This window comes from Lepidochelys olivacea (genome assembly GCF_965140295.1).
Source record: "Lepidochelys olivacea isolate rLepOli2 genome assembly, chromosome: 3".
In the NCBI taxonomy this organism is placed as follows: Eukaryota; Metazoa; Chordata; order Testudines; family Cheloniidae; genus Lepidochelys; species Lepidochelys olivacea.
Window position 1 is genome coordinate 130,877,143 of NC_140413.1, and position 72,089 is coordinate 130,949,231.

At 45.0% G+C, this 72,089-nt stretch overlaps 1 protein-coding gene across 1 annotated transcript; it reads left to right on the forward strand.

Annotated features, from left to right (window-relative positions):
• Positions 1–270: 270 nt before the first annotated feature.
• LOC311518647 (uncharacterized protein C1orf198) lies at positions 271–32,103 on the forward strand. The gene is made up of 4 exons (XM_084624635.1): positions 271–731; positions 8,478–8,528; positions 25,717–26,259; positions 29,450–32,103. The coding sequence occupies exons 1-4, from the start codon at positions 387–389 to the stop codon at positions 29,504–29,506; spliced, it is 996 nt and encodes a 331-aa protein (XP_084480761.1). The 5' UTR covers positions 271–386; the 3' UTR covers positions 29,507–32,103.
• The last annotated feature ends 39,986 nt before the right edge of the window (positions 32,104–72,089 follow it).

Sequence of the window (72,089 nt, forward strand, 5' to 3'; positions counted from 1 at the left end):
GGAAGCCCTGGGGTAGGGCTCGATGCAACCATGCTCTGCCAGAGAGATGAGACCAGAGATTTCTGCGTTTTATTTTTGCAGGGCTTGTCATGCCGACACAAACCACTTTGCCTTGGCGACGGCAGCACCAGCAGCTAGGAGGTGAGTGAAGGGAGGAGAAAGGAGGGGTGAGAGAAAGGGGGAGTGTCCGGAGAGGGGGGGTGTATCGCGAGGGAGAGGGGAGGGTGCGGGGGAAAGGGGGAGTGTTGAGGGAGGAGTGCGGGACGAAGCAGGGGGGAAAGGGCAGCCGAGGGTGTTGAGCAGGAGGAGGGCGCTGCTGGGGCCGGAGGAGGCGGTTCTTCCCGGCGTCGCTCCGGTCTCAGCGTCGTGTGCGGGGCAGGGGCACGATGGCCTCCATGGCTGCGGCGATCGCCGCCTCCCGCACCGCGGTGCTGAACGGGAACCGGCCGCTGGACGAGCGGGAGCGCAAGCGCTTCAGCTACTTCTCCTCGCTGAGCCCGATGGCGCGCAAGATCATGGCGGAGAAGGAGCGGATCCGCGAGCGCTACGGGCCCGACTGGGAGCGGCTGCCGCCCCGCCAGCAGGACGAGATCATCGACAAGTGCCTGGTGGAGCCGCACATCCAGGCCCGCTACGCGGCGCATCGCGGGGCCGCCCGCGCCGCGCCCCCCGCCTGCTACCCCGGCCTGCGCCTCAACACCGGCCAGAAGGTGGTGCGCTTCGGGGACGAGGTAACGGCGTCGGCCCGGGGAGAGCCTGCGGGCGGGATGGCAGCCTGCGGGGGAGGAGTGGCTGGGGGGAGATGGGCAGGGTGGGGGGCCTGGGGGTGAAGGGTGGGGGGCGGTGGCTGGGGGGAGAGGGGCAGGGAAGGGGGCATGGGGGTGAAAGGTGAGGGGCAGGGTGGGGGGCCTGGGGGTGAAGGGTGAGGGGCAGGGCATGGGGGTGAAGGGTGAGGGGCGGTGGCTGGGGGAAGGGGGCATGGCGGTGAAGGGTGAGGGGCAGGGCATGGGGGTGAAGGGTGAGGGGCAGGGTCTGGGGGGAGAAGGGCAGGGCCTGCGGGGCTTGGGGGTGAAGAGTGAGGGGGCTTGGGGGGAGAAGGGCAGGGTGGGGGCATTGAGAGAATGGGGCAAAGAATGAGGAGCAGGGGCATTACGGGGAGAATGGTGGTATGGAGGGCAAAGAGTGTGGTGAGGTGGGGTAGGGTAGAACAGTGGTGTCGGGGGAATGGGGGCAAAGAGTGAGGGCATTGTGGGGGGGAAGGATGGTGTGCAGGTATTGGGAGGTACAGTGGGAGACAAGGTTGGGGACATTGGAAGCTATGGGGGTTGTGGAAAGGGGGCTCTAGGGGGAGGGAGCCTAGTGGAGATTATTAATAAAGCAATGTCAGCACGTAGTGGCCAAAGCTGTGGTGTTGTCAATTTTCAGCATAGTTGTGAGATGGTCTTTTAACACTTCATGCTGTTGCCAAAGCTGAAGACTATGCTAAATGCAGTTATGAGTGCTCTCCCTATACTTCGGGGACCTTTGGCCTTGTCTGCTCTAAGAGAATGGAGACCTGTGACTCTCCGCTGGTGGCAGCAATGGTAGAAGTTGTGGAACTAGCCAGGGCACAGGTGTTCTTACCAATGTGTTCTGCAACACTGCACTGAATAGGGTTAGCCAACATAGTCGTGACAAATTCCTGATCCTTGTCAACACAATGGCTACCATCAGCGGAGCTGCGCTGGTGGTGAGTTATGGATCCCAGTTTCCTAGTGTAGATGCAGTATGGAGGAATGTCAGTTTGTGAATGAATGACAAAATATGTGACCGCAATTAGTAATAACTGGAAAAGTGGAAAAGTTCATCTTTGCAAGTAGCGTGGATTACAAAGAGGATTTTGTGGACACAAATTTTTAAAATAATTGAATGGTAGTGGAGAAATAATCACTAAAAGTAGAATTGAGGCAGTATTTACATTGCATCAAATCTTTTCCTTTTTCTGCTCATAAGAACAATATTGAAAATATTCCCCAGTTCTGGTCCTTTTTTTAGATACATTTTTAAAAATTCTTGTTCAGTCTTTTCCACACCTAATACGGTGCCAGGAAAAAACAAGGATGTGGAAAGTTAGACAGTTGAAAATATAGGTATTGAAGCTTTTGATGTTCTTGCCTTTAACACTAAAATGTGTTTGGAGAGAATCATAGGTACTTGGATAGTAGAGTATGGAGTATGTGCCTTTCAAATTAAAGTCCCGTAAACAAATATGTGTAAACCTCTGAAGCTCTCCTTTATTTGACTACATTCTTTATCTCTCCTTGCATATGAGGGTCTACTCTATTTAGTATTTTAGTTTTAGAATGCAAAAAACCACAGCCATACAATTTTTTAAAAAAGTCTCAGGCTATGAAAGCACACACAATGCACAACATCAATATAATTTGTTATCATGATTTAAATTCTTAAGGCAAACTACTGTCAAATTATTTTTTTGGTTCTTAGACACATGACAAATTAATCTGCTTCTGAACTTGTAACCACCAATTTAATTTGAAGTGGCTAGGGCTTGTGTTAACCCCTACTAATATCCATACATAGGATTTGTAAGCACTGCTTGCAGACTTAGATAATCACCATAGTGTTTCAGAGCTGGCTGTATTATAGAAGACCCTCATTCTGCATCTGCTGTGTAAGGGAAATGTCTGGTTAAGCAGCATACATGTTTCATACCTGGAGTTTGATGCAGAAACATAGGGTCAACTTGACTCTTAGACAGTGCTGATGGAAATCCTGAACGTTTAGTCTTCATCAGTAAACAGACCATCAGTTTTTGGGGGGCAGTGGAGATGATTGAAATTGAAAACTGTTTATCTTGGGCATTTTAGTCTTCCCCATTCTTAGACTACATGTTTTACTTTCACTGTTTTGAGATTGTGAGGGCTTGCTGTTTTGAATTGTTTTGGGGCCAGAAGAAAAGTGCCAGGGGTTGTTCTGTTGCAGCATATGGACAAAATCTTTTCCCACTTCACAAAGTGACAGGCAAAATGCCTCTGAGGTTTGGCAAATTCGTTCCCTCATTTGGCAAAAAAAGCAACAAATAGGAATGGTACTGTTTTTATCCCTTGTGTATTCTTTAACTGAGGATAAACGCAGTTAATCAAATGACTTGGTGTAGAGAGTTAAATTTAGGTTATAAAGCATATGCATCAACTGACTTCCTTTTTCACTTTCCAGCCAAGGTTTATATAAACTATCTTCCTGAAAAAGAGGTCGTGCTCTCTTCTGGCATTCTCCTGTTCCATTTTAGTCTTCCAACTGCACTACCAAGCCTTAGGGGCCTTTCCTGGCTCATCGTTCCTTGGCGCTCTCTCTCTCTCTCTCTCTCAGCCTCCCTTTCTGGTGCCAAAGCTGAGTCCTGGACATCTTCCATGGCTCCCTAATTTCTCTTTCTTCTCCTGTTACCACAGAGCCACTTTGTTCTGCTTGGGACAGTCTGTTGCTGTTGCAGTTCAACTTTCTAGGTCTGTGAAAGCCTCACCTACTGGGCTTTCGTGTTATCTCTTGACCTGACACTTGCTCAGCTGTACTACTGCAACTCCGCATTGACAGCACAACAGATCCCTAAGATGCTCCACACCTGGCACCTCTCTTTCCCTTCGTCTCTCTCACTCCCAACAGGCACAAAATGAAGGGATTTTTCCCCTCCATTTGCCAGCTAGCATGCATCTGCGAACGCTTGAAATCTGTCATGGAGTGCAGAGAGAATGAACAGTGTGAATTTGCATAGCAGAATTTTTCTAATAAGCCTCTTTTAAAGAAAAGAAAAATGAAACAGGGCTATTGTTTTAATGAGTGCAGCATTCAGTTCTGTTTCTTCCACAGTAGATAGGAAGATTTAATGCAATAATTTCGTCTTGGTGCGGAAGATTTTAATAGTGTACTTATGTGAAAATTATGCTGTCTAGGTAACTGGAAAAAAACAAACCCCATCCTTCTTACCACGTCTAAATTCGCTGTCTCCCTTTTAGCTCTAGTACCAGGGTTCCATCTCTATCTATCTACCCAAGCTATCCCTTGTCTGTAGGAAAATAATAGGATAGTGAAATTTTCCTCTCTAGCATTTCATTTGAAGTTTTAATTTTAAATGAAACACAAAACAATTACTTTAGCTGTTTTCATAGTAGTCCTGCAAAAAGACATTGTGCAATTCTACGGGTGAGGAATTCTTTAGAGATTTATAGTGGCCTCAAAGATTTTCAGTGTTTACATTCATTCTGAAACTTGCCCAAGAGTTAAATCATTAGCATGAAATCTCAATTGAACTGCAGAAGTGTTTCTCCAATTATGGAAACTTTCTATTTAAACAGGGCTAATATATTGCAGTAGGTTTTTGTTTAAAAAAGCAAATTGTCCCTAAAAGGAGGCATTGTGTATGAAGAATCTAGTCTTCATCATTCCAGTTCCTTTTGCCTACCATTCACTCCTGCCTCATATAAAACAAATCAAACATATTTTTCCTTTACAAATGCACAGTGGCTCGATATGACCCTTTGTTTTATGCAAATAAAATGAGCTTTTGAATCTGGAACTGGAAATTCTGTAGCATTTTGGGATGCAATTGACATTACAAGGATAAAACATTTCAAAGGGTTACTCCAGGATTTTAGGGAAGGTTGGGGATAAACCAAAAAGTGAAGGAAACAAAGACTGTTTTTGTTGCACAAATTGGGAGTTAGAATCTCTGATTTCTATTCCCTGCATTACCATAAAGTTGCTGTATGATGTAGAACAGCGGTCATCAATAGGTGGACTGTGGGCTAAATCCATACGGTCAGACACCTTTGAACAGACCCTGAAATCTTGTTGTTTACTTATTGTTGTTGTTTTTTATTATTTTGCTCTGGAGTCTGGACCTTGAGTATACCTTGACCAAGAAATTTGGACCTTAACGAAGAATAATTGACTTCCCCTGAGAATGTCACTTGTATTCTTTGTGGTTCAGTATCTCCATCTGTAAAATGGGAATAAATAATACCTCTAAGACTGAATTAAGTGAAGCTTAATTCATTAGTCTGGGATTTTCAAAAGAGCCTATCAGTGGAGTTAGATTTCCAAATCACTTAGAATTTTCACAGAAGCTTTAACGTGGATAACACCTTTGTGCTCTTCAAATGGAAATCACTATAGAAGGATATGTTAAACTAGCTCACATTGTACAATATATCACCAAAGAGAAAGTAATTTGGAATTGAAAGTAATGCATCTTGCATTGGTTATTTTGGAATGAATTTAGATCAAATTAAAGGAGAGCTGGTTTTCAGGAACGGCAGTGTGTGGTGGTACTAGCATCCTTTAGGGAAGTCTTGATTTCTGCTAGGGTCATCTTGCACTCTGCCAAATGTTTAGGGCCTGCTCCGACTCCTGTGACATTAGTGGAGTCTTTCCATTTACTTCAATGGGAGTTGGTTCAGGCCTTTTATTATTATGTTTTAGGTGAAAACTTAACTTTTTTTTTTTTTTAAAAGCTAACAAAAACGTGACTCACATAAGACATGATTTTAAAAGGGGTTGGGCAGCTCCTGGGAGCTGAGCACGTTGCTGGATTGGACTCATAATAACCAAACGTATGTTTCAGATATATCATCATCATGTAACTTGGAAAATGTTAAATTTGGGTTAAGGGGAACAGCTGAGATGTCCAGTTGGCTTGGTGATATGATGAGCATTTAACATGCAAGTCTAATTTTTCCAAAGATGCCTGCAATATTTTCTGTTTTGTATCCGCTTCAGCTTGGTGATGTGAAGCAATTGAACACCTGATCCTTTTCTTTTTCACTTACAAGTAACTATTGTAATAAACATTTTCTGCTTTAAAAGCTTTTTAAGTTGAACTGCTATAGATTTCTGTTATCAGGAGCACTGAAAATGCACTGCAGATTTTCACCAGAGTTAACCCCCTCCCCCTGACTCCAACCCTTTCCCCTCAATAATACTTATAAAAGATGTAATGTTGCTGTTCATTTTTGCTGCAGTAAGATATTCAGTTACCAGCACAGGAGCCCTTTTGTTGTGGGTTTGTGACTGAACAGTTGCTATCAGATGCTCTGAACAATGTTTATATCATGTACAGAGAACAAGGAGCACAGAAGAAAGATACTAGTATGTCTTCCATTTTGAACAGCAGATGCCATTTTGCAACAAGCTGCCTGAATGTAGCAACTTTGTTGCATGCTTCTCTTTTGTCTTTGATATTTTGCAGCTGGCTGCTGAAGACAACTATGTGACTGAGTTCTTGTTTATTTTTAATATTTTTTGTCTTGGGCTGAGAATTTCCACAAGCCAGAGTATTCATCTCTTACATCAGTTATCTAGTAGGAGGAACAAAAGGCTATTTACCTCTTTTTGGGAGAGAGCTCCATTTGTTACCTGTTGAAAACACAAGTTGATCAAATGTGGATCGATGCTAATTGATGTTGATGATGAATAACCTTGAAGCTTTTGTTCTCCTTTAATATTCTTTAAAGCAGTATTATGAGCATAATTTTATTCCCCTTTCCTTTTCCCTTACCGGTGACAGGCATACAAGAATGTAGTGATCATATAGGAAAGACAAGGTTACTTAACTGGTGTATTTCCAGTATAGTAAGTAGCTTGGGGGCTGAGGACATATTTCAGAAAAATAGTTTCAGTTCTGAGATTGTCACAGAGCTTTGAGTTTACCAGTTAGCTTCTAAGCTTTCTTCATTTTAAACCTCTGTTGTGGCTCTTGGCCAAAAATTATGTTGGCCTAGGGTGGGGTGAAAAGGGGATTATGAGAAGAACATAGTGCGGTGAGTTTATAGCATAAAAGTATCTGCCAAACAGGAGAGTTTCCCAGACTTAAAAAGTACAAAATGTGAGGAGTATTATTTGTCTAGTACAAAAGCCATTCACTTTAATGTATTTAATATAAAATGGGACTGATCAGTTGCTAGCACCACATATGCCCAACATAAGCCTTATTTGTCATTAATTCATTATTTGTAAATATTGTTTATTTTCCAAAACATCAAAATAAATGAACAAATTTGGAAAATATTTTGTTTATGGTATAGGAAAAACATACTTTCTCATTTTGCACCTCCTGTCTTGGTGTGTGGTACATGTTTGTGCCAGGTATGCTAGCAATTGCATGTACAAACGTAGATTACGCAGGTAGCAACCCTATTAAAGTGGAGTTATACTCAAAACAGTAATTGTTTAAAAATGGCACGTTACTCTGGAGAGTGTTTCATGTAGCTCACGAAAGCTTATGCTCAAATAAATTGGTTAGTCTCTAAGGTGCCACAAGTACTCCTTTTCTTTTTGCGAATACAGACTAACATGGCTGTTACTCTGAAACCTGTGTTTTGAGTGATCTCAGCTTTCTTTAAATAAATATAAATCTGTCAATATATATAGTGGCAAAGAGTATTCACCCACGAAAGCTTATGCTCCAGTACGTCTGTTAGTCTATAAGGAGCCACAGGACTCTTTGCCGCTTTTATAGATCCAGACTAACACGGCTACCCCTCTGATACTTGACTACATATATATAAATATTCCTGTTAGCACTGAAGAGCCACCACAAGTATAGGAAAGGAAGACAGATTCTGCTGCATCAACATCAGAATATGGGTGACCAGATGTTCCGATTTTATAGGGACAGTTCCTATTTTTGGGTCTTTTTCTTATATAGGCTACTATTACTCCCCTCCCCTCCCCTCCCCCCCCCAACCCCTGTCCCGATTTTTCACATTTGCTGTTTGGTCACCCTAATCAGAATTGATAACTAACTTCCAAATGGAAAATATTTGTTCTTGTTCATGGAATGTGAGCCGGAAAGAGCCTAGTTTGACTGTCAGACCCCAGGTTGAGTCTGCAGGACTTACAGTTGAAAAAACATTTTTATATCTAAACTGAGCAAATTAAAAATGGAGTTCCTAAGTAGCAATAACTGTGGAACTCCCCTTGCAGTTTTTGGTGTAATTTTTCAGAATATAATCGCCATTTAACTTTTGACATAATGTGGTTCCTTACACTGCATAGGATATTGATCTCGGTTTGATCATCATTAAAGTAGATATAAATATTTGGTTATTGTGTCTCAAATAACGTAATTGGTGAAGATCAGACATACAGTACATTTTTAATATTCTTCTTTGTATAGCAATGGCATGTAGAGGTCTAGACCAGGTTAATACCCCCATGTTGCTGGGCAGTGTACAAAAATAGAATAAATGACAGTCCTTGTCCCTAGGAATTTACACTCTAAAAGAGAGCTTTCATTCACTCAGTGAGTGCTACTGTTTGTCTCTCTCTCTCTCTCATTCTTTGACTGGTTCTAATTTAATTTTGTTACTATTTTACTATTTTGTTACACTTCAAGTGATGCAATATAAGTGTACCTCTTTGATATTTTTATTAAATAAGAATGCTTTTTTGATTTTTAGAGAGATTCTTGAATTTCATTTCAGGACATAACTTGGCAAGATGAACACTCGGCCCCTTTCTCTTGGGAAACCAAGGTAAGTTTGCTACTTTTTTATTTAATGTCAGTTTCCCTTGGAGTTGATCCTGCTCCATTTGAGAATTGATATATTAAGGTAAGCAGTGTAAAGTGACCCATAGAATAAATAAAAATTAGACTAAGTATGTTTTCGTTGACTTAAATAGAAGCAGGATCAGGTGCTTTGTTAGCTAATACTTAGTTTCCAAATGTAAGTGTAAAACTGTTGTTATGCAATCAGATTTTCATAGTTTAGAAAATTACTAATCAAATCTGGACAGCAAATCAAATTTCCCTGTTTAGTGAAGAAAAGAAACGAAAGGATTAAATAATTATGAATTACCTACCTCACAGGTAAAGAGGTGGGTCCTATTTAAAATATGTTTCTATGACAAATGTAAGTGGTTTGGGGTGAGGAGAGAAGCATGCAAGTAGTTGGTAACCCAAGTTAATTTTATAAAGCCTGTTTTAGACTTCATCTGGTGTCCTGTGCACCAGGCTGTGGTGAAACCTGTTGAACTTGCTGCTTCTGTGTGAAGCCCAGGTTGTTTCCCTTCTTCCCAAAAAGGAGGAGTGCATAGATAAGTATCTTACACTCTGTTGGATTTGTTCTGCTTATTGAAGATGTCAAAATTGTGGCAAAAGTACTAGCTACAGTGCGTTTCCCACAATACTAAAATAAATCTTGTGATCAACTTCTCTGTGTAACTGCAGAGTGAGGACACAATTCAGAAATATAATGTTTGTCAGGGTTTTTTGGTTGTAGTTTCTGATGGTGAACTCTTAACAGCAAGCTATTTTAATTTCTCATAATGGAAAATGCACGTACAAACACATCGACTGTGTATCTCTTTTGTGTTTAAAAAAAAAAAAAGTAAAGTTAGTCACAGATTCAGACTTCTGTCCTCTGGCTGCTGGTAGATTGCAGGGGGGGGTCCACATTTCACAAATGCTGGGGGCCCTGGAGCTGCCCAGAGGGAAGACATCATGATAAGCTTAAAATGCAATATTGATCAAGTACTGCAGGAGTTATATGGGGATGGCAGGGAACAGTTGCCTCAGATTAACTTACTCTAGTTGGCCCACTCTAGGAAGAAACCACTAACTTTAGTTTGGATGGGCCTAGATCAGGGGTAGCCAACCTGAGCTTGAAAAGGAGCCAGAATTTACTAATTTACATTGCTAAAGAGCCACAGTAATACATCATCAGCACCCCCCGCTGCCACCTTCAGCGCCTCCTGCCCGCCTGCAGTCCTGCTGATCAGCACCTCCCGCTCCCTCCCCATGCCTCCTGCCCACTGCGACCAGCTGTTTTGCAGTATACAGGAAGCTCTGGGATGGAGGGGGGAGGAGCAAGGGTGCAGCAGGCTCAGGGGAGGGGGCAGGAAGGGGCGGGGGCCTAGGGGTAAGGGATGGAGTGGGGGCAGGGCTTGGGGTTGAGCCGTGGAAAGTTGGCAGCTGTAGCTCCAGCCCCGGAGTCAGCACCTATGCAAGGAGCCGCATAGTAACTTCTGAAGAGCCGCATGCGGCTCCGGAGCCACAGGTTGGCCGCCCCTGGCCTAGATGGTGGGCATTATGCATAAATTGGGGTGTGGTTGTCAAGAAAAGAGTAGCAGTGATACAGAGAATGCTGAACTCTTCTCCTTACTGATAATCAGTAATAAATTGTACTGCCATTGGCCTTTACCTTTGGTGGTACAATCACAAACAGCAGAAATAAGGAGTGAATGTGGTCTTCATGGAGTTATGTTACATTTACAGTTTCATAAGATAATGTTTGTAGGATCTATCTTGATACCTCTTAGTATATCCTTTATATCTATGACCAACCTCCTGGAAAATATTACATCTCGTAGTAGCTGGTCTGCTTTTAAAGTCAAGATAATTAATAAACCATGATGGTTGCACAGTACATCTAGGGAAGAGAATCTCAGTTTAAAAGTTTTTGGTTTGTTCTGACTGTTCCTGTATAGCTAGTGATTAAAGTTTACTCCAGCCCAATCGATTATCCACTGATGAAACTACTAAAATGTCGGGAGGTTGGCAACAATAAACTAGTGAGGCTGCGTGAATGTGTCAACTTAACTAAAATAAAGTGTTTATCTAAGTTACTGTATCTATTTACAGTGTTGCCTGTTGGCATCCTTCATCTTTTTCTTTAAGAAACTTCTGTCTCTGGCAAAAGGAAGATCCAAGAATGAAGTGAAAATCCCTATTTCTGCGGGATAGGAGTAAGAGAGGAGAGGTTGTCATCTACCAAACTTTAAGGAATACTAGTTTGCTTCAGCTAACCAGAGTGATGGCACATTGGGTGGCCTTTCTTGCACATTTATATGCAGCAGGTTAAAATGTTAGAATACAGTGTAGATTGTAAGCTCCTTGGGGAAGAGACCATCTTTTTGGTTTGTGTTTATATAGCACCTAGCACAATAGGGCCTGGTCCATGACTAGGGGTCCTAAGCACTATGATAATACAAGTAAAGCAATTACTGGGCTACAAGTTGCTTTGAAAAAATTAATCTGAACTGAATCAAAACTTTCCCCCCACTTTGTAACAGCAGCTCCTAAACTGTTTTTGCTAGTCTGTTTTTTGAGTTTTGTCAAGATTTAGTTAAATTGTTATCAAACAGAGCTGGTTTAGGGGGAAAAAAGAGCAGGGGAAATTCTTTTCATGAAAATTTTCAAGAAAAACTTGTTCTCTCTCTGCCCCACCCCCATCAACATTTTTCTAAATTTAAGATTTTTCGACCTGCTCTGTAGCTGATCAAAAATGGATGAATTTTACACAGAAATTTCAAAATCATCGCACTTCAAAAAAATCTTTTTATCCACTATATTATCAAATACTACATTTTTATTTTTTAGTTTATGAGGAAAGCAGATTGCTCTTAAGTGAAAAATTGAATGAAGCATCAAATCGGAGTCCCTTTCTTCCAACTCTGGGATTTTTTGTTTTCCCCTCTTATGCTACATTTTCCCCACACGTTGCATTTTGTCAGGTTCCTTCCTTCGGCTGACTCATTAGACTTTTTTGAGTTTGGGCCATTCTGACGAATATACCATATTTAGTGTTTAGTCTTTCATCTGCAAATAGTTTATATTTAAAAACAGACATAAAAGGGTATTTTTAATTCTGTCAGAAGGATTTACATATAAAATTAAATGAGGACATAGGGATACAGCGATATTCCTATGTACATCTAGAATCAGACACTATATAAAAACAGTATCCTTGTTCCACTAGGAGTAATATATGCAGGAAAATCCAATTAAAATCCACACAAGACTATCTAGCTCCTTCTTAGCCTGTAATATAATATGAAAGATACATATTTCCTTGCCTTTGAATTTTAGGAGGCATGTTGGGGAACCAGCACTCCTAGCATGTGTGGTGTGGGAAATTCTCCATTATTACCAAATCCTAGTTAAATTCTCCCCCCACCCCCTAGAGTTTCAATTGTATGGAGTCATTTTATTGCCTCGCTAACCAATTCCGTCATTAGTTATTACTGAGGTGCAGTTTTCCATTTTACTGTAACTGAAGACGCTGTAAGTGTGTTGCTTATCTGTGCAATAGTGGAAGGTTTATACCTGGAGAGCAGAGTAACAGTGTGAGTTCCACTTCATATATATTTGAATCTAGCTTCTTGTGACTCAGTCCTGCTTTCTTAGCTGGTTTAAACTGTGACTTATTTATGTGATTAGTTCTCTCTCAGTCTGAGTTGCTTGTGTTTAAAAAAAAAAAATCCATATTTCATCTTGCATTCCTCATTTCTATTCAGTCTTCCCCCTGTCTGCTCATTCCTGTAGCAGTTATTTTTATAGCTTTGTGGTGAATGGTATTCTTAAATCTTTTCTCCTTTATGTGAGTGGGCCTTGGTTTATGTGAGGAGAATAATGTGATAAACTTAAAGATTGACATTTAAATGTAAGGGGGGAAAGTCCTGATCTTTCTTTTAAGCATATACTATAAAAATCATACAAACCGTGAGAGAAATTATAAAGTAGCCTTATCAACAGTCATCCATAACCTTTATTAATAAACTTGGAAGGATTAGTTTTTTATCTGTAAATGTTGATAAACTTTGAGTTTGTACACACACAAACTGATGGGAAAAGTACTTCCATCGATGATGATAGAAATTTACAGATTGGTAAAGTAAGAAAAATGCTGCCTGAGAATTTATTAGAGTTAAGGATATTTATTTTGTATATTTTGATATGTGATGTAGACAGTTTGTGTTGTAACAGTTATAAAGCTTTAGCTCTTTGAATCTCAACATCTCCTGTCATCAAATAATTAACTGACCCTCACATAATTTCCTGCAACAGTAAAAATTTAAGACCATAAAAAAATTATTAATTGAAATAATATTTTAAAAATGATTTTTTTCAAGCTTGTTTATTATGAAAGATACTAAGAGAGTAGGGAGAAAGTTGGAAAGAATTGCTTTATCTCACAGGGAGTTGGAGTAAACGGTGATTTCCCTTAGGTTACAGCATGATGTTTCCAACTGTGAAACATGGTTGAAGGCAAGCAAATACCATAATAGTTCATTTAACTTTGAGGCCAGTGTATATAACGATTTGGAAACTTTTAAAGACCCTTTCTATTTCTAGATCTCTCTATCTAACTGTACCTAGTAATTTAGCAATCATTTTATAGGCTTAGTCCAGGAGGCTATGAGGATACTGTAGGTAGCGTATGGTGGAACAAAAGCTTACCCAGTATCCACGGAAATTTCATTGCTAGCTACGCCCTTGTTTGTGAGAACAGAAAGCTTTTTTCCCTGTCAGTTCTGTGGTCTGAACACAGGCTTGGGAAGTAGAAATTCAACAGATTAAATCCAGGCTCTGACATACGCTTCCTTTTGTGGTTTTGGGAAAGTCACTAAGCCAGTATTTTCAAGCGTGGGTGCTAAACCAGGTATTTGAATCCATATTTAGGCACTTAAATATGTAGCTTGGTTATTTTTTTTCCACGGGCATGTGGCACAGCCAGCTGAAGTGCACAAATATGGAGTTGGGTGCCTGTCTTTAGGAATTAACATTTGAAAATCTTGTCCTTCTGTTTTCTCAAAGGTTTTTGTGAGGCTTGACTAACATTTGTAAAGCACTTTGAAAACAAACAAACCCTTCTTAGAGCATGATGATTATTATCAAGGCATTGGAAATGGTGAGGAAGTTTTTAATCATATAATCATCCTTTCCTGTCACTTATATTTTGCCTTTACATGATTTTTCTGGTTTTATTTAATTGTCTTTCAAAACTTCAGTAGAGGGTACCAAAATCGATTAAAAGTTCTCAGCATTTCAGATATGGAAACTTGTGCTCCAAATCAAAGATTTAAACCAGTGAGGACTGGAACACAAGTTTAGTAGGGACTAGGTGGACACTATCTCTGAAGTTATGTAATGTGCATCTCATGTATTTTATTTTGGACATGGACTCAAAGTATTTTTAGTCTTGAATGGCTGGTTGCTTGGTTGTTTTGTTTTTTTCTGTGGAGTCTTTTTAAAACCTGTTGATGGTTCTTTGTTGGTTTAGAGGTTTTAATTCTTATCCTTGTTATATCACTGTTCTTGTGCATGGCTGTGCTATTTTGGAATGTATGTTTGTTCTGTTTCTTTGTTCAGCAAGTTGAGGTCCTTATTTTAATTAATTTTAATATTTTTGTCCTTTGAGTAAACTGGGCTTTATTTTGTTGCTTAATATACTAGGCACTGCTTAAAATGAGCTTTCTTTGACAGTGTTTCTGAAGCCTTTGTCTCAACAACTTAGATATCTTGAGACTGCCAAGCCAAGCAGTTTATTTTGGCTGTGTGCACTCATCTGTTCAGTAAAATCCTACACATTCCTGGTAAGTGAATAAGATGTAAAAAATAGCTCGTAGGTGTCTTTTAGTCTTTCTGTTTTTAGTATAGACTTTATGAACCAAGACCTAGTTTTATACAGTAAGATTATCTCAGGCTCTGAGGGTATGGTGCACTCTTAACATGCACACTATGTGCCTGATAATCTCACCACCAAATCTGGTGTTTATCACCTTGTGCTTATGGCTGCGTTGTGCTTATGTGGATTCTCGCCTGCCTGCCTTCTTTCCAAAACTCTAACTTAAAATCCATGCATTTTGTACTAATACTGAGCACTTTTATTGCCTTTCATGCAAGGATTAAAAAATGTTTTACAAGTATTAATCTTTGCCATACTCTTGGGAAATAAAAGATGGAATTCAGTTATACCAAGAAAATGAGGCCTGGATAGGTTGACTGGTATTAAGTCACATAGTGATTTGGCAGTGGAAATAGGAATAAAGTGAAGGAATCTTGACTTCCAGTCTCCTGCCCTAGCTGCTGTAAAGCCACTGCTTCCCATATGTGGCCATATTTTATACTTTCCTTTTAATACGAATTAATTGTAACATCTTTGCTTCAGTCCTTTTTCTTTTATTCTTACACTTGTTGACATTAAGCTTTCCATTGTCACATCTATGCATGCATAAGATTATTTATTATTATTATTTGAATGATGATAGCATCCAGAGTCCCCAGCTTGAGATTGGGATGCCATTGTGTTAGGCATTGTACAAACATGTAGCAAGAGATGGTCCCCAGGCAGAGGAGCTTACAAAAAAAAGCAAAACGGACAAAGGATGGGAGAAAGGAAGGATTTTTTCCATTTTACTGATGAGGAACTGAGACTGACTTGCTCAAGGTCACACAGAATCTGTGGCAGAGCTGGGGAATGAATCCAGGCTTCCTGAGATCTAGTCCTGTGCCTTAAGCATAACACTTTCTTCTCTGGAGCCAGATCTCCTAATATCCTGCATTGTTTACTAGAAGAAAGAAAGATGGCCATTAGCATAATGACTTTACTTATGCCAGTCCTTCATTGTAAAAACATCTTGTTGAGAATAGCTTGGCCTCCAAAGTGTTTAACACAAACCTAAATGCACAGTAGGTCTGTCTTGCAAAACTAAGAAAGGCAAACATACAGTGTCCCCTTTTACAGATTACCTCAATCAAGTTTCCTGTAGTAGATAGGTAAGAGCTATCTGTCATGATTAAGGCTGTGATTCTTTCATGGAGGTTGTGGAAGTCACGGATTCTGTGACTTCCACAACCTCCGTGACTTCTGTAGCAGCTGGTGCGGCTGACTTCAGGGCCCCCGGAGCAAATGGCCCTCGGGCCAGCTGTTCGGGTGCCCCACAGCCAGCCACACCGGCTGCTGCTGGAGCAACCCAGGGCCAGCCGCACCAGCTGCTGCTCAGGAGGCCACAGGCAGCTGGCTCTGGGGACTGCCCTAGCAGTGGCTGGTCCTGCGGACTGCCCGAGCAGTGGTCCTGGGGGCGGCCTCGGGGAGCATCTGAGCAGCGGCCCCGGGGCCAGCCACAACGGCCACTGCTGGGTGGCCCCAAGCAGCTGGCTCTGGGGCGCCCAGCTCCGGGGACTGCCCAAGCAGCAGTGTTCCCTGGGGACCACCTGGAGGCTGTCCGGAGAGCGGTCCCTGGGAGCACCAGCCAGGGGGCAGTCAACCCCCAGCACTGGAGAAGGGGCCCCCCAGTAGGGGTCCCCCTGAGCAGCGGGACCCCAGAGGTAGAGTTTTAGTCACTGGTGTTTTTGGTAAAAGTCATGGGCTGTGGATTTTTATTTATTGTCCGTGACCTGTCCTTGACTTTTACCAAAAAAAAACAATCACTAAATATTAGCCTTAGTCATGATTAGAGCCCTACCAGATTCACAGCTGTGAAGAATGCGTCATGGACCATAATAATCTGATCTCCCCCAAGACCAGATTTTACAGAGTTGGGCAGCTGGAGAGCAGTGGCTGCTGGTGAGAAGTCCAGCACTGAAGGCAGCATTGCTGTCAGGAGCAGCACAGAAGTTAGGGTGGCATGGGATGGGGGGAGGGCAGGGATGGCCTGGCAAGTGGGCGACCGCCAGTGCCCCATGGTCAGTGTGATGCTGTGGTCAATCTCTCTCTCTCTCTCTCTCTCTCTCTCACACACACCCACACACACACCAAGTCCCCTTTAATTACCAAGCGCTGGGTCTGGAGCCGAGGAGGGGCAGGGCTAAGGGCGCCCCAGCTGGTGGCTCCTACTGCGTGCTGGGCTCCAGCTGCTAGTCCCAGATGGGATGGGGAGGGACAGGACTTCCTCTTCCTCTGCACGGGCTGCTCCCGAGGCTGGTTCAGACCCATTTCTGGGAACCTCCCTCGACTGCTAGCTGGGAGCCCAGCTCTGAAGGCAGCTCTGCCACCAGCAGCAGCACAGAAGTAAGGGTGGCAGTACCACAGCCCCCTTACAATAGCCTTGCGACCCCCGCCCAACCCCACTTTGGGTCAGGACCCCCATGGTTACAGTACTATGGAATTTAAGATTTAAATATCTGAAACAGTGAAATTTATTAGTTTTTAAAATCCCATGACCATGAAATTGACCAAAATGGACCCTGAATTTGGTAGGGCCCTAGTCATGATGTTTGCATTACAGGATTGGCAGGGCTAGATTATACTGGCCACCAGTTTAGTTGATGCCTCTGACTCAGTGTTCAGAGATGGCTAAATTGCAAAATGCATAGTTGGAAAATAGTCTTGTTTTTTGTTTTTTTTTATCCTTCTATAACCTTTGTTCTGGTTTTCAAAGTGATGGGTTTTGAACCAGAAACCTGATCTCCTGAAACTTGAAAGAAGAAGAGTGTGACAGTTCTTGGGGTATGCAGGACTGTGTGTCATGTTGTTACTTCCTGCCTCCAGCATGAGGGGGTCTTGCCTGTGAATAAGCTCCCTAACACCACCATCCTTATAGCCATTCAAGTGCTCTCCTCTGGGCTATGCCAGCCCTGTCTTCACCTTGCAGCTTTACAATAGGTGCAACCCGGTCCCCGAGTCTCATTGAATTGGTCCCCTGTGATATCCAACTCCTGACACAGGTTACTCACTGAAATTGCAGATCCTCTGCCCTCAGTGCAGTGTACCTCAGTTTACTAGTTTTACCTTAAATCACCACTCCTGTAAAGTCTCACAGCACTTGTGAGTACTTATGGCAAAACAAAAGTAGGTTTAATTAAGAAAGAATGGAGAGTTAACTAGAAACAAGAGTATGTGGTGGAAACAAATTATTACTATACAAAACAAAATCATAAAGCATGAACCTGGGATTCAGGATTGTAAAATCTCTCCAGGACAGTATTCCTAAGTGTCTTTGTAGTGGCACACAAGGTGAATATCCTCAGTGCTATAGCAGTAACAATCTGCTTCTGCAGCTTTTACCTTTACTAGTAATGGAGGGAAATCTTTTACTAATAACACACCAATGTGCCTTTTAAAAACACACACACACAAACTTTTGAAGCATTGTAAGTTTTATTTTTTGTTCTTTTGCTTTTTTTATTGAAATATTTGTTCAAGTGGCATGATTAGAGCAGTTTATGTCCTTTCACTCTCTCTCACCCATGGTGACTGTTTTATAATTAGTCCCATGTTGGTTGTGTTCTGCATCATTTGATAACACAGATCACTTCATACATTAATCGTGGAACTACAAGACTCAGGCTATCAGTTACGTGTTGCTCTCCTGCATATAAATTATGTAGGATGTGTAAAGCCACTAAATTAATCCAATTCTCTGGAGAGTTCAGATGCTAATCCATGAATCAGTTGTGTAGCAGACTGCTGACCAGTGCAAGGCAAAATGTGCACTATGACAATTAGCTCCAAAGTTAAGATTCACACTTCTAATTTTACGTATATCTGAAAAATAGGAGTTGGGTGTGCAAGAAATGCAAGATCAAGTCTCCCTTGGAACTCCAGGAAAGTTTCGTGTGTACAAGGAGTGCAAAATTGGGTCCCAACACATTTCCAGTGAAAATGAGATCTTATGGGATTATATTTGTGCCTGAGGACACCATCTCATGTATTTAAAAAGATGGACTGACAAGTAAAGTGAAATGGGAATAATGTTAATGCATATAATCTTTAGTGAGCTTTAACTATTTTTAGTTAAATTTAATTGAAATAGCTGCTCAGTGCTGTGGTACACCAAACCTTTAGGTCAGGAGTGGGCAAACTTTTTGGCCTGAGGGCCACATCAGGGTTCCGAAACTGTATGGAGGGCTGGGTAGGGAAGGCTGTGCGTCCCCAAACAGCCTGGCCACTGCCCCCTATCCGGCCACTGCCACTTCCCACCTCCTGACTGCCCCCCTCAGAACCCCCTCAACTCCCCCTTCTCCTTGTCCCCTAACCGACCCCCCCCAGAACCCCTGCATCCAACCCCCCCCTACTGCCTGTCCCCTGACTGCTCTGATCCCTATCCACACCCCTGCCCCCTAGGACTCCCTTCCCCTTATCCAACCCCCCCACTCCCCACGCTGCCAGGCAGTCTCGAGCACCTGGGCAGGCCGGCAGCTCTCACAGCCATGCTGCCTGGCAGGAGCTTGCAGCCAGCCACCCAGAGCGCTGACGGTACGGTGAGCTGAGGCTGCAGGGGAAGGGCTGGGAGCTCAGGGGCCAGGCAGGATGATCCCGTGAGCCAGATATGGCCCACGGGCCATAGTTTGCCCATCTCTGCTTTAGGTTATCAGTAGTGTGCCAGGTGTAAAGGGCTGAAGGCACTTCAGCTGCTACTCTTGTACCTTGTAGGCACTAGCCCTGATGGATCGCAGTAAGCACTGCAGTTAGTATATCACTCATGCATGTGTATTCTTGGCAGGCTTTGTGGGTGCTGTGTGTATTCACCGGCAGTGCTTGTGTTGATGCACAGTGCGATGTACCATCAGTGTGCAACTCGCCATCATCAAGCACACTGTATTTTGGGAAATGTTGGCAATGTGTGGTGGGGCAGAAAGGAGTCATGCAGGTATGACTGGGAGCAAGGGGACAACTTCCTAGCACGTAACAGTTTCCACCCCGTAATTTCTGTCTTTTTTTAAAATCCCACAAACCTGCATGGCGCTGTTTCCTGTCTGCCATCTCTGACAGAAGCATTGAGCCCGCACAACTCTGCACTGTTGTCATGAGTGTTGCAAACACAGGACACACAATCCTCCAGTGTTTGCAAAGCCGTAGGAAGAGCCACAGGACAATTTTGTGGAGGACATATTGCTGTGGAACATAGTGAGAACCAGTTCGAGGTGGTTGTCAGTGTTCATGGAGCAGCTGCAGATGATGGAGCATCACTTCTGGGCCTAAGAAAGAAGCACTGACTGGTGGGATCGACTGTAATGCATGGTTGAGATGAAGAGCAGCAGCTCTAGAGCTTTTGGATGCGCAAGGCCACGTTCCTGGATCTGTGCGCTTAGCTCACCCCAGCTGCCCAGGGCAGGGAAAACGAGAATGAGAGCTGCACAGAGGGTTGAAGAGTGGGGGGTGATTACTCTGGGGAACTTGCAGTGTTGGATTGCTACCTGTCAGTGGGAAATCATTTTGGAGTTGGAAAATCCATTGTGTAGTCCATTGTCATGCAATTGTGCAGAGCCTTAACTGTCTCCTGCTATGCAGGACTGTGACTCTCAGCAATGTGCAGGACATGCTGGATGGATTTTCAGCAACTGCAGTGGAGCAGTAGATGCCTTATTACTTGAAACCACTTGAATCCTACTTCTTACACTTAATAAAATCACTTTTGTTTATTAATGAACCCAGAATAAATGATTAATACCTGGGGAGCAAACAGCTGTGCATATCTCTCTATCAGTGTTATAGAGGGTGGATAATTTATGAGTTTACCCTGTATAAGCATTAGACGGAGTAAAATGAATTTATTTGGGGTTTGGATCCCATTGAGAGCTGGGTTTCTGGGTGCTGGAGTCAGGTCACCTGCAGAGCTGTTTTCATTTAAAGCCTGCAGCTTTGGGGGTGTGGCCCAGACCCTGGGTCTGTATTGTAGCAGGCTAGCGTGTCTGGCTCAACAAGGCAGGGTTCTGGAAGTCCCAAGCTGGCAGGGAAAACGGACTTGGGGGTAATTTCAGCATGCCAGGTGACAGTCTCAAGAGGATCTCTGTGACTGAACCTGTCAGTTACAAATATTCTTATTTTGACACCAGCCCACCTTGCCACAGTACATCAACAAAAAGGGCTACTTTTCTGTGGTTATGCAAGTGTGGCTCACTGGGGACACTTCACCAGCATCAGTGTTGGCTGTGTGACACTCACATCTTTAAGAACACAGGACTGTTTAGAAAGCTGCAAGCAGTGACTTACTTTCCCAACTGGTGGATTACTGTTGGGGATGTTGAAATGCCAGTAATGATCCTGGGGCACCTAGGATACCCCTTGCTCACCTGGCTCATGAAGCTGTATGCTTGCCACTTTGACAGCACCAAGGAAAGATTCAACTACCAGCTCAGCAGCTGCTGAATAACAGTTGAATACACTTTTGGTAGATTAGATTGAAGGGACGCTGGTGTTGTTTACTTACAAGATTGGATCTCAGTGAGAAAAATACCCCAGTGGTTATAGCTGCCTGCTGTATCCTACATCAAAGGAGGAAAAGCTGCTGTCAGAGTGTAAGGCAGAGGTCAATGGCTGTCTGAGTTCAAAAAGCCAGACACAAGGGCGATTAGAAGGGCTCAACATGGAGCTATGTGGCTGAGGGAGGCCTTAAAAGAGAACTTTAACAATCAGAAACAGTGATATGGTGTGATGGACTGTGTTCTATGTGCCCAAAAGTTTTGGGGGCTTTTAGGAATTGTGTGGTGCTTGGTGCACATCTATGAATATAACACTATCAATGCATCTATTAATTTTTCAGTGCTTGCTGTACATCTATGATGATTACACTGTTTGCCCACAGAACTCATAGGATCAGTGACACTTTCAGTAGCGCTAGGCATTCTGCACATATGTTTTGAAGTAATAAAGATGAATTGTGTACCAAAACCAGTGCAATAAAAAACAATAAAAACTCAGAAATAAATTAATGAACGGAATTTAAGGGGAAAGAACATTCATGTCCATTTCCGTTCATTTTGGCTGCAGATACAGCAAGTGTGGCTTTCACAGGTCAGTGTAAGTGAAGATGTGGTTGTATCCTTACTGTCCTGAATGTGGCATGGTAGGGGTAGGCATGCTGCCCTGATGCCACATGGTATGTTGGGTGTATAGGGAATGGTAAAATTGAGCTCTCCGTTGACTGCAAAGGGAGGTGAGCCCGTGATTGTTAAACCTATAGATCAGCAAGAGTCTGTAGCATCTGTGCTGCTGGAGAAGCTTCATTTACATTTCCCTTTCCTTTTCTTTCAAGGCCTCCTCGGCCTCTCTCTTTTCCACTCTTTTTCCTTCTCCATACTGTCCGTAGTATTCACCCTCCAGGTGAATCTGCTCACTGTATGATGCAGCACTGGCTTGCACTGAACATATCCTCCCATGTCCTCATCCTTCTCCTTATCTGGCTCAGGTGTTCTGCATGTGAGGAGGGGAAACCCCAGAAAGCCACAGCAGTGGCAGCTACAGCTAAAACACACAGAGGTATCGTATTTATAGTCACAACGGAAAGCAAAAGTTAAGATTCGGAACTCCCTTGCCTTGCTCCCCTGAGGTTTTAAACGAGACATGCTTTCTGACATTTCAACTTTGGAGCACCTGTGCACAGTGCAGCTCTCCAGTCCTAGCCGTAGTGAATATGGCCTAGCAGGAGGTATTTGGGGGCAGGGCGGGGGGGAGGGAATTGTTCAACTGCATGAAAGAGTCAAATTTCAGCCCCTACTTCCATGGGGTACAAGTACAGGGCAGTGGCTCTGAATATTGGCACTGTTTTCCACAGGCAGTGCTGATTTTAAGTAACAAAGACACAGAGCACAGCTGCTTGTGGCATCCTGAAGCCACTCTGGCCCGTATGCTGCTAGTCCATTAGCTTCGTCAGGCACCATTGCGGTTATCGCTGACTGGCATGGGGAAGTGTCCTACCATGGAGGAAGAAAAAAGGCTTTCACCCCTAGAAACCATGATTGCAGAGTTCCTCCATGAAAATTTCATCAAGATCTCTCAAGAGGATTCAAGGGACATCGCTGTGTACATAAACAAACTACTCTGCACGGCCCCCCTCCCTAACTCTACAGAGGAATGAAAAGCAGATACCAACTCTACCTCTTCTAGTACAAGTAAATTAATGAAAAGTTGCTACCTGTGTCCTGCTGTGTTGGGGTCTGGCACCATCTGTACATCTAAACATTGTAATGGGAAATGTATTCACACACTCTCTGAAGTTCCTTCCTGTGCATCGGGCTTGCTCGTGCTCAGCTTTTGGGACTGACTGGACTGCAGTGGAGTCTGGAACAGATCCTGGCTCGCAGCATAGCTGGACTCCTCTTTCCCCCGGTCACATGTCACCCATCCTCATCCACCACTGCCTCACTATTCATGGCAGAATATTTCAAGCTCCATCAAGGTATCCCCATTGGTCTGTAGGGTGCTGGTGGGGGTGTCTGCCAAGTATGGCATGCAGCTCATTGTAGAATCTTCAGGTCTGCAACTTGGTGTCAAATTGAATGTTGGCCTCCCTGGCCTTCTGGTATGCCTGTTGTAGTTCCTTTGCTTTTACTTGGCACTGCTGCTGGTCCCTGTCATACCCGTTTGCCTGCGTCCCCCACACAGTCTGCTCATAGACATTCCCATTTCTACAGCTGCTCCGTGACTGTGCCTGTACAACCTCTTCTCCTCACAGGCCCAAGAGATCCAATATCTCTCCTTTCTACTGCAGCAAGATATGTATGCAGCATGGTAGGTTGGGCAATTGCATGCAACAATGAAGAGCTACTAAGCGTGCTCACTAGTCAGGGAAGGGCATTTCAAAAATTTGTAGGGTTTTTAAAGCAGAGGAGTGGGCCTTCCCATCTCTGTGACCCCCTGGGCAGTGGAGGTCACAATTGTGACCAGAGTGTTCAATGTTGGGCATTATGGGACAGTTGCTGGAGGGTGTTAGGGTCAATACAGGTCACGCAGTGTCTATCCCTGCACTTTGCCAAGCATGACTCAACATTGTTTGGGGAGGTGATGTTACTGCATTGCCATAACTGGGCACTGACAATGGTAGGAGACAAATTTGAACGCAGACCCATGCACAACTAGATCAATGCAAAGTGACTATGTCAGCCTGTCTTTGTTGTGTAGACCAGGCCTTACTCTGGCTGTAGTTCCCTCTGAGTTTCACCCTGTATGTCTGTTCCCTGCAGCTCATGGATAGCCATGCTGCTGCTGCTTCCCAAAAGTGTGCAGTCACTTCCTGGTTCATGGTCTTTTCATGGAGTTTCTGAATCTGCTTTCTCTACCTATCTGGCCAGAAGGCAGCAAATGTGCAGTGGGGCAGGGGTTGGTAGAAATCTTAGTCTAATGCTTAGCAGATTTGTCACAGAAGGTTCGTGTTGGAAGAGGGCTCTTCTAAAAACTCATTTTACAAAACTCCTTACATTTCCCCTTAAGACCATGTAGTGTTAGGTTTGTAATGATTTTATAAATCTAATTTACTTTTCACCGTTTTTGCTGTTTGTTTACTGTTTGCATTTGGAAAATGTAACTAGACTTGTTTCCCTTTCTGACACTCATTACAGTACTGTTGTGTTCTGGATCATAGCACTGCAAAGAAATATTTAAGTAAAAACATGTTCACTGAAACATGACATGAAAACATTTTAATGTGTAAGTTTTGTAAAACCAGCTTTCTACAAAATATAAATTGTCTGTCTCAAATTATTTGTGCCCTCTGGAGTACTGTCAGGGTACCAGCAACATATTATAGTAATAACAAACTACTCGTAAGTAAAGTAACTAATGCGGTTGTTGCTTTTCAAAGTCAAATCACTACTGACAATCTTTACACTATTTTTGAAAGATCACTGGTCACAACAACTATAGCTGTGTTTTCTTTATCCATTGATACAATGATATGTGCCCTTGTTGCCAAGAAGGCCAATGGCATTTTGGGATGTATAAGTAGGGGCATAGTGAGCAGATCGAGGGATGTGATCGTTCCCCTCTATTCGACATTGGTGAGGCCTCATCTGGAGTACTGTGTCCAGTTTTGGGCCCCACACTACAAGAAGGATGTGGATAAATTGGAGAGAGTCCAGCGAAGGGCAACAAAAATGATTAGGGGTCTAGAACACATGACTTATGAGGAGAGGCTGAGGGAGCTGGGATTGTTTAGCCTGCAGAAGAGAAGAATGAGGGGGGATTTGATAGCTGCTTTCAACTACCTGAAAGGGGGTTCCAAAGAGGATGGCTCTAGACTGTTCTCAATGGTAGCAGATGACAGAACGAGGAGTAATGGTCTCAAGTTGCAGTGGGGGAGGTTTAGATTGGATATTAGGAAAAACTTTTTCACTAAGAGGGTGGTGAAACACTGGAATGCGTTACCTAGGGAGGTGGTAGAATCTCCTTCCTTAGAGGTTTTTAAGGTCAGGCTTGACAAAGCCCTGGCTGGGATGATTTAACTGGGAATTGGTCCTGCTTCAAGCAGGGGGTTGGACTAGATGACCTTCTGTGGTCCCTTCCAACCCTGATATTCTATGATTCTATGAGATCTCTTGGGAATTAATTACACTGAGGGTAGTAGTACAAAACAATATAACCACAAAGTTACAAAATGTTGTAACTCTGAAAAAAGTGTACATTTGTTGTTTTTTTTAAAGCTGTTACTCTTAATTTTAAAAACAGATAATGAACTGATAGAATGCCTGTTACTAATTAATTAGCATGTATAGTTAAATAAATATGTCCCACTGTTTCTGAATTAGATGAAGTTGTAATGTCTAACCCATTATTGGACCTTCAAAGAAGGTAATGGAAACTTGTTTGCCTGATGCACATTATAAAGTTTCTCACCTTAGAAGTCCTATTAAAGGTACTTTCTATGCCTTTCTAAACATATCCATTAGCCACTGTCTATTGTTGGACAGAATCAGATTGCTCAAATATATGTGATTACCTCTCCTCTAGTGTGTGGTCTGCAAAGGAGTTATAAGACTTAATTCTGTCAGATTCTTCATTCAGTAGTTCAGGGGTGTAGAAGCTTGGAAGAAAACTGCCTTTCTCTTGGTTGGTCCTATCCTAAAAGCCCTTTGGCATAGGTGCAAATGTTAACATATACGCACCATCCTTGTAGTATCTTAAATCACCAATTACACACCTTTGATCTCAATCATAATGTAATTATTTTTGCCTTTGTGAAGAGATTTGAAATACATTGCTTTTTTCCCTTTAATCCCTACAGAGTCAGATGGAATTCAGTGTTGCATCTCTGTCTATACAAGAACAAGGTTCACAAAATGAACAGAGGCAACTAGTCAAAGCAGCTCCCAGTGTCCAGGCCCCCAAATCTTCTCAGGGTAATAAGGTACCTAGCTCCGATGGGCTAATGTCAGCAAGGAAGGAAGAAGAGTCATCTTTCTGGAAGATACATGCAGAGCGCTCAAAGGTTGAAGGCGAACAGTCTGAGTTCCAGTCGTTGACCCCCAGCCAGATCAAATCCATGGAGAAAGGAGAGAAGTCCCTTCCAGCATATTACAGGCAAGAGTCTGCTCCAAAAGAGACAACTAAAGCTGAGAAGTCCAGCATAGCTAAACAAGAAAAGTTTGTCACCCCAAGCCTTCCTGCCACATCCCTAGAATGGGAGAAACCTCGACCCAGTCAGCCCTCCACTAGCACTCTAGATGACATCTTTCTTCCTGAACAACCGGAGCAACTTGCATCTGCAGGATCAAAAAATGAAGATGCCAGTGGAACGATGCTTTCAGACCCACAGACATTTGGACAGGTAAGGACCACTATTTAATCCATTTTCTTTAATTTTTGAGAGTATGTAACACAAGTCCAACGAGGTCACTCAAGAAGATTAGGGATTCTGTGGAGCACTAAACGCTAGCTAAGCTTGTTGTCTTTTTTTTTTATGCTGCAGATTGAAGAAATCCATTCAACCAAATGCACTAATTTGTCTATTTCTGGAATGTGTATTTTTAATATAGAATACGTAATATCGTATAGTTACATAAAGCCTCTTATCCAGTAAACACTCAAAACCAATTCACCTCTGAAATGGCAATCCTTTCTGAATAGAACACAGCAGCTGATTAAAGACAAACTACACAACAGTTAGGACAGTAAATGAGTATACCATACTCAGTTGAAACTAAGGAACATTTAGGGTTATTTTTCACTTGGAATAGCAAGTCTCACGCTCATTTGTTACTCCTGTAGTTTAAAGCTTTTCCAATTGAAACTAGAAATTAGAGGTACTTGGGTGAACAAGGGAAGTTCTCTAAACGAAAGGCAGCATAATCGAGAGATGAGTTGAAGCAGCTAGATTTGTTTTTAAAGCTTTCCCCCTCTCGGTGCTGCCCAGCAGTCACTTCCCCAGTGGGGCTGCTTTCAAATGTGTTCTGTTGAAAAGGCTAAAGCAGGAGTAGAGCAAGTTCATAACAGCCTTTTCAACTCAAAAGCCATCTTGAAAGCAATTCAGCTGCCTGATAGGAACTATTTGAAAAGCAGCTGCTCATCTGAGAAAAGGAAAGGCACAACAGGATATGATTTTGGTCAGCATCCAACCTAAGTAATGGGGAGAGGAAGGAAAGAAATATGTAGTTTAAAAACCAAATACTAGGAAAGGCCTCCCCTTTTTCACTGTTCCCTCTTCCTGCTTGTGTAGCGTGTCGTGGTGTCTCCTGGAGGTAGTTACTTTATGAACATATATACAAGTTCCACTGTACAGGAATCACTTCAACCACCATTGTAATGGATTTTGAATCCTTTAAGGCAGAAGGCCCTCAGATAAATATTACATACAAAATTTTATATAACAAATACTGTAGCAAATTATTTTGACACTGAAAAGTTTTCTTTAAAAACCACACTAAGGAAGTATTAGTAACAATTCAGTAATTAAGGTTGCATTGAGATTTGCACTTAAAGCAGGATTAAAACTGCCATTTTGCGTTTATAATTATTGAATGTAGTAGACTCTTAATTTGACACACTAACTTTTTAGAAGACAATTGAATTTTCTGTGTAAAAACCCTCACTTCTTGAAATTTCACCCTGTTTTCTCTTGTTTGTTTAGGGTTTTTTTTTTTTTTTTTTTTTTTGGCTAAAACAACCACAGTTCCCACAAACTCCAAACTTCATAACCTTGCATTCTGATAATAGCTCAGATGTAGGCCACTTTTGAAGCTTTACATTTAAACAGCTATTTTGAAGAGCCAAAATTAGATAACTGCTCAGGTCTATCAGCTACTACAGTTTTTTGATGCAACCGGCCTGGCTCACTGACTTACAGCAAGTCTGAAAAACGAGATGGGGAAATTCATGAATTTTTGTGGGGGTCTATTTGCCAAATGTGACTCACTTGCTGTGCTCTGCATATGACCCTGGAGAGCCAGGGAGGCAGGCTGGGCAAACAGGAGTTATGGGGGTATGCTCTGGGGAAGAGATGGTGTTTTAAGAGGCCATGGGGGAGGCATGCAGGGAGGCTGGGAGAGAAGAAGCTCATGGGCAAATGCTTGGGTGATGGGAACCAGGGCTGTGCTCAGAAGCTGGTTTGAGAGAGGAGCCTATTGTGTCTGCATCAAGGTATTGGAGGAGCTCCTCTGACACTGCTGCCTTTTCTCCTGGGTGCACAAAGGCAGCAGTGTTGGAAAAGCCAAGTGTCTCTGCTGAGGTGTCTGCATTAAGGGCTCTTCATGGCACTGTTGGTGCAGAGACACTGAGTTCTGAGACCTTGCACATGGCCTAAGTCCACCTCATCCCCATCCCCTGCTCTTCCAGATGGCCATCCACCATCGGTCTGTAATCCCAAAGATGTGTATGCTATGGGTGGCAGAGGAGACTTACATGAGGTTGAGAAGGCAAACTGGAGTGTAAATGTGGTAATGAATGTCTTAACTGCTTATTTCATTGCTTGCTACAGCTTGCCTCAAGGGGCTATGCACTAATACATTCTAGTATTTGTTTGTGGTGTATCACTATATACCTCAAGTAGTTAAGGTACTTGGTTTACAGTCTCATTCCTTACAACAGATCAGAGATAAGCCATTTTATTTGTGAAATTTGTAGGGAGCTGATGTGAGGCCACTGAAGTCAAAGTTGCACACCCTGCTCAATATTTATCAAACTGTCAAAATTTAAGAAAAATGTTTAGGAAGCTATTTCTTTTTTTGAAAAGGGGGGTGGGGGAGTTTCTTGGCTTCTCCCTGCAAATAAATACTGGCGGAAGTGTGTATTAATGGCCAGTAATATACCCTGTCATAGTAACTTGTGTTGAATTTTAATGTATTTTTTTCTAATTGGTTCAAGTATGATTGTCTTGACCCCAAAGTGATTCTTCTTGGTCAAAATTTCAGTGCGTCAACAGGGAAGTCAGTGTGGGGAATCTTGTGTTGCACCTGTTTTGTAAAAAGATGACATCTCCAGGGTAATTGACTTTCATAAACCCTAAATTCATTTTATGATGGCATACTCCAGCGGTATGAAAGTGTGTAAGATTTCAATTAAATTTCTTAGTAGTGACCTTCTGAACTTGGAAGCATGTGGGTAGATAATGTTGTTCTTACACAATAAGTAATCTGTTTGAATCAGAATGTACAGTTGATGGGTTATGTATGTCCCTCCCCTCCCCCCGTCCTGAAAAATAATCATAATGTGAGTTAGCAAGAAGGAATAAAGAAATCCTTTGACCAGTAGAACACACAGTATTACTCTGATAATTGGAAACACCTTTTTGCTCCTCAATCATACGTGGGTTACATATGTCTAGTATTTTCCAGTGTAGATGCTTTTCAAGCATGCAGGAGTACAGGGGAAGAAAGTTAAATGGTGGTAGACTCTCTGCCTTAATTTATGGGCTTTAAAAATTTTATTTACACGCTTTTAGATCTAAGGGCCAGTCAGTTCATTTGATCCTGTTGATTTAAAGAAAATGCTAAAATTATCTAAATTTTGTGTTTCTCTTACAGATTAATACAAGCAATGTTATCTTGAAGACTGGCTTTGATTTTCTAGACAACTGGTAAAGATACTCCAAAATAGTTCAGAGCAATTTTTGGAAAGAAAAAGGGGCATCTTTCTCTTTATATGTTAAGTTACTAGCATCTGTGTTTTTTAATAAAAAGTTTCAAACTCAATGTTGGCTTTGTATAAACATTTTTATAAGACCAGATGCAATTTTGTATTTTAAAATGATCCAGTGATAGAAGTGTACTCTCATTTTGGATTTTTTTAATGTCTGTTACAAGTTGAATAGTTATTGTATTGGGGGGAATAATTTTCTACCAATTTATGTATTAAGGACCAAAAAAACCCAAACCCCTAATCAAAACCTCTATATTTAAAAAGTGAATCTATGAAGAACAGGTTTCTATTTTCAGTAGCAACCTAGCCAGCATGGCTCAAACAATTCCATAGGTCACTACAAAAATCAAAATGTGGTATTACTCTAAATAAGCTACCAAAACAACAGTCATGCCTCCTTCAGGTAACTGTATAATGAAAAAAGGCATGGAAAAATAAGCATATTAAAAATTGTATTAACTTTGTATATTTAGTTTGTCAGTAATTTCTCTACCACTAGTTTTTGAGAGGGGGCAAGGGTTTTGCCACAAGAATTGGTCTAAAGTAGCAGTGCAGCTGTACTCAAGAGGTGGAATGAAGTCTGTTTTGGGGGAAATATTTGTAAAACATAAGGGAATATTGCTTGTTTTGGGTTATAAAGTAAAAAAAAAAAAACAATCTTCAGGGAAATGCAAACCTACAAAGGCCACTGCTTCCCTTGGTACGGTACATAACTCCTGCTAGCAGAAATGCTGGAATAAAACACCAGTATCTCCAGGAATAGAGACTACCACCTAAGTTTGTTACAGTAAACTGATATAATTTGTGGCAAAGCAGAGCAATAAGGCTGTTTGTACCCTTTTAAAACAGGCATTCCTCTGGAGGACAAATCAATCTTGTTTCTGGTGCTCTTTTCCCTTGTGGATACGTTCTCCATGATGTCCAACACTCAGATGATGTTTGCTCCTAAGATAGAAATAGAATTGGGGTGGGGGGGAGATGGGGCACTTGGAAAGCTGGTTTCCCATTCTGTTTTTGAATGATCCTTAGCTGGTGTTCAGTATAGAAAACTGAGACTATAGCTGTCATTTGAACTGCCATCTCTGAAATGCAGCATGATTTACACACTGACTCCAACTGTGTTTACCTTGCCTTGAAGCCTTAATTCCCCTTACGCACAACCAGTGAATGGTCTCTTTGATGCCGAAGGCTTATGACCTTTCACTTTTACCTCAGTAAGTGGTTCCCAGAATGTTTGTTTGTGATAGCTGGCAAAACGTGACTCATTTTATTTAGAGTCCATGCCAAAGCTATATGAAGGCCAATTGATGGGTAGTCTCTACCAGCTAGATTATAATTCCTCTAGGTCTCCCTTGGGATGACATTTGACAGTTTGTAATCTTTAACAGTGGCAGTTACACTGTGAAATGTGCTGGTTCTTTCTGGGGAATGTTGTCCTATATGATCTAAGTCTGTTTAGGTACTGGAAGAGTTGGAATTTTTTTTAGTCTACAGATTGATGCAGTCCTGTATTGCTTGCTTTGTAGACAGACATAGGCTGGTATCAACAGCAGTAAAAAGTTATTCAGTAGAGCCTAATGGAATACTAATTTCAAAATCTAGCCTCGTTCAAAACAAAGATACCCACTTCTAGTAATAAAATGAACTTAAGCTGAAACCTCATTCAAGTTTGTTTAAATGCTAAATTGCCACACATACTTAGGTTAAGTGTATTTAGTAGCATAGCCTTATAATATTTTAGAATTTTCTTTCTTTCATTCCTCCTTGATATGTACCCCTTCCCCCCCCCCCCCAAAAAAAAAGCTATAAAATGGGTCTTGTATTAGTACTCTGCAGTTCAGGAGAAAACTTGAGAAGTTTGCTCCTTTTATTTTTGCCAGATTTCTATGAGCCTGGATGTTTACAACTTTTGCTGTTCAGTTTAATGTTTCTAAATGACTCTTGTTGGAGCTGTTACACTCATCTGGCATTAAAATTATAACTTGAGCACAAATTCTACAGATGTAGTAAATGGTGCAGATTTGTACTTTTTTTTTGTAGACTAAGTCCTTGGAAAAAAATTTTAAACTGATGAATGACACTAACATGCATTTCACAGGTACTAATAGAACTTCAGGTCTAAGTGCTTTCTATTCGTTGAAATATTTGGCTACACAATAAATGCTTTAAATCCAAGCAGGAGGCATAAACTTTAACTTTACTTCAATAGTTGAGGCTCCTTAAGAAATTTTCCACAATGTTGGGAGGAGCATTCTTATACATCTCTGCTAAAAAGACTAAAAATGTATAATCTGCTTTGACCTGTGCTCTTTCTTTCCTTCCTCCTTTGGTGTAATGCATATTGTACACTTTGGGACTAGCTGGTAGAACATGCTGCAAAAAATTTGCTCATCACAATAGGTTTTTCCTTGCTGTGCTCTGATGAGAGTTAGTGCTCCTCCCTTTCTTTGATATGTTTTTTTATTAAAAATTCTTACGGAAAAATTGTACTTGGTCACATTTTCTATTAATAAACCTTTAATAAATCCACTTTAAACAATGTTTTCATTGCTTATTTTACTGTACCTTGCTGGCTCCTTACCTCCCCTCCAGCAGAGTTGTAGACTATATTTGGTAACCATATATTGTATTGTAGGGGGAAGATGACTTGACTTGAACAATTCTGAACTTTCAAAATATAGGTATTTTATCCTGCCATCTTTCTGATCATTGTATGTATTTAATACTACAGAAATGTAATAAAAAATTAGAAAAAGCAGTAAAGTTTTTTATTTTTAACTTTAGAATGATCTCATTTTAGGAACAGCTGTGATGTTATCCAGTAGGATGAGGAAGGAAGAGAATTAAATTCAGAGCTTAGTACAGACCACCATCTAGTTTAATTATAAAGTGGACTGAAATACTAATGAAAAGATTAGAATTTGATACTTATGCAGCCTTCCAAAGCAAGTTTAAAAAAAAAACACCCAAACCTGCAGCTATTCTATCCATTTAAATCAGCAGCCTGAACGAAGATATTGCAGCTGCAATATGGAAAAACAGAAAATATTGAATAAAGATGGATTAAAAAATAACTTACTTTATCCATAAGCATCAGTATCATGAATGGCTAAATACAGATCTCAGGTATGTCCCATAAAATGGAGGCATCACTTACGCCCCTTAATTGTTTTCATTATGAGCAGTAGCAATGAATTGCAATAAATAATCTTGGACACAGTTTTGCCTGCAGCTGCTAATTTAACATTTCCACAAAAACTCCTTTACCAGAAATACGCCTATTCTGAGCTGGATTACTTAACTACAAAACAAATGAATGTCTGAATTTTTACCAACATCAGAAGGGTTCTAGAAATCATTTTAAGGAACCGAATTTTAAGTCAGCAGCAGAAAAAAAAAATCTGAGATGGAGAGACAACATGAACAAGCAGGATCTGTCCTAACTGCATCTGTATTAGGCAGGATGTGGGGAAACCTAGGGAGCTGGCATGTTCTTTCCACAGTTACAGGAGGCAGAGCCTCAGCTGGCATAAATTGTTTTAGGTCCATTGCAGTCAACGGGTCTAGGACAATTTACACCTGCTGAAGATCCAACCTCTGACATAGAAGAGAATAACTTGTTTTTGGTAGGATGGATGTCAGTACATGAGGGCTGTTCCACTTTTTTTTTTTAAAAGGGAAAAAATGGATAAATACTTGTTGGTAACTCATCATAGTCCCTCCAATTCCTACTTTGCTTTTACAGAGGGCATGATGGCTGTACCAGTCAGAAAGGAGACCAAGATTTGTCAAACAGATCCTTGGCCACATGGAAAAAACACATAGCTTGGACCAGAGGCTTTCTACTGTATTATTCTATCAGGGGTTAAACAAACCCCCTATTTCAAAATACATGGGATTCAGATCTCAATACTCAGATTTGGGGAGATGCATACCAAGGACCAGGGTAGTTTGCATGGAAGTCCTGTGGCTTGGCTCAGTTCATGGTGTCACAGTGGTAGGGCCTCTTAATGCTGTCTCAAAAGGCCACCTTGGGGTTCCAGAGCATGAAGCAGATACTATACAAAAGTGAGTGCTGGGGTGATCTGTATTCATGTGGGGAGGGGAGAAGGATGTGTTGGTTCATTCCTTGTCCATCTCTAGATTTCAAGCCATAAGAGGGGCCACTGCAGGAGCAGAGAGGACAATGGGCCCTTACTCCACTTAGGCTTTGTCTACAAAACGCTGGCACTTCGTTGGCAAAACTTTTATCGTTCGGGGTGTTTAAAAAAAACAACAACACATGCACAACACCCCCTGCCCCCTCCCAAATGACAAAAAGTGCCTGTGTGGCCAGAGCTCTCTCCTGACAACAAACAGCAGCTACACTGTGGGCCTTGTTGCGGTACAGTCGTGTCGCTAAAAGCCTTGTAGTGTAGCCATACCCTTAGTGTTTGAGGTTATGCCTCTCTCTTCTCCTGTAGGTTGCCCAGCTGGGATATTTCATGTTCCCTTTTTTCAAAGAGATGCCAGGATCAAGAGGACAAGAGAGGACAGGACAAGTTTAAAAAAAAAACCCCAAAAAAACAGGATAAACACAAATGACCCAGCTACATTTCAGTCCTGCACAGAATTACCAACTTACTCCCTAACCCTACTTCCCCTTCACAGGGCACAAAGAGGGAGGTGTAGCAGGAATTAGTGGTTATTGATCTCTGCTGTGTGACAGGGGTATTAACTGTTTGTAACCTTGGCCCATGTCTTGTGACTGGGGCCAGGAAATCATACGGTTGGAAGGGACCTCAGGAGGTCATCTAGTCCAACCCCCTGCTCAAAGCAGGACCAATCCCCATAATCCTTAAGTGGCCCCATCAGGAATTGAACTCACAACCCTGGGTTTAGCAGGCCAATTCTCAAACCACTGAGCTATCCCTCTCCCAAGATCAAATGCCCAACATGGGGCTTGAACCCACAACCCTGAGATTAAGACTCATGCTCTACCAACTGAGCTAGCCAGCCTGTCTTCAAAGTTTAGTGGCTTACTACTGCATCACCACTTTGTTAGAGAAAGATCAGAGCCCACATTTCTCCTGACTTCCCTCTCCTAACCATCTAATGCAACTGGGAACTGTACAAAATAAGACCATTCCTGTGCAACGCCCAGAACAACTTCCCAGTCGGAACAGGCATCACTGAAGCATCTGGCTGAGCGTAAGGTATTGTTGAATGCACATAATTATCTCTGGTCAGTCTGACACAATGCTTTATATAAAGACCTTTGAGATGCCTGCAAAGCAAAAGGTACTAAGCACAACTTAAAAGTGTTGTAGAACAAACACATGAAAGGATTTACAGAACACATTTAAAATTTAACACTACCACAGCTTAATAGCTGTGAACCCAAGCCATATTTTGGAGCAAAGGTAAATGGAAAAATTCAGCATGGTGAATTTATGTATTTGCAATGACAGTAAGTCAGTAATTGATTGTGGCTGCTATGAAAGTAAGGCAGGGAGCTGTGCAGCCTTGAAACCCCCCAGTCAGGTGGGTCTCCATCCAACAGTAGTGATGGCTGCGAGTTAGAAACCTCAAGTGAATGCCCTCGAGGGATCACGGAGGAGAAATACAGGTGTAGTTGCCCTGAAATAGGCAGAACCTTGAGATTCGGTAAATCTGCACAGCTATACTCAGATGAGGCAAAGAAGTCTGTACACGTACACTGTTGGCTTGTAAATTATTTTGACAACAGAAGATCAAAGGTAAAAGCCTGGCCCATTGATGGCAAAGGAAGTTTTGCCATTAACTTCAAGGGGGCTATGATTTCACCCCTTGTAATTCAGAATGCTCACTTAAGAGAAAAACCTCCTTTCTTAACTTCCCCCACTCTGCTTTTTTTTTTAATTTATTCCCCAGCTTTTCTTTTCATCTTAAATATTTTTGTGCCAAAAGGAAAAAAACTCTTACTATATTTTGTTACAGTATTCATAACATTTTGTATTTTACAGTAGTACAAGTATAAACTTTCAATATTGCTTACAACTACCTGTATTAATACTTTTGGCAGAATTTCAGAGTCTGGTCTCCCTTTTCACATACACAATTCTTTGCAGGCACAGGTGAGATAATTTTCACATCTCAGGCCATGTCTACACTACAAAGTTAAATCGACTTTATGTAAGTCGACATCGAGCCTCCAATTTAAGCAAGTCAGTCTTGCATGTCCACACTATGCTCATTGTGTCGGCGGAGTGCATCCTCACGAGCTGGGCTTGCATCGATGCACGCAGCACTGCACTGTGGGTAGCTTATCCCATAGTGCATATAGCTGAGTGGAATGTTGGGTTGGGCTTGCAATGCCTTATGGGACAAAAACATGGGCACAGGTGGTTATGGGAACATTGCATTAGCCTCCCATGATGCACTTTCCTCCCTGAAATCAAACAAACCAAGCATTTTCCGCACTTTGTTTCATAAACCTGGGTTACCTGTGCGGATGCCACAGCACGATAAGCATGGACCCCGCTCTGCTGTACACTGACCTCACACCTTATCCTGCAGTATTTACGCAGTCAATATAGGAGCTGCCACAGAGCGCAATGTGATGCCATGAGTTGCTGGCAACAGTCACGCATCACCTTGACCGTAACTCGTGCTGAATGAACTTTGTAGTGCAGTCTTTCCCTCTTGCCTTCCCCTACCAGAGCTTCTCTCTCCTGTGTGTAGCTACATGCTGCAGCGTGGGTGCAGCCTGCTTTTCACTATGGCTTGTAGCTACACAAACCTTACACACCATCAGCACTGTCACAGGCGCCGACTTTCCAAAGTGCCGGGAGGTGCTCGACACCTGTCTCTGCCCCAAGTCCCGCCCCCACTCCACCCCTTCCCCCCAAGGCTCCACCCCACCCTGCCCCCGCTCCAACCCCACCTCGCCTCTTCTCGCCCTGTCCCACCCCCGTCCCCCCGAGCATGCAACATCCTCAATCCTCCCCTCCCCCCCCCAGAGCCTCCTGAACACTGTGAAACAGCTGATTGCAGTTGGGGGGAGGCGCTGACCCACGGGTGGGCAGGAGGCGTGCGGGGGAGGGGGAAGTTCTGATGCAGGGGCTGCTAGTGGGGGCTCAGCACCCACCATTTTTTCCTCATAAAGTGCTCCAGCCCCAGAGAACTCACAGAATCAGCACCTATAACCGCTGTAGCCAAGGCCTTAGTCCAGGCCCTCAGCCACGGCACCCTGTGCATCAACCCTGCTTACCTGGAAGGCCAGACTGAGTTGGATGCCATCATTTCTTCCCTTCAGGAACCTGACCAGTGGTTTTACGCAGGGTTCCAGCTGCCAGCCCCAGCCTCGTCCCCGGAGACATGGCCCCGGTCCCGGCCACAGCTCAGGGAGGTGGGGGGTTACGGACGGGGTAATGGGGCTGGGTTTCAGCACCTCTGCTATTTAACGTGTTTCAGTGTCACTGGATAGGAACAAAGCAGATAGAGGAATAAAAAGGATTTTAAAACATTCTGTGCACGCCCCTGGATAGTAACCTAAGGAGGCCTCGCTTCATCAGACACCAACAGTGGGTTTCTGGTGTCTCTGTCTGGCTCCCCTAAAACAACTCTCCTTTTTCTTTTTAAACCTTGCTGTAGTTCTTTTGATCTCCCGTGTGTACAGGCCTTTTCCCCTGTCCTGGCATTGTCTCTTAACAACCCTCAGGTGTTCGCAGAAAAATGTTTATCTTGAGCCTTTCTTGCTTTTCCCTGACAGCCCCCTATTAAACTCAAACAACCTATTCAGACAGTGAACATCCCAATCATCAGGTCAACATACAGTATTAATAAATTATTATAGCACAGTTCTAAATAGATCACTAATAGGTTTGGTTTGATTACAGCTTTCATAAAACCTCTCAGGCGTGCTTGAAAACGAACACTTTAGAATGCTCATGATAAAGACTGTTCTTTACAAATAAATTGCATTAGTTATTATTTATTATTTTTATAGCTGTCAAACACTTGCGTTTTACAGGACAGATTCTGCTCATATATCACTTTACATAGGGTCCGATTCTGCAATCTCTCTCCATACATAACTCCTATTGACTTTCATGGGAGCGCTGCACAGAGGAAGCTGACAGGATCAGGCACATAATGCTTTTGTATAATCTTTGGCCCTAATTCTTTGTTCACTTGCCTCAGCATAAATCAGGAGTAAGTCCACTGAAGTGAGTGGATTTATATCATTGTACAGCCAGAATAAGCGAGACAAAAAGGAGGCCATTTTTGGCTACTGTCCTATTAAAGAAATTACTCCATGGCCAACAATTGATTGAAAAGCAATCTCATGTTCTAGCTTCACATTTTCCTTTCACCAAATCATTAATGGCTGGAGTCATAAAGGTTTAGTATCATTGACCCTCCCGCAGATATAGCAGTTCATTGAATATTCATGAAAATAATAGCACTGGATCATTAGTTCATTTTCTATCAATTCTGATCTCTGTTGTGTTTTCCTAGAAGTTCCATTAGCATTTATGATTAAGTGCAATGACAAAGTGTTTCCTTTTTTAATCATATGACCCTCGTAATGCTTCCTCCAGCACTCTCCTAAGAGGGAAAAAAGATGTGTACAGGGTGCTGAATAGCAAAACTATAGGATCCCAACACGAACAGTGCCAGAGTATTACAGTTACCAACAAAAACCACACATGTGCCTTCCCACCCAGTCTAAACAGCTGACTTGGAATGTTATTATTCAGGATTTTGATTTCCACAGGAATGTAATAAACATGACAAGTATATTTGTCTAGGCAAGCTAATTTTAGATGTTGTTAGTTAGCTAGTAGGAATGCTAAAACTATGACTAAACCTTCATTTTAAAAAATATTTTTGTCGGACACAATGCATCTAGGGTTTCATAACTGCAGCACTTCATATACCAGCCACTCAAGAAACTTGGAACCATCCGCTTCAGTGGCTGCATGTTAGCAGCTGTGCATAAGTAGCACAGTGTATTATCCGAGACAGCGTATCTTGTTATTTCTATTATGGTAACACCGAGAGACCACAACTGAGATCAGGACCTCAGTGGACTAGGTACTTACAAAAAAAAAAAATAGTATCCCAGTCCCAAAGAGTTTACAATCTAAATAGTCAAAGAGCATGGGTCGTGGAAACTGAGGCAGAGAGGGGAAGTTGGTGGGAGTCTTAGAAATAGGTCTCTTGACTGCCAGTGCAGTGCTCTGCCTAGTAGGCTAAGTTTCCCCTACTTTAAGGGACTTCTAGCTCATGCTGAACTCATAGCCCTTCCCTCACGTTTTTCCAGTTCCACCAAAAGCAGGATGGTGCTGCCAAGCATGACTGGCTGGATAACAAACTCTCCCCTCTAAAACTGGATGTGATCTCCCCAGTGTCCCTTATAGCAAGACACAGGCCAAGTTAGTGCAATCTACTCAGTTGACTCAAATAGCCAAGAGAACGCCCTTATTGTTTAGGCACCTGTCAAATTCCACAGCCAAGCCTCACCCTTGTAAACTCAAACTTCAGCTTCGTTACGTTTAAAAACCAGGCAGGAGATGAGTTACCTTCTGTCAAGAGGGGTAGGTTTTGCAAGGGTTTTCTTTTTGTACAGTCGGGCTGTACAAGCTTATCTAGGAAACACACTTTTAGTTTACACCATTAAAATCAGTCTAGCAACTCCAGCAATGGCAACCTTACTCCATAGCTTACTCCACAGGAGATGGGGCTTAATAGACATTTTAGATTTGTTGGCATTTGCAGTGTAGCAATCCTAAAGCCAGACTCTCCAAAGCCCTTAGCTGAGTAAATTATGTTATGTAAACACCAAATTACATTCCTTAAGCCTCCCCATAAGGGACCGAATAGGGAATTAGAGAATGTTCTGTTTATCCCAACTGATGAAAGACATTGGCTACACTCCATTATTGCAGCTGAGGAGTATACAGGGCACTCTGGAGGTCATGTTTGTGCTGAGGAGACTTGAAGCCATTTTACCATTCCCTTGAGCCCACACCAGTTGTATGCTGTGCTGCTCCCTGGAATATGTTAGAGGGACTGGAGTGCTGCTCTGATTTACACCTGCTGCCATTGGCCTCAAAAGGCTGTTACCACAGCTAGAGAACACCAGGAGACCGGAAAGTCCTGGCTCTGCCCCCTTTCCACAGCCATGACACTTACCCTGTCCATAGGAAGAGATGGCATAGGAACTGCTATGGTGGTTCTTTGCCACTAGCATAGTTGTTCTCAAACTGTGGGTCAGGACCTCAAAATGGGCTCTCCAGGGCTGACATTAGACTTGCTGGGGTCCAAAGCTGAAGCCAAAGTCTGAGCCCCACCACCCAGGACCAAAGCCACAGCCTGAGGGCATCAGCCCTAGATGGCGGGGCTCAGGTTACAGGCCCCCCAGCTGAAGCCCCTGGGGTTCAGTTTTGGCCCTCCCTCCCCCCACCTGGGGCAATGTGGCTCAGGCCCCCCATCTGGGGCAGAGAGGCTTGGGCAGGCTCAGGCTTCGGTCCCCTCTCCTGGGGTCACGCAGTAATTTTTGTTGTCGGAAGGGGGTCACGGTGCAATGAAGTATGAGCATAGTTTTAGCATTCCTACTAGCCAATTAATTGTTGTTTAGCTGGATCAGCTGGTTCCCAGCACCTGCCTGCTGGGCTTCTCCTTAGGCCAGGGCTTGCTGCTCCCTGGCTCTGCAGACACTTAAAGGGGCAGATCGCCCTGCTACATGTTCTCCTCCCTCCCACCCAAAGAGTGGAGTCAGAGATGCACTTTGTCTTCCTAGTTCCCTGCTTCTCATGAAAAACATCCACACAGAAACTGGCTAGATAGTGGACCATAAATGCATTAGGCTGCAGAGCTGAGTACCACTGGCTCAGGCTTGGATTTGTTTCTCTCATGATATGCAGCCATTTTAGAGGGGTCTGGGCTGAGAGGAGAGTAAAAGGTGCCTCACGTATGTAACCCTTCTGCCCGTCAGAGTTGGCAGCAACAAGGGCCGGGTTCAATATCTAGGGGTTCCATTCCAATAACACAATGCAAACCGGCTCGAGCCCCCACCCAGCGACCTGGGACAAATATATACCACCCCCGCTGGGCGCCTCCAAGAGGCAATACTTCCCCTCTCGCAAGCACATAGTCTGAGTGTAGCAAAAGTCTTTTAATAACAGAGAGAAACAATGTGGCATTATGTTGGGGAAACACCACCAACTGGATTCATAACACAACCCATGAGCAAAAACAACCCCACCCCAGGCAAATTGGGGCATGCCCTTTTCCCTTTGGTTCTTGAGTCCAGCAACCCCAAAAGTCCAATGCCCCAAAAGTCTCTGTCCCTGGTCAGGGCAGCCCCAGAGTTCGAAAGTTTATCGGCGGAGCTTTACCTCCCAACCTGGGTGGAAATGGGACGGGGTAAGAGGCACCTTACGTGATCTGAAGCTGACCGCCCCATAGCTCCATAGCGGCGCTCCGCTCCGCCAGCCGCCCCACAAAACTCCTTTGCGCAGCTGCACTCCGCTCCACCAGCCGCCCCACGAACTCCTTCGCTCAGCTGCGCTCCGCTCCACCAGCCGCCCCACGAACTCCTTCGCTCAGCTGCGCTCCGCTCCGCCAGCCGCCCCACGAACTCCTTCACTCAGCTCCACGGCCCACAAGCAGCTCCTGCCATCCACACACTGCTCCGCGTCGAACTGCTTCACCAGCCGTCCCGCAAACTGCTCCACAATATATCTTCAGGCTCCCCCACTACTTAACACAACACTCAGTGATTTCAGCTCTTAGGTGAATTCAGCTTATAGTAGGGGAGCCCCAGTGCTGGTGCACTGTCAGCCCAAAGTGAGCTCAGCAGCCTATAACTAGACTTCTAATGAAATCAAAATTAGCTCTGATATTCCACAGTGGAGAGAGGAGGAAGTACAATCAGCATGTAAGGCCCTCACCAAGGGGCCCATGCCACCAAGTATTAATACTTGTCCCCAGCCTCTCTCCATTCACACAGTTTTGGAACCCATGACCCTTGCCTAGCGAGTGCTACTTAGATGATGGTGAATCCCTCCATCGTAACAAAAGGCCACGTACAGTTCCAAGCACAGTTCCCATAATCAGGGTAATAACAATTTATTCTTCCTGCCCCAATAACAGAGACACTGGGGATCCCACAGCGGCCAAAGTGACCATTTGGGCAGCTATGGTCTCATTCTAGGCGTGGTGGGTGTGCCTATGCAAATGAGATCTGCCCCTGAAGTTCTTTTCCACAACTTGCCACACCTCACCACCAGATGTCAGGGTGGAGCTCATCCTGACACTGCTTACATCCTCCCCCCAGCCAAGACTTTGTCGTCCCGACAAATCACACTCCCTTTATACCAACTCATTGGTTTCCTCCAAAGGGCCTCAGGAAGCCCACTTTAGCTTCCACAAGCCTGTGTGCTAAATGTATTGGCTCCTCACTAGTCACCCCAGGTGCATCATAAGTTAACCGTTTCACTGGTCTTATCACCCTGTCTCGTCTATTGAGAATCTCTGTTGCCGAAGTAAGGGGAACATCCTCTTGAGTGACGGATGGAGAGGCTTCCCTGGAGGGTCCCTCGGCTACTGGCGTAGGCCCCTGCACTCCTAGTTCTAACGCTGGAGGGTCCAAGGTGCCCAGGACATCCTCTACCTGTCTGTCCCCATTGTCCAATAACCTGTGTGTGTCATCACAGGGGGGTCTCATCAGCAGCACCGGGGTATCAGAAAGGGGCCTAAATAGTTCCGCCATTGGGTTTAGGGCGGAAGAGGGAAAACTCTCGTTTGGTTCAGCTGATCGAGACTGAAATCTTGTCTCCATCCCAGGATACACCAGGGTTGTGTCTTCCTCCTCAGACTCACTCTCAGATGTGCAGAATAGGGGTAAGTTAGCTGCAGGGGGCCCACTGTCTGTGTTGGATGGCGGCTTTGGTCTAGCACCTCTGTTCTGCCCGGCGGCCCTGCCGTGGCCCATCTCACAAGGGGTGCTTACCAATTCCCCCACAGGGAGCAAAAGGTTTCTATGCACCGTCTTTATTTGCCCTGGACCGTCTTCAGGTTTGATCTTGTAGACCGGCAGATCTCCCAGCTTTTCCATCACCAGGTAAGGTATTGCCTTCCATCTGTCAGCTATCTTGTGTTTGCCAGCAATACCCAAATTTCGCAGCAAGACTCTGTCCCCCGGCTGGAGCTCCTGCGAACGCACTCTAGCATCATATCGATGTTTGTTGCGGTCTGCGTTCTTCCGAGCCGCAGCGGTAGCTAAGCGATAAGCATCCCGCAGCTTTTCTCTTAGTCGGGATACATATTGCTGATGAGTTTCATAGCTATCTCCATCCTCTGATACACCAAAGCACAAGTCTATGGGTAATCTTGGTTCTCGCCCAAACATCAAGAGATATGGGGTGACTCCCGTAGCATCGTTCTTTGTGGCATTGTAGGCATGCACCAGAAATGCGACATGCTGGCTCCAGGTTGCCTTCTGCTCTGGTCGCAAAGTTCCCAACATATCTAATAGGGTTCGATTGAACCTCTCTGGCTGAGGATCACCTTGGGGGTGATAAGGCGTTGTCCTAGACTTTTTAATTCCTGCTATCTTCAGCACCTCCTTCAGAAGGTGACTCTCAAAATCCCGCCCCTGATCAGAGTGTATCCGAGCCGGGAATCCATAGACTGAGAAATATTTGTCCCACAATACTCGAGCAACGGTGGTGGCCCTCTGATCACGTGTGGGATATGCTTGTGCATACCGTGTAAAATGGTCAGTCACTACTAGAATGTTTCCAACATTCCTCTTGTCTACCTCTACAGACAAGAAATCAATGCATACCAACTCCAAAGGTTTGTTGCTGGTGATGTTCTTGAGATATGCAGCCCTCGTGGGCAGAGTTTTCCTTTGAACACATCGAGCGCAAGTCTCACATTTCCTGCGAACATCTTCAGCCATTCGGGGCCAATAGAACCTACTACGAATAAGTTCCAGGGTCCTCTCCATCCCTAAATGCCCAAAGTCATCATGCAGGGCCCTCATGGCCAGGGCTCTGTACTTTTTTGGCAGTACTAGTTGTGCTCGTTGTTTTTGTAAAGGGTCAGTGGTCATTCGGTGTAGCACTCCCTGAATCAGTTTTAGTTTGGTCCATTCTCTCAATAGTAGTTTACCCTCCGGGTTAGGTGGGACAACCGCAGTTGGGCTTCGCCCCTCCCTTTTGGCAAGTAGTGTATCACGAATGTCAATATCTTGCCGCTGGGCTTCTTGCCAGTCAGCCGCATTGAGCATGGGCAAAGGAGATTGGTCTAATGCAATATAGTTCACCGAAGCAGAAGGCATGCATTCAGGGGGCAGGCCCAAAGCTTCTGCAACACATCCCTGAAAGTCTTCACGGGCCTCTGGCTCTCGGCGACTCACACTGCAAATAGCTCTCACTCCATCTGTGGGTATCACAGCAACTTCTGGAGCCTGCGGACGCCTGGACAATGCATCTGCATCTACATTGCTTCTCCCTGATCGGTACTGAATGCTGAACTCATAGCTAGCCAAGGTGGCCACCCATCTCTGCCCTGTAGCATCCAGCTTAGCACTTGTTAACACATAAGTCAGTGGATTGTTGTCTGTCCACACCTGGAACTGAGCACCATACAAGTAGTCTCGAAATTTCTCAGTGATGGCCCATTTCAAGGCCAAAAACTCCAGCTTGTGGGTGGGATAGCGAGTTTCACTATCAGACAATCCTCGGCTGGCAAAGGCTACAGGTTTACATTTGCCTTCCACTTCCTGGTACAGGACTGCTCCCAGACCCTCCAAACTGGCATCAGTATGCAGGATAAATGGTTTGCTTGGGTCAGCAAAAACTAGGACTGGAGCATGAGTTAGGCAAGTAATGATTTCTCGAAAAGCCCTTTCACATCTCTCATCCCACCGTGGCCCAAATGGTGCAAAGGGGCCATTGTGTCTCTGCACAGGAGGCTTTGGGGACCTCCCCTTATTCTTGGACTTAGATTTGTTCTTGCTGGACTGATGTCCCCTGGTAAGATCATTCAGAGGCTTTACAATCGTAGCATAGTTTTTCACAAATCTGCGGTAGTAGCCACTAAATCCAAGGAAGGTCTTGAGTTCTCTGTAGTTACTTGGACGTGGCCATGTAGTGAGTGCTTCTATTTTATCAGGATCAGTACTCACACCTTCTTGGGACACAATGTGACCCACATACTTCACTGAGGTTCTGCAGAACTGGCATTTGTCAATTGAAAGCTTCAGACCATAATCCTCCAACCTATCAAGCACTTTAAGAAGTCTTTCTTCATGCTCCTCTAAGGTTCTTCCAAACACAATCAGGTCATCCAAATAAACTAACACTTGCAGTAAATTCATGTCTCCCACAACTTTCTCCATGAGACGTTGAAAAGTGGCAGGTGCTCCAGAAATCCCTTGGGGCATGCGTTCGAACTGATAAAACCCTAATGGGCAAATGAAGGCTGTCTTCTCCTTATCTTCTTCTCCCAGAGGGATCTGGTAGTATCCACTTCGAAGATCCAACACAGAGAACCACTGGCTTCCCAGCAAACAGTCTAAGGCGTCTTGCACTCGAGGCATAGTGTACTGGTCGACCACCGTACGGCTGTTTAGGGTGCGGTAGTCAATACACATCCGGATTTTCCCATTCTTTTTGCGGACTACCACAATGGGTGAGGCGTATGGGCTGCGGGACTCTGTAATGATGCCATTCGCAGCCAGCTCCTGAAGATGATGTCGCACATCTTCCATCTCAGAGAGAGCAATCTTCCTAGATCTCTCCCTGAAAGGTCGAGAGTCATGTAGTCTGATATTGTGCTCTACTCCTTTTGCACATCCCACATCCCACTCATGCAGTGAGAACACCTTGGATCTTTCACAAAGTTTCTTCCTCAGGCGATCTTTCCAGTCCTCGGACACTGGTGAATCTCCAAAGTCAAACTTTGCTGGGTCTATTGCCGGAACTGGAGTTTCATACTGGGGTTTTACAATCGACTCAGGCTCAAAGAGGTCTGCTATCTTTTGTCCTTGCTTCACAAAAATATCACGACTCGTTTCATTAGCAATCAGTATAGTCACCCTTTCCTGGGCTTCAGCAGGTAGGGTTATGACTCCACTGGGGACCAGCACTCCTTCAGGGAGCTCTCCTCCCATCGGCTGCTCTATCATTGCTAACGTCCCTTTACTGCCTTTCAGACAGGTACTCATGACAAGCACTTCTTGCTCCGTCCTTGCAGGCACTACTAAGGGGGTTGTGCCCGCGTACTTCAGTGCCCCAAGCGGTAGCTCAGATGTGTCCCTTTTAGCGCTCTCAATTTTCCTATAGGCTTCAGCACAAAGCGTATGGATCATCAGGGTATTCAGGTACTGGTCTCCAGCCCGCCTTCTGCAGTAATCCGCGAGTACCTTGAAGAGACTGGAGTTGGTCCCTATCAGCACAGACACATCAGAAGTCCCTTTAGGGTCAGGGCATATTAAGGCAGCTGTGTCTACCTCTTCTCTTACCCCAGCAAATAATCTTAACTTACGACAAGAGTCTGACTCAGCATGGGGCAGCACAACCTTTTCCAATATTTGCCCCAGAGCTTTTGTCCAATCATCAGCCGAGGCTGCAGCCTCCGAGCTAGAAGCTGCTGAGCCAGGGCCCAACAAACCTGACATATTAGCCATTATACAAACAGTAATTTCCTCAAAATATAAGCACAAACAAAAAAAATATATAAATTGTTTCCCAATGTAGTGGATCACTCAACAGGTGCTTGCGAGGGGTACTGACCCAGGCGATCCCGGACGAGCCCCCAAAAATGTAACCCTTCTGCCCGTCAGAGTTGGCAGCAACAAGGGCCGGGTTCAATATCTAGGGGTTCCATTCCAATAACACAATGCAAACCGGCTCGAGCCCCCACCCAGCGACCTGGGACAAATATATACCACCCCCGCTGGGCGCCTCCAAGAGGCAATACTTCCCCTCTCGCAAGCACATAGTCTGAGTGTAGCAAAAGTCTTTTAATAACAGAGAGAAACAATGTGGCATTATGTTGGGGAAACACCACCAACTGGATTCATAACACAACCCATGAGCAAAAACAACCCCACCCCAGGCAAATTGGGGCATGCCCTTTTCCCTTTGGTTCTTGAGTCCAGCAACCCCAAAAGTCCAATGCCCCAAAAGTCTCTGTCCCTGGTCAGGGCAGCCCCAGAGTTCGAAAGTTTATCGGCGGAGCTTTACCTCCCAACCTGGGTGGAAATGGGACGGGGTAAGAGGCACCTTACGTGATCTGAAGCTGACCGCCCCATAGCTCCATAGCGGCGCTCCGCTCCGCCAGCCGCCCCACAAAACTCCTTTGCGCAGCTGCACTCCGCTCCACCAGCCGCCCCACGAACTCCTTCGCTCAGCTGCGCTCCGCTCCACCAGCCGCCCCACGAACTCCTTCGCTCAGCTGCGCTCCGCTCCGCCAGCCGCCCCACGAACTCCTTCACTCAGCTCCACGGCCCACAAGCAGCTCCTGCCATCCACACACTGCTCCGCGTCGAACTGCTTCACCAGCCGTCCCGCAAACTGCTCCACAATATATCTTCAGGCTCCCCCACTACTTAACACAACACTCAGTGATTTCAGCTCTTAGGTGAATTCAGCTTATAGTAGGGGAGCCCCAGTGCCGGTGCACTGTCAGCCCAAAGTGAGCTCAGCAGCCTATAACTAGACTTCTAATGAAATCAAAATTAGCTCTGATATTCCACAGTGGAGAGAGGAGGAAGTACAATCAGCATGTAAGGCCCTCACCAAGGGGCCCATGCCACCAAGTATTAATACTTGTCCCCAGCCTCTCTCCATTCACACAGTTTTGGAACCCATGACCCTTGCCTAGCGAGTGCTACTTAGATGATGGTGAATCCCTCCATCGTAACAAAAGGCCACGTACAGTTCCAAGCACAGTTCCCATAATCAGGGTAATAACAATTTATTCTTCCTGCCCCAATAACAGAGACACTGGGGATCCCACAGCGGCCAAAGTGACCATTTGGGCAGCTATGGTCTCATTCTAGGCGTGGTGGGTGTGCCTATGCAAATGAGATCTGCCCCTGAAGTTCTTTTCCACAACTTGCCACACCTCACCACCAGATGTCAGGGTGGAGCTCATCCTGACACTGCTTACACGTAAATGGTATCTAGGAGCCTCAACGGTCCACTTTATACCAAGTCACCCAAATCAACCGCTGCACATTCTTGTACTCAGGACAGCAACTTCTTACTCAGGTACAAAATGGGGTGCTCTCCATCCTCAAATTCTTGCAAGAAGACAGATCCCAGGCCCCGTTCCAATGTCAGATGAACTCTTTATTAAAGTCTGAGTGCCAGGGCACTGCTGAGGATTTGTTTTATTACACCAAATGCATCTGCACATATGAAAGTCCATCACACTTTTTGGGGTGCTTGGTTTCACAACAGGTCTGTTAGTGGGGCCATAATCATGCAAAAGTGGGGTATGAAGCACTGATAGCACCTGGCCAGCCTGAGGAAAGATTTGATTGCTGCTTTGTGGTGGCGATAGGGCATTCTACCAGGGTTTTTACCTCATCTATCAAGGGTCTGATCCTCCCATTCCCCAGCATAGAGCCTAGGTACTTCATCTCTGTGCAACCAACCTGACACTTGGCTGGGATGGCTGTGAGACCCACTGCCCTAGGGGACTGGAGTACTACTCTGACATGTTGGCGGTACTCCACCTAGGTGGTGGAGTAGACCATTCCATTGTACACTCTGTGGGGCAGGAGTACTTAGTCCAGGAGTCTCTGAAATGTCACAGGAGTGCCATAGAATCCAGACAGAAGGGTCTGGAAGTGATACAGCTCATAGGGCATGGAAAATGCAGTTAACTCCTTAGAATCAGGTGCCAAGAGGATATGCCAGTAGCTCTTCATACGATCGAGAGTGGTGATGTACTCAGCCTCCCCCAGGCCTTCTAGTATCTTGTTGATCGGGGTATAGAGTAGGCAGCAAACCTACCCTTCCCTGCTCAGTGACTATAAAAGATATCTGGCCTTTCAAAATCATATTGGGAAACAAAAACACATTTGCCTACAACCTTTGGGGAGACCAAGTATCAGCTGGATGCAATTTGGAGTTGCTACATTATTTAAAAAAAATTAAAATCCCAGAAATCAGGATTTAGAGTGGAAATGCCAACTCTCTTTTAAGAATACATCCAAATCTGCTGCCACTTCCACTTTAGAAAAACTCTTAGGGACATGGACAGCTCCATCTGTCACTCACTATTTTCAGAATAGATTGTAGCATTGGTTGCTTGTTTCTGTGGTTGGGGTCAGAGCGTGTGTATTTGTCTCCATGCTAGGTCATGAACAGCTGGGTACCCTTGGATAAAGCACAAGTTCTGTCTTGACTTACATTTACGGCTGGGGGGTGGCAAAGGGTATAAGCAAAGGCAGAATTTAGCCCAGAAAAGAGGAGAGGAAGGATGGTAGAGTGGTTAGGGCATTAACCTGGGACTCAGGAGAGCTGTGTTCAGTTCTATATTTTGCCACTGACTTCCCATGTGAACTTAGGCAAATCACTTGGTCTCTCTGTACCTTAGCTCCCCATCTGTTAAAGGGAGGCGATAGTGCTTCCCTTCCTCATAGCAGCGTTATGCAAATAATCACATTAACAATTATGATGTGCTCAGATACTATAGCACCAGGGTCCATAAAAGTATCTATTAGACAGACAAACTACCGGCTGTATACTTCCCGCTGCAGCTTAGTTTAGATAAGGGTTACCTTATTTCTTTAATATTTATATTACACTAGCACCTAAAGGCCCATGTAAGAATTGAGGCCCATTTCATGGTAAGCACTGTACAAACACTCATGAAGAGACACGATCACTACACAGTCTAAGGACTTGATCCTACACCCAGATCAGCATGAGCAGACTTATGCCCATACAGCACTTCACGGAAGTCAATGGGGCTCCTTGCAGTCACAGGGCCATCTGTGTGTGTCATCTGCTTGAAGGATTGAGACTTCGGATTGAGTAACATAAGCACAGGAAGGAACGGAGGGACACGGTCAAATACAGCACAATATGTATAAATGCATATCAATTCAGTATTTTGTTATGAATAGAAAAGGTTAAAAGGACCCGTTCTCCCCATCTGCCCTGCTAATTTCTTACTGGCATTGTAGGAAGTTGGGTTTCGAGGAGAGATTTGAACTGGTTGGTGGAGTCGTGGTGCTGGGAGGGAGAAGTGGCCTTACAGAGGAGTTCAGAGAAGGCGTTCCATGCATAGGGTGCAGCAATACACTCAAGTTTTCATGTAAGTACTCATAGGGTACATCTGTACAGCCAAGAAAAACCCACGCCTGGGCCAGCTGAGTACTATCCAGCTGTAAAATTCACTTCATTTCCACCATGCAGCTCACACTGAGATAATATTTATACAGGAGGGGGGCTTTGCTTTGCATGTGCCATATTTTATCAAATGCAAGTCTTGGTTCCCAGTTCTTTAGTGTGCCATTTTTTCCCTCTTAGCATTCATAGCTTGATTTTAACATTTGTAATTAATTGATCTTTTATAACTGAGAGACAATCTCATTCTGATGAACAAGGCTAGCAACAGCAGTGTTTCCCTTTATACTTTTATTTAATACCATAGTATTTATTAACATACATGTGTATTTATGTGGCTTTGCTGTTGAGATGTAACCTATGAAGAATTGAACTGGATGCATGGATGCTTCTCCAAGATAATCTGTCTTGTTGTCTGGTTAAAACGGAAATATCCAGTTGTGATTGTGAGTCTAGTTATTACAAAAGGTTCAGCATCCAAGTGAGAGTGGCAGACTGCTGTCTTGCTATCGTAGGACAAAAATCATCCTAGTGCAGAAGGTCTGGATGTAGCTCAATGCATGATTTTAAGTCTCACTTAATCCCTTGAAATGTAGTTTTCCTCTGTGTAAAAAAGCAGCAGCTGGAGTCAGTGGAGACTGACCTTTCCTTGCGTCACTGGTGCGGGAACGGGGGGGAGGGGGGGGGCACAGCCCCCACATTTTAACAAAAGAAACCTCTGCGCCTTCTGCAAGATATTGAAGTATTAATTCCTCCCCCACTTTGGCCCTGTCCCCTGCGCCCCTGCCTTCTACAAAGGTTCTGGCGCTTGAAGGGCCATTGCGTCCCCCTCCCCCTTTTTAAAACCTGGCTGGGAGGGAGCATGCTGTGACCTGGACTGGTTGGCCAGCACCTGGGTCCCACTCTGCATTGAGCCACATAGTGGCAGCTGGGCCCTCACCTGTTGACTATCAACTCTTGGTGCCGGGGACCCACCAGTTCTAGGAAGCATGAAGGACCTGTCACCCAAGGACTTCAGGGTGGTCAGCAGAGAGAGTAAGATAAGGCGTGTGTGTGAGTGCGCTCCAAAAGGGTGGGGCAGGTCTTGGCCCCCCATTCTTGCAGTCCTTCTCATGCCCATGCCATGTGTGGAAAAAGTATTAGCCTTTTGAAACCTTGACCTATGTCAGGGAGATACAGTTCAGTCTGTTATACCAGCACTCCCATTGATCAGACATTTCACTATATCAGAAGTAAACTAAATCTGCAAAAGAGAGCAAATTAACCAAAAGAGAGCAATTAAACCATTAGTCTGGAAGGGATCTTCACAGAGAACTGGAGCAGATTGTCATAATGCATCCAAATTGTCGTGGAACCAAATGGAGAAACTGGAAAGGTTGAAATCCTGCGTGTGTCAGGGATACATAGGAGACCTTCAGTATATTCCTTTGGGAGTGTGACTGCAAATTGCTAGACAAAGACATTTGGAACTTTCAAGAATACTTTGTTTCTTACAAGAATGTCACTTGAGGAAGACACATTTTCTTTACAACAAACAAGTTTGTAGGTGTGACCATTATGTTATAGAACTGCATAGTAAAGCTAAGTCATGGGAGTAAGAACAGCTAACAGATGGACTAGTTAGACACCGCACCATGTGTGGGATAACTGATAACCAAGTCGGAGCAAGTGTAAGCAGTGTCAGGATGAGCTCCACCCTGACATCTGGTGGTGAGGTGTGGCAAGTTGTGGAAAAGAACTTCAGGGGCTGATCTCATTTACATAGGCACACCCACCCCGTCTAGAATGAGGCCATAGCTGCCCAAATGGTCACTTTGGCTGCTGTGGGATCCCCAGTATCTCTGTTATTGGGGCAGGAAGAATAAATTGTTATTACCCTGATTATGGGAACTGTGCTTGGAACTGTACTTGGCCTTTTGTTATGCTGGAGGGACTCACCATCAACTAAGTAGCACTTGCTAGGCAAGGGTCATGGGTTCCAAAACTCTGTGAATTGAGAGAGGTTGGGGACAAGTATTAATACTTGGTGGCATGGGCCCCTTGGTGAGGGCCTTACATGCTAACTGCACTTCCTCCTCTGTCCAGTGTGGAATATCAGAGCTAATTTTGATTTCATTAGGAGTCTAGTTACAGGCTGCTGAGCTCACTTTGGGCTAATGGTGCACCAGCACGGAGGCTCTTCTACTACAAGCTGAATTCACCAAAGAGCTGAACTGACTAAGAGCTGAAATCACTGAGTGTTGTGTTAAGTAGTGGGGGAGCCTGAAGATATATTGTGGAGAAGTTTGCGGGACGGCTGGAGTGCCTTGTGGACAGGCTGGTGGAGCAGTTCATAGGATGGCGGGAGCTGCTGGTGGGACGCGGAGCGGAGCAGTTCGTGGACCGGCTGGTGGAGTAGTTCGTGGGACGGCGGGAGCTGCTGGTGGGCCGCGGAGCGGAGCTGAGCGAAACAGTTTGTGGGGCGGCTGGTGGAGCGGAGCGGAGGCCTATGGAGCTGTGGGGCGGTCAGCTTCAGATCATGTAAGGTGCCTTTTACCCCCGCCCCCATCTCCACCCAGGTTGGGAGGTAAAGCTCTGCAGATAAACTTTTGAAGTCTGGGGCTGCCCTGACCAGGGACAGAGACTTTTGGGTCATTGGACTTTTGGGACTTTGGGTGATTTGGGGTTGCTGGACTCAAGAACCCAAGGGAAAGGGGCATGCCCCAATTTGCTTGGGGTGGGTTTTTTTTGCTCATGGGTTGTGTTATGAATTCTTTTGGTGGTGTTTCCCCAACATAATGCCACACTGTTTCTCTCTGTTATTAAAAGGCTTTTTGCTACACTCAGACTAGGTGCTTGCGAGAGGGGAAGTATTGCCTCTGGGAGGCGCCCAGCGGGGGTGGTATATATTTGTCCCAGGTCACTGGGTGGGGGCCCAAGCTGGTTTGCATTGTGTTATTGGAATGGATCCCCTAGATATTGAACCCGGCCCTTGTTGCTGCCAACTCTGACGGGCAGAAGAGTTACACAAGGTTACTGGGAGAAATAGACTTGACTTTGCAAAGAATGGTCGATATATGCAGGACTAGTGAAAATTGAACTTTCCAAATGAAAGTGTAAGCAGTGAGGGAATTGACATGAATCTTGTTAAAATGCATGGCAAGGCATAAAAGCAAAATGCAAGGGTAACCAAACTGCAAACATCAGTTTCAAGTGAAATAAGCAAGGAAGCAATCACAACATGACACCAAGGTCTCCAGCACAAGGTGTGCAGTGTCATGCATAGAAGAAAAACAAACTGTAAGGCAAAAGTGAGCCACTGGGAGAATACTTTGCAAATAAACATAAGAGCAAAATATATGTATAAACATAGAGGTAGAGGACTAAGTACTAGTTAAATGTCAGATACGGGCCTGGTAAGGAGTTTCCTGTAGTGGACAGTCTTTCAAGGTCAGTGACAGTGAGCTGCAGAAAGAGAAATTAGAATTCACCCTGACTCAAGGTCCACCCATTTCCCAAACAAAACTTGGCAAGAAGAAACATGAAAGTGCTTGAAAACGTAACCTTGAAAAAGATCTCCCCTTCATCTGTCCAGCTGCAAAGCAAATGGGAGGAAGAGAAAGTGGAGGCCTGCAAACAGTTCACTCTTCCTGCCAGAGAGAGCTGGGAGCAGTGGCCATTTTACGCCTCTCAGTGACCATGAGCTGGCGAGGATCAGTCTCCTTTCCCTGCCCCACTCCCCCAATAAAGCTGAGGTGAAAATAGGAAACAAAAATCAGGGATAACCAAACAAAATACCCCTTTTCCCACCCCATCCCTCTTGCTTGCAGGCCTAGCCAAAGCCATTTATGGCAGGCCACCCTGGCAGGAGCCTGGAGAAATGCTGAAGGCCGGGAAAGCTCTCCACATGTGGCATGTCCCAGCAACATGCTGGATGGCAAGTACTTCTCCTGAAAGACAAGCGGAGTGCGAGTCAGTTGGGTGGTGAATGGCTGTTGTGGACAAAGCAAACAAACTATAGCTCTTGTTGATAGCACAAGGGCCAGATAATGGCTTAAAGTCAGAGCTGGTAGTGGAGGGGATTTCCACTCTTGTCCAAACTAATCCCTCAGGTGAGGGCTGGGCACAGCAGCAGCAGCTCCACCAGCCTGAGAGAGGGAGGGTGTGTAACACACCGACAGACCCCGGGAGCTTAGTGCATGAGCCTCTACTGCATGAGCTAAAAGCCAATTGGCCCTTAGCTAAGGCTGGAGCAGACTCATTAATCCCTAAGGGGTCTCGGTGCCAGTGGAGGGGGCAGAGCACCACACCCAGGAGATGCGTGGGTTACAGGCACACAGTGTGCGTTCTGCTCCCTTCCCCACAGACAGCTCCTCATCCCACCCCTCCCCTTTCAGAGAGGCTGACACCCCCGATGCCATATGCACAGCAGCTTCATTCCCTGGCCATGTCCTGGCTCCTTTAGCCATCCCTAGCTCGAATATAGCACTTATCTGTCAAATATTTTGGGGAAGTCCTATGGCCTGTGTTCCACAGGAGGGCAGACTGGATGGTCACAGTGGTCCCTTCTGAGTCTCAAAGTACTTTCCTCAGGAGGTCGGAGAGGGGAAGTGACTTGCCAAGGCCATACACAGACTCAGTGGCAGAGATGTGCCAGGTCTCCTGAGTCCCAGTGCAGTGCTCTGCCACCCACCAGGCCACACTGTTCTCAAAAAGAAACACAAAGTCAGTGTTACTCAGTGAAATTCACCCTGGGATTCAGAAGTCCCCCCCAGAGCAGGAGGAAATGTAAAGTGGCCAGGACTCAAGGTTTCCCCAGAATAATGTTGAAAAATAAAGCAATTGAGAGGTCACACTGCAGCTGGCCAGCAGAGAAGATACACACTTTTGCAAACAAGCTTTTTCCGCCCGCACCACAGAAAGCCAATGAGTCACAGTATCTCAGGTCAAAAAAAAAAAAAAAAAAGAGGGTTCCTTCCCACACAATAGGATACAGATACTGCCAAGTGGAAATCAGTGACTGGGAGGGTGTACAGTTTGTAACTAAATACCACAAGTCCTGTTCCCTTGAACAGGGTAGGTAACAAATGGCACACAGAATGGCACCATCCCACGGAAACCCCATTCACAGGAGTCAGGTCAGGCACCTCTGCCCTGTGCAAGGAAACTGTACCCCCGCCATTCCCCTCCCCCAGTCCCTGGTCTTCTCACCTGGGAGACCTGCTAGCCCAAGGTTGTTCACAAGACCACATGGCCTAGGAAGGTGAACCTGGGCATGTATCCTCCAGTTTTACAGCTACACTGCAACGTGAAAGAACATCAGCGCTTTAGTTGCCAGACACAGGAGAGAGCTCTGAGCCACACAGTGCCCTTAAAGGCCCTCTGGGTGCAATCACTGCATGGCAGCTTCAGCTTTTCCTATGGGACATTTAATCCTGAGTGCTCATACCTCAATTAACATCTTTCACATACAGTATTCTTTCCTTACCCCCAGCAAGGAAATGATACTTCTGGCCCCAAATAGGCAGACGAGCTTCCCCGAAGCTGCCAGTGGATAAATATCTGTGCTGTAGTCCAATAAAATCAGAAGCAGATTGCTTGGTATGAAACAGTTAAAGGTAGCACCAAAGGAACCAACCACTACTCGACATAACCTATTGGAGAGGGAAGGGATTGATACCACATCTCCAGCAGAGGGGAGTTTTCCAGGGCTCTGCATCATGAGGATGATATACTTTGCACTCCAAAAGCATATTCTGTCCAAGAATCTCAATGTGCTTTACAAACAATAATGGATTAAAGCCTTTATCCCTGGGGGATTAGGCAAACCACTGTTATTCTCCTTTTGCTGATGGGGAAACCAATGCAGAGAGATTTGCTCAAGGTGACACTGCAAGACCAGGGCAGAGTGAACCCCACCCCCAAAACTGGACATTTGAGGCCTGGCTCATCACTGTGTTTTATGCCAGTGTAACACCATGGATTTCAGTGGAGAATCAGGCCTTTAATTTCTTGACTCCTATTCCAACGCATTAACTACAAGCTTATCCTTCCTCTTAGCAGTGCAGACACAAAACAAAGAAGAGAGAGGGTGCAGAAACACACATCTCATACTGTCAAACAGACAAAGGGCATATGGACAAAGGTCCCATTCCCCTGAAGGCAGACACTTGGCTCTTGCAGGAGATACATTTTAATTCTCCTTGCAGGATTTCCACAAATGACACCTTTCTCCCTTTAGGGCAGGGAATAAAAAGAGTTCATCTTTAGCGAATGTGAGGGCATGTCTACACTTGCCATTTAAAGCGGAAAAAGTCCCTTTTGCACAAAAACCGTGGGAGCGTCTACACTTGCCAATGACTTTTTGTGCTGAAACTCAGAAGTTTCACCACAAAAAGAAAACCACCTTCACGAGAGGCACACAGCTCTTATCGGCGATGTGCAAGTGAAGACACATTCTTCCTGTTTACAGAGCTTTTAGCCTCCGGAGAATATCCCACAGTACCTAGGTGACCGCTCTGGCCAGCAGCTCTGATGCCAGGTAAACAGACGTCCATCCCTCCCCCTGTAAAGCCCGAGGAACTTTGAAACTCCCCTTCCTGTTTTCTTGGCAAGTGTGCACTTATCTGGCCAGGTGACAATGCTCCACGGAGCAAATCATTCCCTGCTTGGAGCAATGCTAAGCTACTGAAGCTGATCAGTGTTTGGGGAGAGGAGGCTGTGCAGGGACCCAGGATGCCCCACGATCACCCTCCTCCCCCAAGACCTATTGTCAAAATGGAAAGAGTTGCACTGTGGGATAGCTGCCCTCGGTGCACTGCTCTCAAATGTGAACATGATCTGACGCCTGTGGAAGCAAGTGGGTACATAAACCAGTGATTTTCTTTCACCGGTTCACTATCACCGGTGAAACTGACAGCGCAAAAACTCTGCAAGTGTAGACATCGCCTGAGGCGAATTCCTGTGCTATGGGAGACAAGGCCCAGTTTGTCTACTCAAGCCAGGTTATGTGAGACAACTCCTCACTCAGCTATGATCCACCCAGCATCGACCATCCTCCAAGATACTTCAGTTTTCAGATCCACCTTTTACCGCACTTGTGCTAGTGGCCAGATCTCCAGAAAAGCAATGGGGGGCATTTCCAAAATTCTTAAGATCGCCACATGCTAGTATCTTTTGGAAATCAGTTTTGGACCCATAAAAGTTACAACTGACTTTTGATTTTGTAATGTTTTACTCTGAGCCCCCTTCGTTCATTGAGGGTGACTCCACACTGGTCAAGTCAGCACAAGGACTATGCACTGCTGACATCTCACTTAAGCCCCATTTTGGGGGGCTTGAAAATCGTTGTGGGGGCAGATTTCATCCTTCAACAATAAGAAGCTATCTGCCTACCTGAGTCACCCCCTTAAAGCTGAAAGTCTGCGCATGGGGTTCCTGCCCAATAGCAAATCCCAAGTACTGCTAGATTTCTCTGTTATCCCTGCTCTGTATCAAGGCTATGAGTGAAATCCTGGCCCCATGGAGTAAAATCAATGTAAGTTTTGCTGTTGACTTCAGTGGAGTCAATTTCAGCTACCATATCATTCCTATGCTCTGCCGGTCTGCTCAGAGAGCAGAATTTTTGTATATTTCAGTATCCTTCTTGCTCAACAGCAGCATAAGCCAGGCAGAGCAGAGGAATGGCCCGAAATGCCACATGTGCATTTGCTCCCAAGCCAAAACACAGCTGGTGGCTCTAATTTTAGCCCCAAGAGCCTTGAAAGTGCCTCTAAAGCTACTGCATATCTCGATAAATCTTCTAAATTGACGCGGGTGGGCTAACGCTGGTTTTCAAAAGGAAGAGGCCTAGTGCCGAATTTTAAATGTTACTTCGAACAGTGATGAAGCGCTTTGCCTTCCACATACTGTTACACAATGCACCTGAGGACTATGGCAGCAGATGTTGAGAGGTGCAAGCAAGAGCCAGAATGGGGCCTCCTGTCACTGTAGTTGATCCACATCCCCGAGAGGTGATCGCTAGGTCAGCAGAAGAATTAGTCCATCTACCTAGCACTGACGACACCAGGGGTTAGGTCAGCTTAACTACGTCACTCAAACAACAAGGAGTCCGGTGGCACCTTAAAGACTAACAGATTTATTTGGGCATAAGCTTTTGTGGGTAAAAAACCCCACTTCTTACCCACAAAAGCTTATGCCCAAATAAATCCATCAGTCTTTAAGGTGCCACCGGACTCCTTGTTGTTTTTGTGGATACAGACGAACACGGCAACCCCAGGATACATCACTCAGTCTCTGTGCAGATAGTACTAGGTGGATGGAGAATTCTTCCATCAATGTAGCTACTGTCTCTTGGGGAGATGGATTACCCGTGCTGATGGGAGAACCCCTCCTGTTGGTGTAGGCAGGGTCTACACTGAAGTGGTCCTATGGCACTGCGGCAGAAGTACAGTTGTGCTGCTGAAGCTTTTTAAGTTTAGACAAGCCCCTAGAAGTGTCACATCCATGCTAGTAGAGCAGTGTGAGAAACTACTGTAAAATCTTTCAGGAAGGGAGTCATAGGTGCAGCCATTGAGGAATGAGGGGGAATCTGCCTGCTAGCTTTTTACTATTCTGTTGATGTCCTCTCTCTCTCAGTGCAGTTGCAGGACTAATGTGTTCTCTCACCTGGTCCTCTGTACGCCTTCTTTTAGCATGTTTTGTATCACACAATGAAGGTTTTTTTTGTTTTGGGGTTTAAACAGGGATTTATGATTATTATTGAGTGGAATTTCCCCTGCAGGACCTGTGTAATTTAAGGCTCCAGGATTATATCAGTTCTGTGGCCTATGTACCTCATTCCCCAGGGCTTTTACTGTACCCACCTTACATGAGCTCTGACTAGCTATTGATTTTTCTTTCATAACAATATGCCACTTCTCCCCAGCATGCACACACACGGGAGAGAAAATGTAGAGATAATGGGGAGAAATTGAATATTGCTCACTGCAATTGGGGTCTGTTACTCACCTCTTAGCAGCACCTCCTCATGGTTCATTTGAGGAATTAGCATGTCACTATCCACACCCCATCCTGCGGTCACTCAGCCAGTTGCATCAGTCACTCACTCTGCAGCCCCTTTACTGATAGTCAGGAGCTGTTCCTCCTCTCCTTCATGGCCTAGCCCTCCAGCCAAGTCACAATCACCCTCCCCTTCTAGGGGGTCTCATCAGAGTCTCTTTCCACAAAGTCTCAAGTACTGTAGTCTCCATATCCACCGTTCTAACTGTGCCGCATCCACAGTGGCTGGAAAAGGAATCTGGGCCAGCCCTCTACTCTGGGTTCCAGTCCAGGGACCCTAGAACCAGCAGTTCAGGTCCATACTCTCTCAGACTTCACTGCTCCATCCCTGAACTGTTTCCTAGGCACCTACTCTCCTCCTTGTAACAGGAAGCCCCTACAACCCCTTTCCAGGCTCAGCTCCTAGGCTTTAGAGAAGCCCTGCCTGTTCCTGACCAGGTGATTTTCATTCTCAATTAGTATCATAGCCTTTTAGCTCCCCAGCAGGGTGTCTCTTGCTACCTTAACCCCTTCAGGGCTGGTGTGGGGTGAGCACCCCAACACGTGAATGTAAAAAAGATCCAAACCAATAGCAAATGAGCGCTCATGTAGGGTGCTAAGTTAACAGCTCTGGAGCCTGAATTGTCCAAAGGAAAGAAATTCAATTTAATTTTATTACTCATGTGGGGGGATAGTCAGCCCAGTGCAGAGGGTCAACAAAGGTCCTATCCCCTCCATAAGCAGTACTGCCAACCCCAGGTGTTCAAAAACCAGGAGTCAGGCTGCCCCAAAATCATGAGAGTGGCTTAAAATCACGATACTTTAAAAATAATAAATTGTGGGTTCTTTCATTTGCATTCTAGTTTTTGAACCTTTAGGGTGCACTCGGGTCACTTTTTCTAGCTTTTTTTCCTACAATTGTGAGGGCTCGAAACTTACTTTTTAAAAAAATAAAAATGGAGATTCTCACATCATCACGACTCCAAGATCTGAGGCTTTAAGAAAAACACCAACTATCATGACACTCACGAGACAAGTGCAAGAACTGGCACCACTGCGTGACATCCCCAACGAGGGATTTAGTGGGATTTAACTGATGCCTTCTGCACCAGAGTGAATTTCACCCTAGGTGAGCCATTGAAGGTCCATCAAAACTGCATCTGAGAGCAAGTCTCCCAGCCCAAGTCCCCAGACTTATGCTAGTGCGTGAAAAATAGATGTGTAGATGTTATGCCTCAGGCTGGAATTTGGGCTCTGAAAGCGATGGGAGGATATGGGCTTGAAAGCACAAGCTCCAGCCCGAGTCACAATGACAAGGCAAAGTCTACACAGCCATTTTTAGTGCACTAGTTCGAGTCCCATTAGCACAAGTCCATGGAGCCAGGATGGGAGGCTTGCTGCTGGATGCAGTGTGTACAAAGCCTTTGTGAAAGATCATCTTTCCAGCCTGCAGACTAGTCCCAAGTCCTGGGCAGTGTCTGCTGATAGCAACTAGGGGAGTTCCCATGCATGGTACGCTTTGGCTTCCAGGCTCTGTGCAGCAGTGGCATGCCCCACTGTAGAATGGGTTTATTGTACATCTCTCAAGACCAGAGCAAGCAAGATTATCTAATCTAACTGATCTATGGTACTTACATAGCTCCTGTTACCATCAGACCTGGGTGCCTTTTTCTCACTTTTGCTGTGAAGGGTAACTCATTTTTCTTGTTATTACTCTATTAAAACCCCTTAGCTAAAGTATGGAAGTTGGGCAGGTGAGGGAACCAGCTGGACCAGGTGTCTGAAAGCCCTGGAGTTCCCAGTTTGGGCCAATCTGCATGGCAGGGATGCCACAGAACTGTGGATCTGGAAGCTCATCCCGGGACTTCCAGGCTCCCAGCTTCCCAGCATGGAGCCTGGCAGCACTGAGAGCCCCAGCTTGAGCCAGGGTTCTCAGGGCTTCCATCTTGCAGCTTGGAAGCACTGAACGCCCCAACCCAGGGGCAGTCCACCTAGGAGGGCAGCCCCAGAGCCTGGAATCCAGGCTCTGCAGCAGGGAAGCCTGAACCCATTGGACCCCTGCCTGTGGTTCAGTGAAGATTTGTCAAACCTTATACATTTCTGCAAAACTCAAGTTCAAGGGATTGACATTTCCTGATGAAACCTGCTATTACCTGCTAGTTAGTTTGTGTTACATGCCCCTCTTTGTGCCCAATCCACAGAGGATGTGGTACAGCCACCAGTTACAAAGCTTCTCTCTCCTTCACTCAAACCGTATTGTTCTATTTTCAGCTCTGTTGGTCCCCAGTGTCTCAGGTCATGTCTACACTACAGACTTAGGTTGACACAAGTTACATTGGCGCACAACTGCTGAAGTTTGTATATCACTGGTGACTGCTTCCGTCGGTGTTGCATGTACTCACCAGGAGTGCTTGTGTTGATGCAAAGTGCTGGGTGTGATGTTACACTCCATATTCTTCATAGAAATATTGTTATGATATGAATATGGCCTAACTAAGATGCGTTTTATGCAAGATGGGTCATGTGAGATATCATTGGAAAGGTTATGATTTTCTGAATGTGTTTATCCAATTTGTATGCATGTATCATTTCTGTATCTGAAGTTAGGAATATTGACTATGTAACCATTACAACTGTGCGTGTATTTGGGGGAACACCCACCAGACAGTAAGCAATCAGCCTTAATGGGCCATTAGGAAAAGACAATGAATCTTCGAAGATGTGGATCTCCCATCTTCGCTGGAGTTCCTTCCTGTGGACATTGCAAATAAACCTTGTTTCATGGTTGCTTTGACACTGCAAGTTCAGGTGATAAGGTCACCTGGTAAAAAATACCACCTTGGACACTGCTGGTATTTTTCCACTGGGAACAAAGGATTCCCACCTTTTGTAGTTAATAAACTTATTTCTTGCTTATATCATAACCCAGTTTGTGCAACTCATATTTGGGGGGCCAGAAGCTGTGCATATCTTTCTTCACATTGAGGGAAAGGGTGATTTTTATAAGCTTGCGCTGTGCAGATTTTTCTATATAGTGCAAAACAACTTTATTTTGGGTTTACTCCCCAAAGGAGGTGTGCACATGAGTGCTGAGTAAATCTATGATCTGATTCTTCCCACACAGTGTTGGTTTCAGTCTGTGTCTTCAGCTGAGTGTGGCCATACCTGTGTGTGTGCTGGAGAAGATTTCAGAGCCTGGCACAGCAAGAACAGGGTGAGGGAGCCCAGGCTGGTGGAACGAGCAGAACCAGTGAGACCCTAGCACATCAGCACTCATCCTGCAGGCTTCTCTGAGTAGTTACTACAACACCTGAGGAAGCTCTTAGAAGGAAGGTAATATGGATGGTGAGCATTCAGCTGTTGTCACCTGCACAGGATGTGCCATGTTTGTCTTTCTTCCACAGGACAGAAGCGACTTTGTCTGTACAAAGTGCAAGCTGTTCTCCAATTTGGAAGAGAAGGTTCAAGGTCTGGAGAAACAAGTATCGACCCTGCGTTGCATAAGAGAAACTGAAGATTTCCTGGACAGACATCAGGATATGCTTCTATGGGCACAACATTCTGAAGATTCAGAGCAGGCTGCGCAGCGGGGACAGAAGGACGGTGAAGAAATTTGGCAGCATGTGACCTCCAGAAGAAGAAAGGGGAGCGCCCATGTACCAGCAATGCAGATACAGGTAAGCAACTGTTTTCATGTTCCCTCCACAGGTACGAATGCAGAGAGTGGACTGGATGCTACATCTGAGGGAAGGGAGCAGAAGGAGACTCCACCGATTGGAAGGCATGAGATGCACTGTCTTAGGGAAGGGATTTCCATGACCACCGCTCCCAAGAGAAGGAGGCGGGTGGTGGTGGTTGGTGGTGGTGGTGGACTGAGTCATCTATCTGCCACCCTGACCGGGAAAACCGAGAAGTCTGCTGCTTTCCAGGAGCTAGGATTCATGATGTGACAGAGAGACTGCTGAGACTCATCAAGCCATCGGATCGCTACCCCTTCCTACTTCTCCATGTGGGCACCAATGATATTGCCAAGAATGACTTTGAGACCATCACTGCAGACTACGTGGCTCTGGGAAGAAGGATAAAGGAGCTTGAGGCGCAAGTGGTGTTCTTGTCCATCCTCCCTGTGGAGGGAAAAGGCCTGGGTAGAGACCATCAAATCATGGAAGTAAACAAATGGCTACGCAGGTGTGTTGGAGAGAAGGCTTTGGATTCTTTGACCATGGGATGCTGTTCCAAGAAGGAGGAGTGCTAAGCAGAGACGGGCTCCACCTATTGAAGAGAGGGAAAAGCAGCTTCGCAAGCAGGCTGGCTAACCTAGTGAGAAGGGCTTTAAACTCTGAAACTTCAGAAAAACCTGAGAGTCTCTGGATTTAGTTTAGAAGTGTGAGCAACAAGAGTGATGTCATGGTGGGAGTCTGCTATAGACCACTATAGACCACCAGACCAGGGGGATGAGGTGGACGAGGCTTTCTTCTGGCAACTAACGGAAGTTACTAGATCACAGGCCCTGGTTCTCATGGGAGACTTCAATCACCCCGATATCTGCTGGGAGAGCAATACAGCCGTGTACAGACAATCCAAGAAGTTTTTGGAAAGTGTAGGGGACAATTTCCTGGTGCAAGTGCTGGAGGAACCAACTAGGGGCAGGGCTCTTCTTGACCTGCTACTCAGAAACTGGGAAGAATTAGTAGCGGAAGCAAAAGTGGATGGGAACCTGGGAGGCAGTGACCATGAGAAGATTGAGTTCAGGATCCTGACACAAGGAAGAAAGGAGAGCAGCAGAATACGGACCCTAGACTTCAGAAAAGCAGACTTTGACTCCCTCAGGGAACTGATGGGCAGGATCTCCTGGGAGAATAACATGAGGGGAAAGGGAGTTCAGGAGAGCTGGCTGTATTTTAAGGAATCCTTATTGAGGTTACAGGAACAATGTGTAGGAACAATCCCAATGTGTAGAAAGAATAGTAAAAAAGAAGCTTACAAGAAATGGAAGATTGGACAAATGACCATGGAGGAGTATAAAAATATTGCTCAGGCATGCAGGAGTGAAATCAGGAAGACCAAATCACACTTGGAGTTGCAGCTAGCAAGAAATGTTAAGAGTAACAAGAAGGGTTTCTTCAGGTACGTTAGCAACAAGAAGAAAGTCAAGGAAAGTGTGGGCTCCGTACTGAATGAGGGAGGCAACCTAGTGACAGAGGATGTGGAAAAAACTAATGTACTCAATGCTTTTTTTGCCTTTGTCTTCACGAACAAGGTGAGCTCCCAGACTACTGCACTGGGTAGCACAGCATGGGAAGGAGGTGACCAGCCCTCTGTGGAGAAAGAAGTGGTTCGGGACTATTTAGAAAAGCTGGATGAGCACAAGTCCATGCTTTCGGGGGGATGGGCTTGGATGCGCTGCATCCAAGAGCGCTAAAGGAGTTGGTGGATGTGATTGCAGAGCCATTGGCCATTATCTTTGAAAACTCATGGTGATCGGGGAAGTCCCGGACCACTGGAAAAAGGCTAATGTAGTACCCATCTTTTAAAAAGGGAAGAAGGAGGATCCAGGGAACTACAGGTCAGTCAGCCTCATCTCAGTCCCTGAAAAAATCATGGCGCAGGTCCTCAAAGAATTAATTCTGAAACACTTAGAGGAGAGGAAAGTGATCAGGAACAGTCAGCATGGATTCACCAAGGGCAAGTCATGACTGACTAATCTAATTGCCCTCTATGACGAGATAACTGGCTCTGTGGATGAGGGGAAAGCAGTGGACATGTTATTCCTTGACTTTAGAAAAACTTTGATACGGTCTCCCACAGTATTCTTGCCAGCAAGTTAAAGAAGTATGGGCTGGATGAATGGACTATAAGGTGGATAGAAAGCTGGCTAGATTGTCAGGCTCAACGGGTAGTGATCAATGGCTCCATGTCCAGTTGGCAGCCGGTATCAAGCGAAGTGCCCCAAGGGTCGGTCCTGGGGCCGGTTTTGTTCAATATCTTCATTAATGATCTGGAGGATGGTGTGGATTGCACCCTCAGCAAGTTTGCTGATGACACTAAACTGGGAGGAGAGGTAAATACGCTGGAGGGTAGGGATAGGATACAGAGGGCCCTAGACAAATTAGAGGATTGGGCCAAAAGAAATCTGATGAGGTTCAACAAGGAGAAATGCAGAGTCCTGCACTTAGGACCTAAGAATCCCATGCAGTGCTACAGACTAGGGACTGAATGGCTAGGCAGCAGTTCTGTGGAAAAGGACCCAGGGGTTACAGTGGATGAGAAGCTGGATAGGAGTCTTGGTCCTTGTTGCCAAGAAGGCTAATGGCATTTTGGGCTGTGTAAGTAGGAGCATAGCCAGCAGATCGAGGAACGTGATCATTCCCTTCTATTTGACATTGGTGAGGCCTCATCTGGAGTACTGTGTCCAGTTTTGGGCCCCACACTACAAGAAGGATGTGGAAAAATTGGAAAGCATCCAGCGGAGGGCAACAAAAATGATTAGGGGCCTGGAACACATGACATAAGAGGAGAGGCTGAGGGACCTGGGATTATTTAGTCTGCAGAAAAGAAGAATGAGTGGGGATTTGATAGCATCTTTCAAGTACCTGAAAGGGGGTTTCTAAGAGGATGGATCTAGACTGTTCTCAGTGGTAGCAGATGCAGATGACAGAACAAGGAGTAATGGTCTCAAGTTGCAGTGCGGGAGGTTTAGGTTGGATATTAGGAAAAACTTTTTCACTAGGAGGGTGGTGAAGCACTGGAATGCGTTACCTAGGGAGGTGGTAGAATCTCCTTCATATGAGGTTTTTAAGTTCAGGCTTGACAAAGCCCTGGCTGGGATAATTTAGTTGGGGATTGGTCCTGCTTTGAGCAGGGGGTTGGACTAGATGACTGCCTGAGGTCCCTTCCAACCCTGATATTCTAGGATTCTATGATTCTATGATCAGGTGGCATACCAGATGGGGGGGTCCAATCCATCACACAGGGCACCATGGGTAGGTATCCCAGGGTTCCATGCACCACTGCCTGGTGCAATGCCTTTCGGGGAATTTTTGCAATGTGTTGTGGGGTAGAAATGAATCATGCAGGTATCTCTGGGAGTCAGGAGTGAAGTTCCCAGCATGCATCATTCTGCATCCCATAATACCATCCATATCCCATATATTTTTAAAAATCCTACAAACTCCTGTTACACTTTTCGGTCTCTGCCATCTCTGACAGAAGCTTGGAGCCCACAGAGCTCTGGACTATTCGCATGAACGGTGCAAATACAGGACACACAAGTCTGTATTGGCAGACCTGCAGGAGGCATTGCTCCAGTGGGGGACATGAGGCTTTCTTCTGGGACAGATTGCTGAGGGACGTAGTGAGAAGCAATTCAAAGCTGGTGGCATTCATGGAGCAGCTGCTGCCGGTGGAGTACTAGTTCTGGGCCCAGAAATGAGCACTGACTGATGGGATCGCACTGTGATCAGACTTGGGATGACCAGCAGGGGCTGTAGAACCTTTGGATGCAGAAGGGAACGTTCCTAGATCTGTGTGCCACGCTTACCCCAGCCCTCCCGCACAGGGATTCCAGAATGAGAGCTGCACGGACAGTGGAGAAGAGAGTGGGGCAATCACATTCTGGAAGCTTGTAGTGCCAGTTTGTTGCCAGTTAATGAGAAATCATTTTAGAGTTGGAAAATGCACAGTGCGGGGGCTGTTAATTCTCTTCTGCTTCTCAGGACTGTGACTCTTGGTAATGTTCAGGATGTAGTGGATAGATTTGAAGCAATGGGGCTCCCGAACTGCGAGGGGACGACAGATGGCACATTGCTATTTTGGCACCAGCTCACCTCGCCACAGAGTGCATCACCAGAAAGGGCTGCTTTTCTCTGGTTATGCAAGTGTCGGTGGGTCACTGAAGACACTTCATCAGTAACAGTGTGGGTTGGTCAGGGAAGGTGCATGATGCTCATATCTTTAAGGACACAGGACTGTTCAGAAAGCTTCAAGCAGGAACTTTCTTTCCTGACCAGTGGATTACCATTGGTGATGTTGAAATGCCAATAGTGAAACTGGGGGACCCAGCCTACCCCTTGCTCCCCTGGGTCACAAAGCCATACACTAGCCACCTCAACAGCACTAAGGAAAGATTAAGCTACTGACTCAACAGCTGCAGAATGACATTTGAATGGGCTTTTGGTAGACTGAAAGGGCGCTGGTGATGTTTACTCACTAGATTGGATTTCAATGAAAACAACATCCCAATGGTTATAGCTGTGTGGTGTGTCCTATGTAATATCTGTGAGGCAAAGGGAGGAAAGCTGCCATCAGGGTGAAGGTGAAGTGGCTGTCTGCTGAGCTTGAGCAGCCCGACACAAGGGTTAGCACAAGAGCTCAGTGTGGAGCTATGCAGTTAAGGCACGCTTTGAAAGAGCACTTGAATGGTCAGCCTCAGTCATTTTCTCTGCTGGACGGTTCGCTGGGCCTGAAGCTTTAGTGCTGCTAGAAATGGTGTGATGCTTGCTGTACATTTATGACTGCGTGTTTTACTGAAGCTATGAATTATGCAGTTCTTGTTGTATATTCATAAATATTAGATGGTGTATTTTACTGGAGCTATGATTTATGTGGTGCTTGCTGTACATTTATAAATATTACTGTGTGTGTTACTGAAGCTATGAATTATGTGGTGCTTGCTATACATTGATAAACATTAGCCAAGGCTGTGAATTACATGGTTCTTGCTGTACATTGATAAATATGACTGGGTCCTTTCCTGAACCTAACAGTTCTGTGGTGCTGTACAGTTACAAGTAGTGGGTGCGTTAAGTACTGCTATGCATCTTGCACTGTGTGTTGTGAACTAACAAAGATACTTTTATTTTCAAAATATTGAAATGTATTGAGTGGCAAAACCAGTGCAGGAAAACAATGTGCATAAAACAACAGGCAATGCAATATTAACTTTTAATGTAGCTGAACGGAATGGAACTTTAAAATTGGAAAGGCATCAAACATTTATGCCCAGTGCACATTTCAGTGCTCATTTCAGTGCACAAATGTAGGCCGTTGTGGTTACACATACACCAGCCATGGTTCTCATAGGGCAGGGTATGTGAAGGTGTGGTTTTCCTTTCTGTCCCCCAGCATAGCACGGTGGGGGTAAAGGATGCTGCTGGTGATGCCACATACTATCTTGGGAGGTGGCGGGAGCTGCTACCATGGAGTTCTCAGAGGGTGGGACATCTGGGATTTTTGGACCTGTAGGTCAGCCAAGGTCTGCAGCCTGAGAAGACCCATTATGTTCTAGCCAATCTCCCTCTCCTTGTCCTGCTGGGCCTCTCTCCTATCAGCTTTCCTTTTCCGTATTGTCTGCCATATTGGCCCTCTAGGCCCTTTTTTACAGTCTGATGCAGCCCTGGCTTGCAGGAGCTCAGTGAACATGTCCTCCCTTGTCCTCTTCTTTCTCCACCTCTTCAGGGTCAGGTTCTCTGCAGGTGTAGAGGGGGCACCCCTCAAGGCCACACCAGCATCAGCTGCTGATAAAAACAGACAGAGGTACCATTGTATTTACAGTCCCACTGGCAAGGGAAAGATAAGGCTCAAAACGCTTTTCCTTATTCCCATAAACACTTTTAATAAGAAATGCTTATTGAGTCTTCAGTTTAGGAGCACTGCTTCTCAGCACAGCTCTGCCGCCACAGCCATGGTGAGTATGGCCCACCACAGGCAAGGGAGGGAAGAATTTCTGTTGCACGAAACAGTAAAATGTCATGCCTTATTTCCATGGGTACGCGTGCAGGGCAATGGCACTGAATACTGGCACTGTTTTCCATGGGCGGTGGTCATGTTAGCTGATACCTCACACCTGCTGCTGGTGTCTCAAAGCCACCCAGGCCCATGCGCCCCTAATCTGCTTACTGCAATGGTGCCTGTCACACTCATTGCAGATTAGCTTGGGAAATTCCTCTACCGCAGAGGAAGCAATAAGGCTGCTGTGACGCTGGCAGACCAGGTGCCAGCTCATGCCAAGGTCCCCACGCCTCAGCTGAACACTGACAACTACAGAGCTGGCAGCAGTCTGGCTCACTTGCGTGTTAGTGTTGGTAAAATAGATATTAGGATATGTAAGAATGTGTGTAGACTTTACTGAATGCTTGCGAGTCGCTTCAGGCATTAATCTCACTTCTAGCATCTCTATCCCATGTTATAAGGTAATATCTGAGCATTTGTATTGTAAGCCTCTTTGGCGGTGGGCTTGTCTACACTTGAAATGCTGCAGCTGCACTGCCGTAACGCTTCAGTGTAGACCCTCACTACAGTGAGGGGAGGGGTCTCCCAGCGCTGTTGGTAATCCACCTCCCCAAGAGGCGGTAGCTAGGTGAACGAAGAATTCTTCTGCTGGCCTAGCGCGGTCTACACTGGGGTTTAGGCACAGCTCCAATCCAGCTACAGGAACTTGCTTGGGGCATGGAGGGGAAGGGCTATGACAGGGACACAGGCCGCAGTGCTGTGTCTAACTCAAAGAGCTGCAGTGGGCATAGCAGAAGGCTAGGGAGGCACATAGTTGCCTCTGGTGAGGAGCCGCAAACATGCCGCTTCTACAAGGAGGGGGCTGGGTCAAGGTGATGGTGAATAGCCTCCCTACCCCCACATTGAGTTCTTCTTATCAGGGCCGGCTCCAGGCACCAGCTTTCCAAGTAGGTGCTTGGGGCGGCATTCAGAATGGGGCGGCAGTCCGTGTCCCGTGGCGGCTTTTGGGCAGCAGCTCCGCCGCTCTTCTGGGCACGGCGGCAATTCGGCAGCGACTGCTTGGGGGCGGCAAAATTGGTAGAGCCGCCCCTGCTTCTTATAGCCTTGTGTTCAGAACAGAAGAGCAGTGCAGGATCCATGCTTTCGGACAGAGATGGCAGGCTTGCACCTTGCCAGGGCAGTTGAAAAGCAGCTGGAAACTAATGGGATGCCCATGGAATGATGGGATTGAGAAACCTGCATCATGTGACGCTGAACTTGCCCCCATGAGGCATTGCAACCCTTTCCCAAAACACCCCGCAGCCAGCTGCACAGTGGGATAGCTGCCCACCGCGCACCGCTCTCTGTGTCGCTGCAAGAGCTGCTACTGTGGAGGTGCTCTGCTGACAAAGGAGCATAACGTGGCCATGCAACAGCGATTTAATTACAGCAATGGTTGTATGTCGCCGTAACTCAAGTCAGCTTAACTTTGTAGTGTAGACACAGCCTTAGACAAGTTCAATGTCTTCAAGTCAGCAGGGCCTGATGACATACATCCTAGAATACTTAAGGAAGTGCCCGAAGAGACCTCTGAGTCATTAGTAATTATGTTTGAGAACTCCAGCAGCCCCCCAGGCCAGCTGCTGCTCAGGCGGCCCCGAGCAGTGGCCGGTGCGGTTGGCCCTGGGGCTGCTCCAGCTGCCCAGGGTGAATTTCACTCATAGCATCTTCGTTAACACACTGTACCTGCTTATGAGGGCCACCTGGGGCTTGGCTATATTACATGACATTATCCTGATCAAACACGGCTGTAAAGAGTGGAGTTAGCAGACACGCTGTTCATCACATCTTAATGATCAGACTAGACCCAGGCTAATTGTATTCAGTTTTGTGTCAGCTGTTAAACCTCAACCAGAGTCTACATCGATTGCTAGCATTGTGTTAGCTGACTTGACTCTTCACAATCATCATGTTCAAACACAATCAAATATTGTAATGTAGCCAAGTCTTTGGAGATGTCAGCTGGTGCCCACCATCAAAGGGATACTAAGAATTCATTAATGCTTTAAAAGCAACAAAGGCACTATAAAGGTGGGTGAAATTCTAGCTTCATGGATGCCAGCAGCAAAACTCACAATGATTTCAATGGGGATAGAATTTCAACCAAATTATTGTTCATCCAGACATTGATGGACTGGAAAAAACACCCACTCATTGATTTTGCTAATGTTGTCAATGTCCTACACAATTTACATTTAATGTAACTTTTTTCCAGGTAACAGGCCAAGTGTTTAAATGTCTGTGCCTAACAACCATATTTAGGCACGTACATATAAATGCCCAATTTTTCCATAGGTACTTACCATCCACAACTCCCTTTGGCTTCAGTGGGACCTGTGGATGCTCAAGGGCTTGGAAAAATCGGGCCTCATATACTTAGGTGCTTAGATATGCATGTATGTACTTTAGGCACCCAAATTGAACACTTTTTGCTATTGTGGCTATTTATGATTTGCACTTAGTCAATATAACTACATAATAAAGCACAGTGTATGACACTGTCGAGGCTATACTTCCACACAGCCAACCCAGACTTGTAAAGAAATATTTGCGGAGTTTAGGTTGCTGAGGGAACTATAACTCTGAATTGGCCGGTTTCTTATGGGTTTAAAATGTCAGACTTAGCTCTGTACTAATCTGGTTCTGCATTGAACATATATATATATATACACACTCCCCATCCCCACTCCCACCCCCTCCTGGGGTTTGTGCAAACTGTACAATAACTCTTTTGTTCAGTCAGCCAGTCATGAACCTGTTTTTGATCTGCAATTTTTACCACAGCTCTTGTTGGCTCAGAAAAGGGCTCATATGTGCTTGAAATGTCCTGTATCTGGAAGGAATAATCACATCTCTGTAGTATAGTACAGTAGATTCTGGCTGAGAGATGTTAACGGTTTCATGTCTAAGCCCTTTGGGAAGTTGGACTCCTGACTAAGGAGAGTTATTGGCTATTGTGACAGTATCGAGAATGTTCTATTTCTCCCCTTTCTCAATGGGATTTTCAGTGTCAGTGAAAGATGTGGGTATGGTTTTGGTCACCCTCCTTCTGGATTAATTTTAAGGGAACTTTTAAATCTCCCCCTCTTGTGAGGAAGGGTTTTGCCACACATTTCTATGAATCATTGCACATCTGCTTTAGTCATTTATTACTTAGCAATCGTCCTCATCTAACTTGTCACACAGCCGGAGACCCTGCAGAGGCAGCAGCCTCTGTCACAGGCTTCAACCATAACCAAATCAGCTGACAAAATACCAAACCAATCAAATCCTGCCTTAAAACCCACTTCTGGGAAGCCCACAAACATCAACCATGCCATTAAAAATGTTTCTAGCAACCCATTGTTAAAATGCAGAACAACCAAACAGAAAGAAATGCCAAGTTAGCCCC

What these genes read in the sequence shown, in the direction of transcription:
- LOC311518647 (XM_084624635.1), top strand. Translation starts at nt 387, where the DNA reads ATGGCCTCCATGGCTGCGGCGATCGCCGCCTCCCGCACCGCGGTGCTG. An exon ending in TGGTGCGCTTCGGGGACGAG is followed by an intron (nt 732 to 8,477) that starts GTAACGGCGTCG and finishes ATTTCATTTCAG; the next exon opens with GACATAACTTGGCAAGATGA. An exon ending in ACCCACAGACATTTGGACAG is followed by an intron (nt 26,260 to 29,449) that starts GTAAGGACCACT and finishes TTTCTCTTACAG; the next exon opens with ATTAATACAAGCAATGTTAT.